Source organism: Coregonus lavaretus (assembly GCF_964263955.1).
Source record: "Coregonus lavaretus genome assembly, chromosome: 22".
Taxonomy (NCBI): domain Eukaryota; kingdom Metazoa; phylum Chordata; class Actinopteri; order Salmoniformes; family Salmonidae; genus Coregonus; species Coregonus lavaretus.
The window spans coordinates 40,948,741-41,020,829 of record NC_140009.1 but is presented as its reverse complement, the minus strand read 5'-3'; the positions used below and the strand labels follow the sequence as shown (position 1 = coordinate 41,020,829).

Sequence of the window (72,089 nt, the reverse complement as noted above, 5' to 3'; positions counted from 1 at the left end):
GTAAACCAAGTCTACCCCAGTACCCAAGCCTGGGATTAACACATTACATGTTGTGTTCATATTTTTGTTCAGTATATAAATATATATATATATATATATATATACACACACACATATACACACACACCTAAACCCAATAACCCACACCCCCCAGCCCTGTTAGCCCCATCACCCACATGCTATTAACCTAATATTGATACAATCAAGTATCCTAGCCCTAAATGCCCTATTTGCTACTCATAGACTGCAGTTCCTTTGCCAATACTCCTCATCCCTGTTACTTGCCTTTCTCAGACCTGTTATCCACTTTGCTTAGGCCTGTATTCCCCAAGTCACCAACAGTAACCTATATCCAGCCATTCGCTGCACATCCCAACCCTGTTATTTGCATATCTTAGTCCTGTGACCTCTAACCTGTATACGCTAGTCATTTCATAGATAGACTCAAAGTACAGTGGTATAACACATGTGCCCCAGCCCCATGCACTTTTTTTCCTACCACAAACTTGCTGCCAGAAAGGATTTGAATGGGCAATAGACCCATTACCTGTATGAGCCTTGTGTATCCCTACACCCCATTACTCATATAAACCAAGTCTACCCCAGTACCCAAGCCTCAACATTCATACAAACCAGGTCTACACTTATACTTCAACCCAAATATTCTTACAGACCAGGTATACACCTGTAATTTACATACCTACAAAGTCTGCACCTGTGCTTGAACCCAATCAACTAAGCCAGGTCTAAATATGTGCCGAAGCCTGAATACTCAAACTGTTAACCCTGCACCTCAGCTCCAGTACTATAAACCAGGTCTACCCTTGTGCAAATCAGTAAACAAACCTACTGACATTAAATATTATTACATACATATTACATACAAAAAGCATATTGTATCACAGCGCCTCTCCTCTTTCTAAAGATCTATGTAGAACCTAAAAGGGTTCTTCCCCATAGGAGAACCCTTTGAAGAACCCTTTTCTGTTCCAGGCAGAGCCCTTTTGGTTCCAATGTAGAACCCTTTCAACTGTTTTTTACCATACAAGACCTAGGGTGACTGTGCCTCAGAGTGGTTGGTTAAGCTCCTTCCTGGTTGTCACAGTCCGCTGAACAGCGCCACAGTGTCTCCAAACCCCGCTGTCTCCGTCCCCAGTAATTATGCTGCAATAGCTTATTTTCCGGGGGCCAGGGTCAGCTTTTCTTATCTGGTGTACTGTGTGTTCTTAGGCATGCTCCCATGAATCCCCCTCTCTCTCTCTCTCTCTGGGTCTTGTTACGTTCCCCAGCAAGAAAACAAATAATGTTGCTCAAACAGAAGGGAACTGACAAAGAGTCACTGACCACAACCAAAACGAAACAGGTGGGGTTTTAGGAGGATTTCTGAAAGACACTCATGGGGGTGTCCACTGAGAGTTGACTAGCAACACCTGGGATGTAAAAGACACCCACCACGAGCGAATGCTAAATTTGACCAAGAACTGGCAAACAAAATTAAAATTCACACCAAACTTAAAGACAGGAAGCATAACAAACAGTGAAGATCAGACAAAGGAATGTGTTGACACTCCACATTGCTCAAGACAACTGGAGCACTGGGCCAGCCCCTCTTAAATATCACCTGGGCCAGCACAGGTGAAATATCTTCCGACTAACGAGAAGGACAAGCCAGCACAGGTTTAACACATACTGACTAACGAGGTGACGCCAATCGGTACGCCCTATGTGCTATACATGCTAAAAGTCCAGACCTCAAAACATTAATGGAAAAACCAAAACATGTAACACCTTCTCCCTCAAGACAACAAATATATCCTATACTTTTATTGAACAAGTTTGCTCACCACCAACAGAAAACAACTTCCATTGCACAACTTAATTACAGTTTTTTCCAACTGCTTACACACGTTTTCAAAACTATGTCTCCTTTTTTCAAAACTCTACACACAATTCCCAAAACTGCACACACAAAATGCAAAATGCCTCATATCTCCTTCAAAATGTAACACTGCATTCAAAATGCCATAAACACATTTCAGAATGAAGCATTTGCATCAAATGGCAAACACATCTTTCATAATAGTACATTTTTGGATATACCATGTAAACACTGTTGTTCTAAATCTAAAGCTCTTTGGTCTTTCATAGGCTTATATCTACATTTCAATACAATGTTCTACAGTGAAAGTAATCTGCTGAGAGGGGTAACAAGTACACTGTAAACACCAATGCAATGTATAAACAGAAAATATTTATTAGGCCAAACATTACTGTTGTATACAGTAGCACACAACAAAACCATAAACATATGTAAACCAAAAGTATATTCTTTAGAATACAGTAAAGAACACAATTGTGTGTGTGGGGTCCCGGGGGGCAGTCCAGGAATTGGTAGGGGGGTGGGCAGTCACCAGTGCTAAGCTACGCTTCATCTCTTCTCCGGGCTGGGTCTGGCCACAATACTTTGTCCACATCACAAGATACGTTTTCTCTTGCCAAACATCGAGGGAAGTATCTCCTAGCATGGCGTATCCAACCTTGGACAGAGGCAACCTCTATGTCCCCACATGCGTCCTCCATTGCCTGGAGAAGCGGCATGCGGGCATAGGGTTGGCAATCATACACTTTCCAGCGCCAGGCTGAGAAGAATTCCTCTATGGGATTTAGAAAAGGTGAATATGAGGGTAGGTACAAAACTACAAATTGTGGATGGGTGGCAAACCAGTTTTGGACCAAAACAGCCCGGTGAAAACTAACATTGTCCCATATAACCACAAATCTAGCAGGCTCCTGATCTGGATCAGGGACAAGCATTGTGTAAATTGCATCCAGAAAAGTGAGCCTATGGCCGGTCTTGTACGGACCCAGTGTGGCATTGGGATGGAGGACCCCTTTTGAGTGATGGCAGCACACATAGTTATATTACCCCCACGCTGTCCAGGGACATTGGTAATTGCCCTCTGTCCTTTTACATTTCTTCCGCGGCGCCTGGTTTTGGTGAGGTTGAAGCCAACCTCATCCACATAAATAAATCTCCTTCCTTCTCTTCTTTGCCCTCGTCCTCTTCTTCCTCTTCCTCTTCCTCTTCATTTTCCTCTTCCTCCTCCTCTTCCAACACTTCGTCTTTGAATTTGTCCTCGTTGTTGTCCCCTGCCTCTCCCTCCTACTCCTCTTGCTCTCTGTCCATTGTTGGCATCCATTGTTCAAAACAGGTAATCTGACCTTTGACCTATTTATAGGCCTATACTACAGTAAAGCAGTGATTGGTTAGTGATCAGTTAAGCAATTAGTGTTTGCAGATGTGAAGAGTGTGTGTGTGACCTGGTGAATAAGTGTAGCATTTTGAATGGTTGTGTTTGGAAAAGGAAAGCAAGTCACTTCCTGTTAGATTTTTGTGTTTTAGGTAGAGAATTGTGTGTAGTGTTTTGAAAAAAGTGTTTCATGCAATTGACAACTGAGTCAAAGGCTGAGAAATAGCTTATGGTTTTGGAGATTTGGTGTGTAGTTTTGCACTTTGAGTGAGAGGTTTCAAAAATCGTGTGACATGAAAAGATTTGTGTGTAAGCAGTCGGAAAAAACTGTAACTTAAATGTGTCAACAAATAAATAAGACAAAACAGCCACCTCTTATTTATTTTTACATGTATATTCTTTATTTTGTGTGTGTCACAATCTTTTCTTATTTACCTTTTAGAAAGGTACATTATTTTACCCCTGATTCTCAAAACTTCTGAGTTTTAGGCAACGATAAAAATAAAACCCTCATCCCCTTGGAACGAGCGCAACCAAAACAATACTCATCTCCAACACGGCAAAACAAATTGTGATCCAGGGCAACAACTGGCTAAACGCAAAACACAAAACGCATTGACTGCCCACCATTGAAAGACAACCAGTAACCAAGTTGTCCTTACCACGGACATGTCTGATTTCAGGGGGAAACTCCTGTAATATCTGTACTAACTTTCCTCTTGTGATTTTCCTCAGTGGAATAGGCTCAGGGGAACGAGTGACAGTGTACATGATGGATAAGAGAAACTGGTTAACACTCTTCTGCTTTGGGCAAAGGACCAACACTATCCACCAGAACACTGCTGAAAGGTTCGTCAAAAGCAGGAATAGGCTGCAAAAGGTGCAACCGGCACGGCTTGGTTCAGTTTACCTGTCTGCTAGCAAACGCAACAGGATTTACAGTAAGCCACAACATCCTGTTTCAGACCAAGACAGAAGAAGTTACGCAAGATACGGTCATACGTCTTGTTGACCACAAGATGGCCTGCCATACTACCATCGTGAGCCAACCTCAGTATCTCTTGTGGAAGTGTAACTGGAACGACAATTTGAGATACACTGGGCCAATCGTCTTGCCCAGAAATGGCACGAGAATGCCATTTCCTCATTAGAACACAATTTCTGTCAAAGTAACCCACACAAACTTTAAACTCCTCCTCTGGACGTATCTCAGCAAAAAGAGGGGCGAGGGAAACATCTTTACTCTGTTCAGCAATCAGCTGCTTCCTAGACATCAAAGTGTCAAGAACAGCGCCGGAGAAGATGGCTGCCGTTTTACAGCCCTCTAACCAATTGTACTATTATGTGTGTTTTTCCGCGTTATTTGTAATTTATTTTGTACATAATGTTTCTGCCATCGTCTCTTATAACCAAAAAGAGCTTCTGGATATCAGGACAGCGATTACTCACCTCGTATTGGACAAATATTTTTTCTTCAACGAGGCGGCCGCGAAGGATATCATACAGACACCTGACAAGGCCCAAATCCCTGTCATTCGCGTGAGGAAGAAACGGAGATATCGTGGACGTAGATCGGGGTGCCTTGTAAGGCGAGCGAGTAAACTGCCTCTTCCATCAATCCTATTAGCCAACGTTCAATCATTTAAAACGACTTAAGATTACGGTTATCCTACCAACGGGACATTAAAAACTGTAATATCTTATGTTTTACCGAGTCGTGGCTGAACGACGACATGGATTTCATACAGCTAGCGGGCTATACGCTACATCGGCAGGATAGAACGGCTGACTCCGGTAAGACAAGGGGTGGCGGTCTGTGTATATTTGTAAACAACAGCTGGTGCACAAAATCAAATACTAAGGAAGTCTCGAGGTTTTGCTCGCCTGAGGTAGAGTATCTTATGATAAGCTGTAGACCACACTATTTACCAAGATAGTTTTCATCTATATTTTTCATAGCTGTCTATTTACCACCACAAACCAATGCTGGCATTAAGATTGCACTGAATGAGTTGTACAAGGCCATAAATCAACAGGAAAACGCTCATCCAGATGCAGCGCTCCTAGTGGTCGGGGACTTTAATGCAGGGAAACTTAAATCCGTTCTACCTAATTTCTACCAGCATGTTAAATGTGCAACCAGAGGAAAAAAAACTCTAGACCACCTTTACTCCACACACAGAGACGCATACAAAGCTCTCCCTCGCCCTCCATTTGGCAAATCTGACCATAACTCTATCCTCCTGATTCCTGCTTATAAGCTAAAACTAAAGCAGGAAGCACCAGTGACTCGGTTAATAAAAAAGTGGTCAGATGACGCAGATGCTAAGCTACAGGACTGTTTTGCTAGCACAGATGGGAACATGTTCCGAGATTCTTCAGACAGCATTGAGGAGTACACCACATCAGTCACTGGCTTCATCAATAAGTGCATCGATGATGTCGTCCCCACAGTGACCGTACGTACATACCACAACCAGAAGCCATGGATTACAGGAAACGTCCGCACTGAGCTAAAGGGTAGAGCTGCCGCTTTCAAGGAACGGGACTCTAACCCGGACGCTTATAAGAAATCCTGCTATGACCTCCGACGAACCATCAAACAGGCAAAGAGTCAATACAGGACTAAGATTGAATCGTACTACACTGGCTCTGACGCTCGTCGGATGTGGCAGGGCTTGAAAACTATTACAGACTACAAAGGGAAGCACAGCCGCGAGCTGCCCAATGACACAAGCCTGCCAGACGAGCTAAACCACTTCTATGCTCGCGTCGAGGCAAGCAACACTGAAGCATGCATGAGAGCACCAGCTGTTCCGGATGACTATGTGATCACGCTCTCCGTAGCCGATGTGAGTAAGACTTTTAAGCAGGTCAACATTCACAAGGCCGCAGGGCCAGACGGATTACCAGGACATGTACTCTGAGCATGTGCTGACCAACTGGCAAGTGTCTTCACTGACATTTTCAACATGTCCCTGACTGAGTCTGTAATACCAACATGTTTCAAGCAGACCACCATAGTCCCCGTGCCCAAGGACTCTAAGATAACCTGCCTAAATGACTACCGACCCATAGCACTGACGTCTGTAGCCATGAAGTGCTTTGAAAGGCTGGTCATGGCTCACATCAACAGCATTATCCCAGAAACCCTAGACCCACTCCAATTTGCATACCGCCCCAACAGATCCACAGATGATGCAATCTCTATTGCACTCCACACTGCCCTTTCCCACCTGGACAAGAGGAACACCTACGTGAGAATGCTATTCATTGACTACAGCTCAGCATTCAACACCATAGTGCCCTCTAAGCTCATCACTAAGCTAAGGATCCTGGGACTAAACACCTCCCTCTGCAACTGGATCCTGGACTTCCTGACTGGCCGCCCCCAGGTGGTAAGGGTAGGTAACAACACATCTGCCACACTGATCCTCAACACGGGGGCCCCTCAGGGGTGCGTGCTCAGTCCCCTCCTGTACTCCCTGTTCACCCATGACTGCATGGCCAGGCACGACTCCAACACCATCATTAAGTTTGCCGACGACACAACAGTGGTAGGCCTGATCACCGACAACGATGAGACAGCCTATAGGGAGGAGGTCAGAGACCTGGCCGTGTGGTGCCAGGACAACAACCTCTCCCTCAACGTGACCAAGACAAAGGAGATGATTGTGGACTACAGGAAAAAAAAAGAGGACTGATCACGCCCCCATTCTCATCGTATGGCTGTTGTGGAACAGGTTGAGAGCTTCAAGTTCCTTGGTGTCCACATCACCAACGAACTATCATGGTCCAAACACACCAAGACAGTCGTGAAGAGGGCACGACAAAGCCTATTCCCCCTCAGGAGACTGAAAAGATTTGGCATGGGTCCTCAGATCCTCAAAAAATTCTACAGCTGCACCATCGAGAGCATCCTGACTGGTTGCATCACCGCCTGGTATGGCAACTGCTTGGCCTCCGACCGCAAGGCACTACAGAGGGTAGTGCGTACGGCCCAGTACATCACTGGGGCCAAGCTTCCTGCCATTCAGGACCTCTATACCAGGCGGTGTCAGAGGAAGGCCCTCAAAATTGTCAAAGACTCCAGCCACCCTAGTCATAGACTGTTCTCTCTTCTACCGTACGGCAAGCGGTACCGGAGTGCCAAGTCTAGGTCCAAAAGACTTCTCAACAGCTTCTACCCCCAAGCCATAAGACTCCTGAACAGCTAATCATGGCTACCCGGACTATTTGCACTGCCCCCCCACCCCATCCTTTTTACGCTGCTGCTACTCTGTTAATTATTCATGCATAGTCACTTTAACTCTACCCACATGTACATATTACCTCAACTACCTCAACTAGCCGGTGCCCCCGCACATTGACTCTGTAACGGTACCCCCCTGTATATATAGCCTCCCTACTGTCACTTTATTTTACTTCTGCTCTTTTTTCTCTCAACACTTTTTTTGTTGTTGTTTTTTTGTAAAAAATAAATGCACTGTTGGTTAAGGGCTGTAAGTAAGCATTTCACTGTAATGTGTGCACCTGTTGTATTCGGCGCATGTGACCAATAAAATTTGATTTGATTTGATCTAGGAACCCTCTCTCCCTTCACCGGTCCAAAAAAGGTAAGGTCAACTCAGGAGGTTTACCGAAATCAGGATCATCCATAAACGTCTCAGACAGTTCGACCATTGTGGGATCGCTGACATCCTCCTCACTGTCACGCTCTGGTTCCGGGACGTTGTTATAGAACCAGGGTGTGTTTGTTTTGTTGGGTGTTGTGTGGGCTAGGTTGGGTATGAGGTGTGTTCGTTTTGTTGTGTGCTGTTTGGTTGGGGTGTCTAGGTGGTTGTCTTCCTTGTTTGTATTCATGTGACTCCCAATCGGAGGTAACGAGTGACAGCTGTCGGCTCGTTATCTCTGATTGGGAGCCATATTTAAACTGTGTGGTTTCACCTTGTGTTTGTGGTTTTTTTTTTCCTTGTGCTATGTTCAGTCGGTGTCATAGAGAACTTCACGTATCGTCTTTTGTTGTTTTTCGTGGTTGCTTTGATAAATAAAGTCATCATGTTCACTCACAACGCTGCGCATTGGTCCGCTCCTTTTGACGATCGTGACAGAAAAACCCACCATAAAAGGACCAAGCAGCGTAACAAGCGGCAACAGGACCTACCTACACAGGAGTTATGGACTCCTCCTAAGGATTCATGGACATGGGAGGAGATTTTGGATGGAAAGGGTCCTTGGGCACAACCGGGAGAATATCGCCGCCCTCGTGAAGAGCTGGAGGCAGCTGCAGCCGAGAGGAGGTGGTACGAGGAGGCAGCGCGGAGTCGAGGCTGGAAGCCCGTGGGTACTACCCAAGAATTTCTTGGGGGGGGGCAAAAAGGGAGTGTGGCGAAGTCAGGTAGGAGACCTGCGCCTACTCCCTGTACTTACCGTGGAGAGCGGGAGTACGGGCAGACACCATGTTACGCAGTAGAGCGCATGGTGTCTCCTGTACGCAGGCATAGCCCGGTGCGGTACATTCCAGCTCCTCGTATTGGCCGGGCTAGATTGAGCGTTGAGCCGGATGTCATGAAGCCGGTCCCACGCAGCAGGCCACCAGTGCGTCTCCTCGGGCCAGCATACATGGCACCAGCCTTACGCATGGTTTCCCCGGTTCGCCTACATAGCCCGGTGCGGGTTATTCCTCCTTCCCGTACTGGTCGGGCGACGGGGAGCATACAACCAGGTAAGGTTGGGCAGGCTCAGTGCTCAAGGGAGCCAGTACGCCTGCACGGTCCGGTATTTCCGGCGCCACCTCCCCGCTCCAGCCCAGTACCACCAGTGCCTCCACCACGCACCAAGCCTCCTGTGTGTCCCCAGAGTCCTGTGCGTCCTGTTGTTGCTCTCCGCACTAGCCCTGAGATGCGTGTCCTCAGCCCGGTACCTCCAGTTCCGGCACCACGCATCAGGCCTACGGTGCGTCCCCAGGGCCAAGCATGCCCTGTTGCTTCTCCCCGCACTAGCCCTGAGATGCGTGTCCTCAGCCCGGTACCTCCTGTTCCGGCACCACGCACCAGGCCTACGATGCGCCTCAGACGGCCAGAGTCTGCCGTCTGCCCAACGGGGCCTGAACTGTCCGTCTGCCCAACGCCGTCTGAACTGTCCGTATGCCAAGCGCTGCATGAACTGCCCGTCTGCCCAACGCCGTCTGAACTGTCCGTTTGCCAAGCACTGCCAGAACTGCCCGTCTGCCCAACGCCGTCTGAACTGTCCGTCTGCCAAGCACTGCATGAACTGCCCGTCTGCCCAACGCCGTCTGAACTGTCCGTCTGCCAAGCACTGCCTGAACTGCCCGTCTGCCCAACGCCGTCTGAACTGTCCGTATGCCAAGCGCTGCATGAACGGCCCGTATGTACTGAGCCTGCTAAGCCGCCCGTCTGCCATGAGCCTTCAGAGCCGTCCGCCAGACCAGAGCCGCTAAAGCCTTCCGCCAGACAGGAGCCGCTAAAGCCTTCCGCCAGACAGGATCAGCTAAAGCCTTCCGCCAGACGGGATCAGCCAGAGCCTTCCGCCAGACAGGATCAGCCAGAGCCTTCCGCCAGACATGATCAGCCAGAGCCTCCCGCCAGACAGGATCAGCCAGAGCCTCCCGCCAGACAGGATCAGCCAGAGCCTTCCGCCAGACGGGATCAGCCAGAGCCTTCCGCCAGACGGGATCAGCCAGAGCCTTCCGCCAGACGGCATCAGCCAGAGCCTTCCGCCAGACAGGATCAGCCAGGGTCTTCCGCCCGACAGGATCAGCCAGAGCCTTCCGCCAGACAGGATCAGCCAGAGCCTTCTGCCAGACAGGATCAGCCAGAGCCTTCTGCCAGACAGGATCAGCCAGAGCCTTCTGCCAGACAGGATCAGCCAGAGCCTTCCGCCAGACAGGATCAGCCAGAGCCTTCTGCCAGACAGGATCAGCCAGAGCCTTCTGCCAGACAGGAGCAGCCAGATCCGTCAGCTAGCCATGAGCAGCCAGATCCGTCAGCTAGCCATGAGCAGCCAGATCCGTCAGCCAGCCATGAGCAGCCAGATCCGTCAGCCAGCCATGAGCAGCCAGATCCGTCAGCCAGCCATGAGCAGCCAGATCCGTCAGCCAGCCATGAGCAGCCAGATCCGTCAGCCAGCCATGAGCAGCCAGATCCGTCAGCTAGCCATGAGCAGCCAGATCCGTCAGCCAGCCATGAGCAGCCAGATCCGTCAGCCAGCCATGAGCAGCCAGATCCGTCAGCTAGCCATGAGCAGCCAGATCCGTCAGCTAGCCATGAGCAGCCAGATCCGTCAGCCAGCCATGAGCAGCCAGATCCGTCAGCCAGCCATAAGCAGCCAGATCCGCCAGCTAGCCATGAGCAGCCAGATCCGTCAGCTAGCCATGAGCAGCCAGATCAGTCAGCCAGCCATGAGCAGCCAGATCCGTCAGCCAGCCATGAGCCGTCCAGCCAGGATCCGCCAGAGCCGTCCAGCCGGGATCCGCCAGAGCCGTCCAGCCGGGATCCGCCAGAGCCGTCCAGCCGGGATCCGCCAGAGCCGTCCAGCCGGGATCCGCCAGAGCCGTCCAGCCGGGATCCGCCAGAGCCGTCCAGCCGGGATCCGCCAGAGCCGTCCAGCCGGGATCCGCCAGAGCCGACCAGCCGGGATCCGCCAGAGCCGTCCAGCCGGGAGCCGCCAAAGCCGTCCAGCCAGTATCCGCCATTCTGTCCGGTACTGCCCTTTAGTCCGGTACTGCCCCTTAGTCCGGTACTGCCCCGTAGTCCGGTGCTGCCCCTTAGTCCGGTGCCGCCCCTTAACCCAGTGGGGTGTAGTTGGGGGGTGGTAATGTGGAGGAGGCTAGGGAAGCGGGTGGTGACTAAGGTGGGATGGGGACCACGACCAGGGGCAGAACCGCCACCGTGGACAGACGCCCACCCAGGCCCTCCCCTAGACTGTATGCTGGTGCGCCCGGGGTTCGCACCTTTAGGGGGGGGTACTGTCACGCTCTGGTTCCGGGACGTTGTTATAGAACCAGGGTGTGTTTGTTTTGTTGGGTGTTGTGTGGGCTAGGTTGGGTATGAGGTGTGTTCGTTTTGTTGTGTGCTGTTTGGTTGGGGTGTCTAGGTGGTTGTCTTCCTTGTTTGTATTCATGTGACTCCCAATCGGAGGTAACGAGTGACAGCTGTCGGCTCGTTATCTCTGATTGGGAGCCATATTTAAACTGTGTGGTTTCACCTTGTGTTTGTGGGTTTTTGTTTCCTTGTGCTATGTTCAGTCGGTGTCATAGAGAACTTCACGTATCGTCTTTTGTTGTTTTTCGTGGTTGCTTTGATAAATAAAGTCATCATGTTCACTCACAACGCTGCGCATTGGTCCGCTCCTTTTGACGATCGTGACACTCACACTAGACTTGCTCACGTCGACTTTCTTAGACATAGCACATGTAACGGCACATGCTGGAAACACTCTAGGGTACTTTTCTGATAACCCATCAGCGTCGCCCGGGTTTGGCCGGGGTAGGCCGTCATTGTAAATAAGAATTTGTTCTGAACTGACTTGCCTAGTTAAATAAAGGTTAAATAAAAATGTAATGTAATGGGCTGGAGTGCTCCCACAAGAAGAAATTGCTTTCTCTCTCTCTCATTTTTCTGTTTCAACTTAGGTCACTGAGAGAAGTAATGACAAACTGGTGGATACGAAAAACCAGTTTTCTGCCGATCTTTATCTTTGGGCACTCTAGAAAAGGACTGAAACCTCGCAGTTGGAGGTGACTTCTCTGAATTGCTTTTTGCGTAGGGATAACTACTGGGTGCTTTGTTTGTGAAGGTAGTTGTATGTGTCAACACAAACTCATCTGCAAGAACTGAAGCTTTCTCAAGAGTGAGATCCTTTTGCACATAAATGTTGGAAGCAACCCTTTCGTGAAGGCAATTCTTGAACTGCTCGAGAAGTATGAGTGTCTATAAATTCTCAAGATCCTTAATTACATCTTGAGAACCACACCACCGATCAAAAATACATGCTTGTTCCCTTGCGAACTCCACATGGCTTTGTGATTCTGTCTTTCGTAATGTACGGAACTGTTGTCTGTATGCCTTTGGGACCAACTAGTAAACCTGAAGGATAGCAGCTTTAACAGTGTCATAATCTGAACTCTGGTCAAGAGATAAAGCAGCGTACACTGTCTGAGCTTTTCCCACCAGAACACTATGGAGGAGCAGTGACCAAATATCCTGTGGCCATTTTAGGGATGTGGCAATCTGCTCAAACAGAGTAAAATATATGTCCATCTCCTTTTCATCGAAAGGCGGTACAAGTCGGCTGTTCCGACCAAGATAAAACTCTGTTGAGGGTGCAGGATCGCCTGACTGAATTCGGAGTGCTTCCAGATCCATCTCCCTTTGTCGTGCTTCCAGCTCCATCTGTTTAAATCGAATGGCATGCTCACGTTCCTGTTCCCTTTCCTTGTGTTCAAGCTCTAATTTCTGCTGCTCCAATCTCTCCTCATGTTCCCTTTCTCTGTCCTTTTGCTCAAGTTCTAAATTCTGTTGTTCACATTGTGCCTTTAGTTCTAGCTCTCACATTTGCATGTCTATTTGGTGTACTCTTCCAACTTTTCCATCATCGTCCCTCTCCGGAAGGATTTCCTCCTCCACAGAAGCAGTATAGACTAACTCTTTGACAACTGCTTTCGAATTGGCATGTGCAACTTTTATGTCACAATGCGTTGCAATGACGAGGAGATTCGCCTTAGTACATTTATCTAGCATCTCCCATGTAGGGTTTTCCACAAATGCTTCCAACTTAAAGTCCATGGCTTTTTTATTTTATAAGCCTGTGTGTTTATGCAACTTTCAAAATGATTCCATGAATCTTATTATTCCTCAGGGTGGATGTTAGTGACAGAAACGCTACCACAGTAGTGTATTTTCAGCACTCAAATACATGACATGACCAAAAGTATGTGGACACCTGCTTGTCGAACATCTCATTCCAAAATCATGGGCATCAATCTGGAGTTGGTCCTCTCTTTGCTGCTATAACAGCCCTCACTTTTCTGGGATGGTTTTCCACTACATGTTGGAACATTGCTGCAGGGACTTGCTTCCATTCAGCTACAAGAGCATTAGTGAGGTCGGAAGCTGATGTTGGGCGATTAGGCCTGGTTCGCAGTCAGCGTTCCAATTCATCCCAGAGGTATTCGATGGGGTTGAGGTCAGGGCTGTGTGCAGGCCAGTCAAGTTCTTCCACACCGATCTCGACAAACCATTTCTGTATGGACCTCGCTTTGTGCACCGGGGCATTGTCATGTTGAAACAGGAAAGGGCCTTCCCCAAACTGTTACCACAAAGCTGGAAAAACAGAATCGTCTATAATGTCAATGTATGCTGTAACGTTAATATTCCCTTCACCTGGAACTAAGAGGCCTAGCCCACACCATAAAAAACTGCCCCAGACCATTATTCCTCCTCCACCAAACTTTACAGTTGGCACTATGCATTCAGGCAGGTAGCATTCTCCTGGCATTCGCCAAACCATGGCTGTCTACTTTGAAGAATCTCAAATATAACATATATTTTGATTTGTTTAACACTTTTTTGGTTACTACATGATTCCATATGTGTTATTTCATAGTTTCGATGTCTTCACTATTATTCTACAATGTAGAAAATAGGAAAAATTAAGAAAAACCCTGGAATGAGTAGGTGTGTCCAAACTTTTGACTGGTACTATACACACACACACACACACACACACACACACACACACACACACACACACACACACACACACACACACACACATATATATATCCGAACTCTGACATTGCTTGTCCTGATATTTCTTAATTTCTTTCTTTTAACTTTTTGTATATATTGTTTTGTATTGCTAGGTATTACTGCAGTTGGAGCTAAAAACACAAGCATTTCGCTGTACCTGCGATAACATCTACAAATCTGTGTACGCTACAATATATTTTTATTTTATTTGAACTAGTGAGTTTCAGTTTCTCAGGTTTTAAGACTTCATCATATCATTGCATAACAATATTGAATGTGATGTTAACAGTTGAATAACCTAGAATAAACCAATCATTACCATACAAGGTTACAATATGAATAAAATCAAAACTTACCAACCTCTGAGTTGAACTAAAGACTCATTCAAGCCTGAATTGCAGTATTGTTGCAGTAGCATACATATTTCTCCCTTGTTGTCAAATATACAATTTGTCAGGGTACATTACGGTAGCACAACAAGCACCACTCTGCACCATTTTGTACCAGGTGGTTACCAATTGTGTAAAGTTCTTTGAAGTTAGTAACAGAAAGTTGATACCTCATAATTTCCTAGTAAATACCATGTTAATACCAGGCAGTTTTACAGTGGGGAAAAAAAGTATTTAGTCAGCCACCAATTGTGCAAGTTCTCCCACTTAAAAAGATGAGAGAGGCCTGTAATTTTCATCATAGGTATACGTCAACTATGACAGACAAAATGAGAAAAAAAATCCAGAAAATTGTAGGATTTTTTATGAATTTATTTGCAAATTATGGTGGAAAATAAGTATTTGGTCAATAACAAAAGTTTCTCAATACTTTGTTATATACCCTTTATTGGCAATGACACAGGTCAAACGTTTTCTGTAAGTCTTCACAAGGTTTTCACACACTGTTGCTGGTATTTTGGCCCATTCCTCCATGCAGATCTCCTCTAGAGCAGTGATGTTTTGGGGCTGTCGCTGGGCAACACAGACTTTCAACTCCCTCCAAAGATTTTCTATGGGGTTGAGATCTGGAGACTGGCTAGGCCACTCCAGGACCTTGAAATGCTTCTTACGAAGCCACTCTTTCGTTGCCCGGACGGTGTGTTTGGGATCATTGTCATGCTGAAAGACCCAGCCACGTTTCATCTTCAATGCCCTTGCTGATGGAAGGAGGTTTTCACTCAAAATCTCACGATACATGGCCCCATTCATTCTTTCCTTTACACGGATCAGTCGTCCTGGTCCCTTTGCAGAAAAACAGCCCCAAAGCATGATGTTTCCACCCCCATGCTTCACAGTAGGTATGGTGTTCTTTGGATGCAACTCAGCATTCTTTGTCCTCCAAACACGACAAGTTGAGTTTTTACCAAAAAGTTATATTTTGGTTTCATCTGACCATATGACATTCTCCCAATCCTCTTCTGGATCATCTAAATGCACTCTAGCAAACTTCAGACGGGCCTGGACATGTACTGGTTTAAGCAGGGGGACACGTCTGGCACTGCAGGATTTGAGTCCCTGGCGGCGTAGTGTGTTACTGATGGTAGGCTTTGTTACTTTGGTCCCAGCTCTCTGCAGGTCATTCACTAGGTCCCCCCGTGTGGTTCTGGGATTTTTGCTCACCGTTCTTGAGATCATTTTGACCCCACGGGGTGAGATCTTGCGTGGAGCCCCAGATCGAGGGAGATTATCAGTGGTCTTGTATGTCTTCCATTTCCTAATAATTGCTCCCACAGTTGATTTCTTCAAACCAAGCTGCTTACCTATTGCGGATTCAGTCTTCCCAGCCTGGTGCAGGTCTACAATTTTGTTTCTGGTGTCCTTTGACAGCTCTTTGGTCTTGGCCATGGTGGAGTTTGGAGTGTGACTGTTTGAGGTTGTGGACAGGAGTCTTTTATACTGATAACGAGTGGAGGACAGAGGAGCCTCTTAAAGAAGAAGTAACAGGTCTGTGAGAGCCAGAAATCTTGCTTGTTTGTAGGTGACCAAATACTTATTTTCCACCATAATTTGCAAATAAATTCATAAAAAATCCTATAATGTGATTTTCTGGAGAAAAAAAATCTCCATTTGTCTGTCATAGTTGACGTGTACCTATGATTAAAAGTACAGGCCTCTCTCATATTTTTAAGTGGGAGAACTTGCACAATTGGTGGCTGACTAAATACTTTTTTCCCCCACTGTATGTCCTCAAATGTTTAAAGGAGCAATCTGGGATTAGAAAAACAACTAAACTGCTACTTGTTTTGGTAAACAGCTGAAGGATGGGGCTGGAGAAATGTAAACACTCTTAAATTCATAGACAGACCTATACATATAAGGTCTGACCATACATGAGAATTAAAATGATAGATTGAACCATGTTTTGAATCTATACACTGTTTGTTTACAAATGCATTGCTTCTTATATTTTGGGTTCTGATAGCAATTGGTCTGAACTAGTGAACAACCTGCTCCCTTAAATAGCTGGAGAATGGTTATAGAAAAACACTTGGGACATGTTGCATAATGACTTGTCTGGAACCAGACAGGATAAACATACCAAAAAACACGTTCTTATCTTCTCAACTGTGTTACCTAGGTTGTGTGAAATTCACAGGTGTTATGGAATAACTCAGGTTGCCTGAGTTGACTCCTGTGGAACACTTTTCACCAATCTGCATAAAGGTGATATTTATGGGGAACAGAACAATGTAAATTTTTGTTCAGAGTTGTCTGTTAAAACAGATTTGGTCAAACAAATATTAACAAACATTATTAATTAGTATAATGAACTGTAGATTTGTGTCTCAACCAACAATAGTGATGACAAATAGGTGAAAAACAAGTCAGGAGCAGTGCTTTGGGATATGCATCTAAAACTACAATTTCAAGTGAAATGTGTATAGAATGCTATTGGTCATTGGTGTCACGCCCTGGCCTTGAGAGGCCGGTTGTCTTTAGTTGGTTTGGTCAGGGTGTGAATTTCTATGGGTTGATCTAGTTTTGTGTTTCTATGTTGGCCGGGTGTGGTTCCCAATCAGAGGCAGCTGTCTATTGTTGTCTCTGATTGGGGACCATACTTAGGCAGCCTGGTTGCCTACCTTAGTTGTGGGATCTTGTGTGTGTTCCTGTTCGGCTTGTTGTGTGTATAGCCCATAGGACTTCACGTTTTCGTTGTTTTGTTATTTTGTCAAGCATTTATTCGTCTTAATAAACATGTACGCATACCACGCTGCACCATGGTCTGACCCGTCTCTCAACAATCGTGACAATTGGAAAGGGTTTTCAGAAGTTTGGGACCATAACATAGCACGTTTCTCAATTTAAGTATCAACTCTTTAAAGTCTGGGGAAAAAATAAACAACACATCCTCAAATTAGCATACAATACAATTCTATGACATATTACAATCACACTAAAATCCTTTATTTTTATTGTGCAGTACCATACTACTTACTTTATTTGATCTAGGTTACCATTCGTTGGTAATTTACAACGCATGAAACATGCTGCTCTGAGAAGCTGTGAGAAAAGCTCATCACTACACATCTGAGTAACCCTAATCTCTTCTTAAGTTAATATTACACTTCAAGGAAAGTGGAAAAAAAGGGTGGTGGGCAGTTTTATCAGTGAGGCTGGGCTGGCTGTCCTTAGTTTCACCCCCAGGTTGGTTCAGACAGGGCTGGCTGACGGATCGTTTCCCAGAACTGTTTAACAAACGTCATATACAGTAGCCTACAGTATAAAGGCATCCCTGGTATGAACACACATTTTGAAGATACAAACATGATGAAGTTTGTGGTCCTCGCTTGTCTGGTTGCTGCTAGTAAGTATCCTACTTATGTGTTTTACTAATATAAACATAACACCATACAGTAGCATACTTTTATTCCATCTTCAGTTGACAGAATGCTACATTGACAGAATGCTACATTGTTAAACCTATAAAGTAGCATTGCCAGTGAAATACATAAATGTGGATATGCATAAACTTCTTGAAGTGCATTCATTTCTAACATAATCAAAATGTTTGTATTTCAAAATATGACTCAACAGCGTATTGATAGTAATGTACACTACCTTACACCAGTAGACTGAGGTTATGTGTGAGAGTTCTGAGGGTGTTGTGTCCCACAGCCTACGGGTGTGGCTTGCCCACCTTCCCTCCTGTGGTGACAAGAGTGGTGGGAGGAGAGGACGTCAGACCCAACAGCTGGCCCTGGCAGGTACCTCACGTTAACTTGATGCATAACATAGTAAGGTTGCATTTACACAGACAGCCCAATTCTGATATTTCTTCATCAGATATTTTTCAGAGCTGATCTGATTGATCAAAATACCAATAAGAGACAAAAAGATCAGAATGGGTCTGCCTGTGTAAACGCAGCAATAGTGACTGTGATAGAGCTATCTTCTCAGATCTGCATAAAATATGTAGGGGGAAGAGGCAGGAGTTGATTTAGAATTGGGTAGATTTAAACAATCATAACAACAATGTAGCAATACTTATCATAACTTGTCAGTCATCAACAGTTGCTTTGTATCACAACCACATATCACAACCATGTTAAAACCGTTAACAGTGGCTCTGGCTGCTTCTGAAATCTCAATTCTCATTATTATATAAATGAGGAGATTTTACCACAATTAAACCTTAAAGTAACTATTCCCTAATTCCTGTGTGTTTCAGGTCTCTCTCCAGTACGACAGGGATGGCGAATGGAGACACACCTGTGGCGGAACTCTGATCTCCAGCGAGTGGGTCCTCACCGCTGCTCACTGCATCAGGTAAGAAGAGAGAGGACAGAAGAATAATACGTTTAAGAGAGGGGACACTTGGAGGCAGTCATGAGCAGGAAATATAATGGGCCACAGTTCTGAAATCCAACCTTCAATAATAGTATAGTTATTCAATTGAATGTACATTTTTAGCCTTTTCAACAGGTATCAAGAGCATGCTAGAGAATCAAACAGATGGTTTGAAGTTTGGTGAATTGGATATCTGGTGTCACTCCCTGTAACGGTGTTCTGTTTTTCTCCTCCTCTGTTATTCTTGAGCAGTAGCAGGACCTACAGAGTGTACCTGGGAAAGCACAACCTGGTTGAGACTGAGGAGGCGTCTCTGGCTGTTGATGTTGCCAAGATTGTTGTCCACGAGAAATGGAGTTCCCTCTTCATCCGGTAGAACCAATGCTACATTTGCTTTACAGTGGTGCAGCTTAAATAGACATATTTGGTGAATAAGACAACACAGCAAAAATTGTAGTCTACAACTGAATAGGTAGTTCATTAAAGATGAACTGAAACACTAAAATCAACATACAACATATTTTTTTTACATGTTGATGTTAGGTTACCTTGTTGAACGTGATGTTATGAAAATGCTTTTAGAACATAATATTATAGGTTTTTCGAGTGCCTTGCACAAGGAGCTTCGAGAGATGTGGCCTCAGCCATATTAAAACAACGTCATGGGAATGGTAGAGCCTCTGAACGCCTACTTTACTGATGGCTTTTCGATCTATGATCAAGAAGTGAATAAACTCAAAGCAAAAACTACCAATTTCAGATTGGGGAAAACAATAAAAATACTAACAATAATGTTAACAAGCCTGTATAGTCCGGTCAAAAATCCACTTGCATACGTTTTCGAGATCATTCAGCTGTAGGTTACATTACGGTGATTTTCACATGGGGTAAGTTAGGGGCATCTACTGTTACCCGACATTAGCAAGCTAGCTAAATGCATGATGTCCACAATAACAAAGCAAGTAGCTAGCACCGAATAAACCTGTATAGTCCAATCAAAAACCCACTTGCACATGTTTTTGAGCTCATTCAGCGAGCAAGGTCTAGCTGTGTTGAACATTACAGTAGTTTTGACATGGACATCAGATCATACTGTCACTGTTAGCCGAAGTTAGCCAGCAGGATAACTGCAAAACAAAGCAGCATGTCTACAAGACAAGTAAGCTAACTGCATAGTAATACCCACAATAATAGTCACTTTTGCAGCCATATTGTGTACACTATGCATAACACGGTATTCAATATGGCTTGCAGTGAGTAATGGGATAGGCAGGAGGATAGGCAGAGATCACTCCTGCCTATAGACGTTACATGTCATCTTTACATTCGTTTTAATGCTAGCTAAAGTAAGCTGATCAGGATGGCTAACATTGCATCTGAAATAGTTTTCAAAGCTGGATTATATAGCGAAAGGGGTGATAAGGAATGGAAGACCAACACCCGAGTTTAGGGCCCTACATCAAAGGAAGGGACCGACAATAAAATTGATCATTTTAATCGTATTGGTATCAACGGAAAGACTGGCTCTGTGTCTGCGCTGCTAGCTACTGCTTCCCCTGCCTGCTGTTCTCCACCAGCAACAGCTTGTGGACAAAAGCTGGTTACTGCGACATGAACAACTTACCTAGAGCACTCAACAAGCATGAGAAATCGGTCTCACATCCAAAGCCAGATAGCTCTTAAGACATTTGGCAGCTCACGGATAGATCTGGCATTGAATGAACAACAGAGGTTGAATATCAGCATGCACAATGCAAAGGTAAAAGAGAACTGTGAGATTTTGAAAGACCTAATTAATGCTACCTATATAGGTAAACAGGAGTTGGCATTTTGTGGCAACGATGAGAGTGCCAGCTCATCAAACAGGCCCAGGGGCAACTATGTGGAACTATTACATGGCTTTGCAAAAAAATTAATAACCGTTAGCAACCCATTTAGAGACCACCACAGTGTTTGCTTTTTGCTCATGGAATTTGATGGAATTTTCAATGAAACTGACGCGCTCTTCTGTGTTCTGCAGAACAAAGTGACGGATATGGGTTTCTGCCATACCCGTATCAGCGACAAGACTTTGAACATTTCTATGAGCAATTCGAGCAGAAATGCAATGAACTGGGCCTGGCAGAAAACAAAACTCACAGTAAACAGACGATCAGGGTAGAGAGGAGGCGAATCTACTACAACATACTGGACAATATCAATGTTCAGATGAGAGCCAGGTTTGACCACTTGGTGACTTAATTTCCTTGCCTTAGTGGACTGCAACATTTTAAAAACAGTGTCACAAATGTTCAACACCAGCAAACGAGAGCCTGTCAAAATATGGCAAGTACTTAGATTTCGTTAGACTTAAGGCTGTTCTTGGTGTCTCAATAGAAAGTGCCTACCTGGCCTCAGACCTCACCGCACGTCACTGTTGATGACATGTCATCAAAATGTTCCTACCCTTAAAACTGCTGAAAAACTAATATTTCTATTAAAACTATTTTTTTAATGGCGGCATGCATCTGATGACTGCATGCCGCCATTTAAAAAAAGGTTTAATAGAAATATTAGTTTTTCAGCAGTTTTAAGGGTAGGAACATGATTCTTTATCATATTTGGTCATCAAAATCACCTTAACTTACTAAAATGTTTCAGTTCTTCTTTAAAAGTATTGGAATATGTTCTCATGTTGGACTGTAGACAGACGAAATCGGTGGTAAGGGATTACAGTCTCCCAAAAAGTAAATTACAACCTAATAACTGATTTAACTTTTTAGTTAGTATCCTTCTGCTAACTTGCTAACTGCTAATTAGAAGTCTATGTACGTGATGTCATGTTGACTGGTGTTTGTGTCTCTTCTGCAGTAACGACATTGCCCTGATCAAGCTGGAGACCCCTGTCACCTTCTCTGACTCCATCATGGCTGCCTGTCTTCCTGAGGCTGGATTCCTCCTGCCTCACAACGAGCCCTGCTACGTCACCGGGTGGGGACGCACTGTCAGTGAGTAACTGCACCTCTTGCACCATCCTCTTCTCATGCTAGTTGAAATGCCAACTTAAAACTAAGTGTTTGATGAAGACATAGACATTGGGTTGTAGGATTGCAGCTAGTCAAAAGTTCAAACACCAGAGGAATGTCCTATGATGCAGGTTTGAGGAGTTAGTGAGGTAACTTTGATCAAGTTTGAGTTAAGCTCGGGATAATCAGTCATACAAAAGTGGCTCACCGTTTAGCCAGGTAAATTTCTATGGCAACAAATCCTTCAGAACTAACCTTCTCCGGGGCAGGCTAACTCATGGCTAACTCCACTTACCCTGAATGAAATGACTGAGCTGCGAGTTGAGGACCAATGAAATCAGATTCCCTCCTTGCAAAGATTGCGTCATCATCCCCTTCATTTGAAGAAGACAACTGATAAAACATTTTATTAAATGTTTTTTTGTTAAATTTTCTTATGTTAAAATATATCACATTACACATTTAGTAATGACAGAATGCATTTTAAATGCGATATAATACTTTTGTATGATTAAATTTTCTTTAAATCATCATACCGGCTGTATTTCTGTATTTTGAAAGTTATGTTTCTTGAAAATTTGATTGCTGACATGCAAAACAAATTGGGACTATATCAACAATCGCCTAATTAAAAAAATACCAAAAGATAGTTTTGGGGTGGAATTCCCACTCTGTATTTCTATAGAATTTTCACAACTACCCGACTAAGTCATTCCCAAACAATCTATGGAAGTACGAAAACGTAAACAATTATCATATATAGCTTTGTGTTTTTAGCTTGTTAAATAAATACAGAACTAGATAAAAAGCTAAAATAGCCTTTTAGCCATGTTATGACTTGTGATCATTGCCCTCACTAGTTTGATTGTATTGAGATTCCCAGCCTTACTTTAGCCGTTTTTTTGTCCAAAATATTGAGTGATTGGAACTGAAACAGTGCATCACCCGAATTGCTGGAGGCAGCAAACAACGTAACAGAGTTATTTACAACCTGATATTGCAGTATTTATTATACTACCAAGTAATGTGTAGATGAATTGTAATTACTCATGCACTGACTGCATTCATCTATTCTGCCCACAATACCTTACTCTTCGTAATGGAATTTTGAGTCAAATAGAACATATATTTTTAAAGCTCTTAAAAAGTTGGTTTTGAAGCATAAACTGTGAATTTGATATTTTGGACTGATATTGTGACTGTTTGTAGTTAAATCAAAGTAGTTAAAGCGATGTCAGTTCCACTTTAAAGAGAAGGATTTTAAAGAGAAGGACCTTACCTGAGGTAACATGTTGTGTGGTGTTTTCCTTTTCGTTAACAGCTGGAGGCGCCCTCCCTGACGTCCTGCAGCAGGCCCTCCTGCCCGTCGCTGACCACGCCACCTGTACCCAGCCTGACTGGTGGGGCTTCATGGTGAGAGACACCATGGTGTGCGCTGGAGGAGATGGCATTGTGTCCGGATGCAACGTGAGTTCCAAAGTGCACCTTTGCAACATTTGTGCAACAAAATGATAACAGTGCCCATAAATATGTAATTATGAACAAATTCAGGCACATTATTGCAGAAAACATATTATGTTCAAAAGTGACCAAAGTGACACTTGGCCATCCAACGTCAAGAGAGGGCCACAAATGGCCCTAGAACCACATATTTCAGACCCCTGGTCTACAGAAAGACAGAGCTGTGCTGTACTTGTTTTGTTTGAATTTCTGGTTTTGTGCTTTGACCCAGGGTGACTCCGGTGGTCCCCTGAACTGCCAGAACGCTGATGGAGCCTGGGAGGTCCACGGTATCGTGAGCTTCGGCCTTGGGCTGAGCTGCAACTTCCCCAAGAAGCCTACTGTCTTCACCCAAGTCAGCTCCTACATGGACTGGATCAACGCTGTAAGTGCATTCAGCTCAGTTCACATTGGAACACTGACTATAATTTTTTTGGTCCACAATGATTTAGATTTAAAGGTTCCCTGGTACGAAAGTGTTATTTGCTGCAAAGTGTTCACAGAAATAAAGAGAATGTCACTTTCGTTGATATTTTGAGTCAAATTGCTTAATGGAACCACCTTGTTTTACAGTATCTACAGTAGAACTAGAGATGTTGTACAGTACACATGATGAAGGCACATCTAATGTTTTTCTTTCTCATATTTTCCATAGACCATGATGAGCAACTGAGGCAACTACTTGTTGGGAATCGACTGTCACCATGTGGAAGTTTTGTTCTAAATAAAACATCTACAATAAGAATTGTGCTGTTGTTTGATGTATTATACAACGCTCAAATGTACATATATTGGGGAGTAATAAAATAATAAATACTACACATGATACTCAGCCACAACTTTTAAAAGGGGGAACCTGAATCACACACTCAAACATGAATCAGGTTTTTGACCAGCTGATGCACATTTTTACCAATGTGTAATAATGGCTAAGAAACATCTTGATATAATATAAAGAAAGCTTTTTTCTCTGAAAAAAATGACGACCTGTAGCCTATTACAAGATTCAATAAGTGGGAGGAAAAATATCTACCTGTATGTAGAATACTATGTGCATTATGCGCTGGGAGTCCGAAACTAGCTCCTGTGTCTTCGGTCAGAAAGACGATGCAATCCGTTGATTCACTGTTAACTCTTTAATCCAATAGCAACCACAAGAATGATGAATATGTAGTTGTAAAGTACGGTTTCTACAAGATAATAAATAATGGTACAATTAGGGATGTAAACAGTCACTAATAACACTGTAATTACATAGTTACAATAGGAAATATGCATATACTAAGCAGAATAGCACAATAATAATATGGAATGTATATACAAACATAATGGCAAACCTTATTTGGATAATATGCATACATAATAATATGGCTGGAATATATACAGTGCTTTCAGAAAGTATTCATACCCCTTGACTTATTCCACATTTTGTTGTTATAGCCTGAATTCAAAATGGATTAATATATTTTTTCTCTCACCCATCTACACACAATACCCCATAATGAAAAAGTGAAACAGGTTTCTAGAAACGTTTGCACATTTATTGAAAATGAAATACAGAAATATCTCATTTACATAAGTATTCACACCCCTTAGTCAATACATGTTAGAATCATATTTGGCAGCGATTACAGCTGTGAGTCTTTCTGGGTAAGTCTCTATGAGCTTTGCACACCTGGATTGTACAATACTTGCCCATTATTCTTTTAAAAATTCTTCTAAATCTGTCAAGTTGGTTGTTGATCATTGCTAGACAGAGATTTTCAAGTCTTGCCATAGATTTTCAACCCAGATTTAAGTCAAAACTGTAACTAGGCCACTGAGGAACATTAAATGTCGTCTTGGTAAGCAACTCCAGTGAATATTTGGCCTTGTGTTTTAGGTTATTGTCCTGCTAAAATGTGAATTTGTCTCCCAATGTCTATTGGAAAGCAGACTAAACAAGGTTTTCCTCTAGGATTTTGCCTGTGATTAGCTCTATTCCGTTTCTTTTTATCCTAAAAAACGTAGTCCTTGCTGATGACAAGCATACCCATAACGTGATGCAGCCACCACCATGCTTGAAAATATAAAGAGTGGTACTCAGTGATGTGTTGTGTTGGATTTGCCCCAAACGTAACGTTTTGTATTCAGGACATAGTTGTTGTTTTTTGCCACATTTGTTGCAGTTTTACTTAACGCAAACAGGATGCATGTTTTGGAATATTTTTATTCTGTACAGGCTTCCTTCTTTTCACTCTTCTATCACAGCCATTAAACTCTAACCGTTTTAAAATCACCGTTGACCTCATGGTGAAATCCCTGAGCGGTTTCTTTCTGCTCTGGCAACTGTATTAGGAAGGATGCCTGTATCTTTGAGGTGACTGGGTATATTGATACACCATCCAAAGTGCAATTAATAACTTGAACATGCTCAAAGGCAGATATATATATTTTTTTACCCATCTACCAATAGGTGCCCTTCTTTGCATTAATATTTGTCCTTGTGTTTTAGGTTATGTTCCTGCTAAAAGCTGAATTTGTCTCCAAGTGTCTGTTGGAAAGCAGACTGAATCAGGTTTTCCTCTAGGATTTTGCCTGTGCTTCGCTGTATTCATTTATTTTATTTTATTTATATATTTTCAGATATGAGAACAGAAACAGTACAACCCCAACCCCTCATTCCCCCATCCCTCCCTCCCTCCCTCCAATCCACCCACCCGCCCACCCACCCACCAAGGCATCATACAAGGATATCATAGGAAAGTAAATTAAATAGGACAGAAACAAACAGTAATAGAAACAAAAACAATAATAACAATAAACATAACATCAGTCTCATAATTATAGTTGAATCTTGTCAGCACAATATATGGCCACTAGAACAGACATGACTGCTTACCAAAGTATGCAAGTTACACTAAGTAAAAGACAGGCTTTCCACGTATTCTATTAATGGGGACCAGGTTAAGTCAAACTTTTGTCGGGATCCATGCACAATGTACCTAACCTTCTCCAGAGGCAGAGATGACATCACCTCCTTAACCCACTGCATAAAGGAGGGCAGCTTTGCAGACTTCCAGTGGAAGAGGACAAGGTGGCGAGCTAGCAGCGAGGCAAATGCTATGGCATTCACCTGATGCATGGTAGCATTCTGGTCTAGGGGAAGTAACCCAAAAATGGCAGTGAACGGGTTGGGGCTAACAGTTGCATTACACATATGTGAGAATGCCTAAAAAAATGGGGTGCCAGAAGACACTCAAAGATTGGCATGACCAAAATATGTGTCCCACAGTCGCTGGACTCTGGTGGCATCTCAAACACTTGGGGTCAACATTTAGATATATGTTTGCCAATCTGTCATTTGAGTAATGGAGACAGTGCAAAACTTTGAACTGAATGAGCCCTATTCAAAATGATGAGGTGTGGATACGCTCAATACTGTGTTGCCATATACCATCGGGTAGCTTGCCACCCATGTCTTGCTCCCATGCAGATTTTGTATTTGCCAAGGAAGGCGGATTAACGTTCGTATAATCTGGAGATTGTGCCCTTCAGATACGGTTTAAGATCTAAGCACCTCTCGACTGGACACAGTGGGCTCGAGTGGAAATGAAGGGAAATGTTTTTTGGCAAAGCTGCGAGTTTGCAGGTATCTAAAAAAGTGGGTATTGGGAATATTATGGTCATCCCTCAGAGTACCGAATGAGATGAATGTGTTCTCAACAAATAGGTCACAAAAAAAACCAGACCATTCCTATGCCAGAACTAGAATGCCGTGTCAATTTGCGATGCTGGGAAGAGATGATTAGATGTTAATGGAGAGAAGCAGCTTGCTTGTTTATGGCTGAAGTGATTTCGGAATTGGGACCAGATTTTAAGGGAGTTCTTGACAATGGGATTCAAAACATGGGTGCCAAGGTTCATGGGCAGTGGGGAGCACAGGAGCGAGACAGGAGAAGTTGGAAGACTTGACTGTAACTCCGTGATGGCCCAAGTTGGACCATCCTTGTTTTCAAACGTAGAAACCCAATAAACACATTTAGATATATTTACTGACCAGTAGTAGTGTAAAACATTGGGAAGCCACAGCCCACCTACGGGCTTAGGTCTCTCTAGATATACCTTTCTCATTAGTGGATTTGACTTATTCCAAATGAAGTTGGAAATGTAGCTGTCCAGTTGTTTGAACATCAACTTTGGCAGAAAAATGGGAATCATTTGGAATAAGTACGAAAACCTAAGTTGTACAGTCATCTTAACAGAATTAATGCGACCTGCTAATGAAATGGGAAGAGATGACCACCTTATGAAATCCTGCTTAGTGCGCTCCAGGAGTGTTTTGAAGTTATGTTTAAACAGAGCCTTAAATGAGCGTGTGACCTTTATCCCCAAATAAGTAAAGACCTGATACTCCACCTTAAATGGGAAATTTAAGGTGGAGCATCGGCAGAGCTTCTGCTAATTGATTAATGGGGAGGAGCACACATTTTGTTAGGTTTAACTTATAACCAGAGAATGTCCCAAAACCTTGTAGCATGTCCAGGAGATAGGGTATAGACTCCACAGGGTTAGAGATGTATAAAAGAAGATTGTCTGCATATAAGGACACCTCGTGAGTTATGTCGGCCCTTAGTACTCCCTTAATCCTCTCCTCTGCCCACAGGGTGATAGCAAGAGGCTCAATAGCCATATCAAATAGGAACGGGGATAAACAGAGACCCTGCCTGGCCCCCCTGTGGAGAGGGAAGTAGCTGGAGGTAACATTGTTGGTGCGAACAGAAGCCACTGGGGACGAGTACAAAATCTTAATCTAGGAAAGGAATGACGGGCCAAACCCAAATCTCTCTCGTACTGTAAATAGATATTCCCCCTCAACCCGGTGGAAAGCCTTCTCAGCATCCAGAGAGATGACGACCTCTGACCTCTGGCTGTGGAGTTGAGTGGGTGGAATAAAGAACATGAAATAGCCGGCGCATATTATGGAAAGTTTGCCTACCTGAGATACATCCGGTTTGGTCAGAGGTAATTATATTAGGCATCACTGTCTCTAAACGGCACAAGAGGACCTTAGTGAGAATTGTATAATCACAGCACAAAAGGCTTATAGAGTGGTATGAGCCACAGTCTAAGGGATTCTTGTCCTTTTTAAGCAAAACCGAAATAGTCGCCTGGGTAAGTATCTGGGGCAGTTTCTGACTAGAAAGGATTTCATTGTACATTGAGCTGAGGATAGGGGATAGTTCAGAGGAGAATGATTTATAAAATAGGGAAGCCATCAGGCCCAGGGGCTTTACCGCTCTGCATGGACTGGATTGCCAGAGTAGCTTCATCATCACTTATTGAGGCATCCATGTTAGTTTGTTCATCTGAATTGAGACAGGGGATGTCCAGATTGTCTAGAAATGCATGCATACGAGATGTGTCAGGAAGAGCCTCTGACGAGTAAAGAGCAGAGTAGAATTGCTTAAATTGATTGTTGATTTCTTTGGGATTGGTAGAAGTTAAATCAGCTGCAACACCGATTTCAGGTATGGTGCTGCTAGCAGCGGACAGTCGGAGCTGGTGAGATAACAACTTGACAGCTTTCTCTCCATGTTCATAAAATGTCTGCCTTGACTTAAACAGAAGCTGCTCCATTTGTTTAGTAGAATATTCCGATTGGTGTAGCAGTCTCTCTTTGTAGAGTTCAGGAGTCGGAGAAGAGGCATATCTGTTGTCCACATCTAGAATAAGTTGAGATAGCTCCGATAAGCATTTAGTGCGCTGTTTGTTGTCATACGCTGTGTATGAAATAATTTGGCCCCTTAGATATGCTTTTAATGACTCCCACACAGTAGAATGAGACACGTCAGAGGTGCAGTTGATCTGTAAAAAGACATCAATGTGAGTTGATATGTATTTTCTAAAGGCACTACAGGATGGTAGTAGTGGGTTGTGTCGCAGTACTTTCTGGAAAGTGGATATCAGCTGGACAGGACTATGGTCTGAGATAACGATGCTGTGATATTGGCTATTAGTTACAAAAGGAAGAATTCTATTGTCCAGCAGGAAAAAGTCAATCCTAGAGTATGAGTGGTGGACTGGAGGAAAAAAGAGGAGTACTGTTTAGCAGTGGGATTGCTCCTCCTCCATGGATCAGATAAATTATAGGATTCTAGAAATGAGTTGATTACTGCGCCTGATTTTGAAATTACATTGTTGGGCTTCGGTCTGGATCTGTCTAGACTTAGATGTAATACACAATTGAAATCTCCGCCCAGTATCTATTGATGAGAGTTAAGGTCGGGAAGTGTTGCAATGAGGTCAGAGAAAAATGTAGCTTCATCCCAATTAGCGCCATAGAGGTTAGCCATAACAACCTGTGTGCTAAACAATTTCCCCATCACTATAATATATCTGTAATAATACAGGTGGTCCTTCGGGAGTACAAACTTATAGGTATTAAACATGCTCACAGTATGTTAGTAGAGTATCCTATTAAGGCATGGAAAGAGAAAGCTCAGTGGCTATCCTTAGGTAGCGACTAGGCTAATTAGTACCGCGCCACCTAGCACAGAGGCTGTCCAGCCACAGCAAGTTGGTAAAAGCTAATTGTGCCATGTACTGTAAATAAAATACTATTCAAACTATATTGTCCTTGTGAGAACATGTCACCATATACATAACATCATTGTTCATAACATTAAGCTATTGGAAGAATAATTGTAATTTTTTGGCAGCAGGGTGGAGGCACGTTTCTAATCAAGAGATGAGTGCACTAGATGGTCCTTAGTCGCGTTAGCGTGGCTAGTGTAGGGTCAGGGGCAGAGTATGGGCCTACAATTGCTAGGTAGTTGTATGTCGCCTGTCCTCCTGTGAATGTAGGTGCGCGACGATGTATTCTTTGGCCCTGGTTGGGTCCACGAATGTCTTCTACTCGCCGGAGGGAGTAGTGATCTTCAGCACAGCTGGGTAGAGAATGCAGAACTTGGTGTCCAGACAGCAATGTAGGAGCCCCCTCACCTCGTTGAAGGCTGACCTCTTCTTCATGACTGCCGCCGTGTAGTCCGGGTAAATGCGTATCTTCTGGCCGTCGTGGGTGATGTGATCCACTGGTGATACCTTATGAAAGACATCCTCCTTCTCCTGAAGGTAATGGAATTTGACTACGATGGGTCTGGGCGGCTCCCCATTCTTCGGTGTGGACTGTAAGCTTCTGTGTGTACGGTCAAGGATGGGGGCATAATCGAGGCCTAGAATTTCCTGTAGCAATTTAGCTATGAACAGGGTAGGCCGCAATCCACCTACGGTCTTGAGTCCCTCTCTCACGTCAAAAATGCGACCGTTCCCCCGGCGCTGTCTGTTCTCGAGGTCCTCGACCTTGGAAGTAAGTTTGACGACATCTGATGATTGCCGGGTGACTAGCTCTTCCAGTGTCAACACTTTGTCGGAGTCAGTTCGTAAATGTTCTGCCCTGCTAGAGCTGCCCCAGTCAACTGTAAGCGCTGTTATTGTGAAGTGTAAACGTCTAGGAGCTCAGCCAGTGAAGGGGTAGACCACACAAGCTCACAGAACGGGACCGCCGAGTGCTGAAGTGTGTTGCTGTTACGAACCCCGTGGCTTTAAAAGTCTAGGGTGGATGGAAAAGAGACCCGTAACATAACTCATGCGAATCAGAATATTGCCAAGGAACAGTTAGAATAAAATACAATGACAACCATAAGCTACCGTCAAACACAAAATGTTTATTATAAAACACACGGTAAAGGTTTGGGGAAAAGGGGCTGAGCTGGAATTAAACAATAATGTCAAAAACCCCTAAACTGATCTTGCCTGCCTCAAGAACCACTAAGCTTACTGCTAACCATACAAAAATACAGTGGGTGGTCCGCTCAGGTCTAACTAGTGTATTTAGACAAGGTTGTCCTATGGGTAGTGTATGCCCAAGGGTGACTTGCTAAATCCCCCTTTTCCCAGACACAAACAAAAATAGGTCCAATATGGTCTAGACATCAAACAAGTGCATACACAAAAACCAAGACACCACAGTATCCATACTCACAAACAAAAGAGTCTCTGTCAGAAAACACAACTGACTAGCTTTTAAAACAAGGGGATGTGTGATATGATTGGGTAAGAAAACAGAAACAGGTGGGGCAATCAGGAGAAATGTCCACTGATTGGTCCACCTCAGCAATCAGCAGATTAACTGATGACTTACAAGTGAGAATCACCAACAACCTCCAATCAGGAACACCTGTGATTAGGGCAGAAGGAGAGGAAAAACACATACAGGATACCTGTATTCGTAACAGTAGCGCGTAAAAATTGTCTATCCTCGGTTGCAACACTCCCTACCGAGTTCCAAACTGCCTTTGGAAGCAACATCAGCACAGGAACTGTTCGTCGGGAGCTTCATGAAATGGTTTAGCAGCTTCACCGTCTGGCAGTCCGACGGACGAATATGGGTTTGGCGGATGCCAGGAGAACACTACCTGACCGAATGCATAGTGCCAACTGTAAAGTTTGGTGGAGGAGGAATAATGGTCTGGGGTTGTTTTTCATGGTTCGGGCTAAGCTCCTTAGTTCCAGTGGAGGGGACTCTTAACGCTATAGCATTTCTTATTTTTTTTTCAGTTTAGCAGACGCTCTTATCCAGTTGCGCAAGGACACATCGAAAGATTTTTCACCTAGTCGGCTCGAGGATTCGAACCAGCAATCTTTCAGTTGCTGGCCCAACTGCTAGGCTACCTGCCGCCCATACATACAGCATACAATGACATTCTAGACGATTCTGTACTTCCAACTTTGTTGCAACAGTTTAGGGACAAAGCGAGGTCGATACAGAAATGGTTTGTCTAGATCGGCGTGGAAGAACTTGACTGGCCTGCACAGAGCCCTGACCTGAACCCCATCAAACAGCTTTGGGATTAATTGGAACGCCCACTGCTAGCCAGGCCTAATCGCCCAACATCAGTGCCCGACCTCACTAATGCTCTTGTGGCTGAATGGAAGCAAGTCCCCGCAGCAATGTTCCAACATCTAGTGGAAAGCCTTCCCAGAAGAATGGAGGCTGTTATAGCAGCAAAGGAGGGACCAACTCCATATTAATGGCCATGATTTTGGAATGAGATGTTCAACGAGCAGGTGTCCATATAGTTTTGCTCATGCAGTGTATTTAGCTTCCCAAATGGGCTGTTTGTGTTTTCCAGAACTGGTTAACTTTGGGTGATCCACCAAACATACAGTACAGTATAAATACAGCCTTTGTGTGAATACCAGGGATGAAGATACGGGCATGATGTAGTTTGTCATTCTTGCGGTCCTAGTTGCTAGTGGTAAGGATTGTTTTACATATCTCTTTTATGTGCAATACATTGCCTTAAAGTAGAATCAGGATCAACAGTTTTCCAATGGAGAAGTAATCATTTAAAAGTTAAATGTTACAATTCCTGCCCTACTATTCAGATCTTGTCATTTTAGTTTAAAGTGAACAGAAATGTCAGAATGCATTTGAAGAGTATTTTCTAACATTGTCTCAATGAGACCAGTTCACAATTTCCTTTTCATATGTGGCATATTTACCAAATAACCAATTTTGGGGTACAGCAAAATTAAGGCAGTTATTTACATTTACATTTTACATTTACGTCATTTAGCAGACGCTCTTATCCAGAGCGACTTACAAATTGGTGCATTCACCTTATAGCCAGTGGGATAACCACTTTACAATGTTTTTTATGTTATTATTATTATTTATTTTTTGGGGGGGGGGGGGTTGGGGTAAGGGGGGGGTAGAAGGATTACTTTATCCTATCCCAGGTATTCCTTAAAGAGGTGGGGTTTCAAATGTCTCCGGAAGGTGGTGAGTGACTCCGCTGTCCTTGCGTCGTGAGGGAGCTTGTTCCACCATTGGGGTGCCAGAGCAGCGAACAGTTTTGACTGGGCTGAGCGGGAGCCAGCAGGCCAGAGGTGGATGAACGCAATGCCCTCGTTTGGGTGTAGGGACTGATCAGAGCCTGAAGGTACGGAGGTGCCGTTCCCCTCACAGCTCCGTAGGCAAGCACCATGGTCTTGTAGCAGATGCGAGCTTCAACTGGAAGCCAGTGGAGTGTGCGGAGGAGCGGGGTGACGTGAGAGAACTTGGGAAGGTTGAACACCAGACGGGCTGCAGCATTCTGGATGAGTTGTAGGGGTTTAATGTTATACATTTTAAAAACCTTACAATGCATTCATAACAGATTTCACAACATATTAAGTGTGTGCCCTCAGGCCTCTGCTCTATTATCATGTCTATAACACAAAATCCATGTGTACATGTGTGTATAGTGCACATGTTATCGTGTGTTTGTATGCATGTGTCTATGTTTGTGTTGCTTCACAGTCCCCGCTGTTCCATTAGGTATATTTGTATCTGTTTTTAAATCAAATTTTTCTGCTATAGCATGAGTTACTTGATGTGGAATAGAGTTCAATGTAGTCATGCCTCTATGTAGTACTGTGCGCCTCCCATAGTCTGTTCTTGACTTGGGGACTGTGAAGAGACCTCTGGTGGCATGTCTTGTGATATAATATATAACTTTATATAATTCTTGAACTACTGCAAATTGTTATGTCCTGTGCTTGAGGAGGACTGAAATGCCACCATGCATCTGTTGCTATATCATAGCCATTGATATAGCTTCTACCCCCAAGCCATAAGACTCCTGAACAGCTAATCATGGCTACCCGGACTATTTGCATTGTCCCCCCACCCCACTCCACCCCCTCTTTTACGCTGCTGCTACTCTCTGTTTATTATCTATGCATGGTCACTTTAATTATACCCACATGTACATATTACCTTAATTACCTCGACCAACCTGTGCCCCCGCACATTGACTCTGCACCGGTACCCCCTATATATAGTCTCCCTACTGTTATTTTAGTTTACTGCTGCTCTTTAATTGTTTTTTATTTCAATTTTTTACTTAAGACTTATTTTTCTTAAAACTGCATTTTTGGTTAAGGGCTTGTAGGTAAGCATTTCACTTCAAGGTCGTATTCGGCGCATGTGGCAAATAAAATTTGATTTGAAGTACATGAACCTTGTAATTAATTAGTGAACTTTGTATTTGGCTGCCTTACTAATTTTTCTATATTAAGAGTCTAGACTACCATCATCTGTTTAAAATAACCTTACCTCCACTGTTTTTGTATTTACTGTTCCACCGCCTACGGGTGTGGCTTGCCCACCTTTCCTCCTGTGGTGACAAAAGTCTTGGCGGGAGAGGACGCCAGACCCAATAGCTGGCCCTGGCAGGTGAGACCAAGGTTGGATTGCATTCAGAACACTGACATTCTTTCCTCGCCCCTTGTAGAACTGAAAAAAAGCTCCACTGATAAGTGAAAGCAATTCAGTTATCACTCTCCCACTTGCTTGGCTAGTGTTCAATCTCTATTGTTATATTATCGTTTTATCAAGTAATTTAACATTCACTAGGGTCAAGGTGGTCCTCTGTAGCTCAGCTGGTAGAGCACGGCGCTTGTAACGCCAAGGTAGTGGGTTCGATCCCCGGGACCACCCATACACACAAAGAAATGTATGCACGCATGACTGTAAGTCGCTTTGGATAAAAGCGTCTGCTAAATGGCATATTATTATTATTATTAAGGTTAGTGGTAAGGGAGCAATTTAGAATGGAATCTAGCCCCTGTACTTTTCACTTCAATTTGACAGCAAAGATGTTAAGTAACTGTCCTGTCCTCTGGATTCCAGATCTCTCTCCAGCACAATGACAATAGTGAGTGGAAACACGTGTGTGGTGGAACTCTGATCACCAGTGACTGGGTCATCACGGCTTCCCACTGCATCAGGTACAACAGTTTGGTGGCCTTACATCGGCATCATGACATAAACATGACATCGTTCCCACCTGTGATAGCCTTCAATTTTATTTGGTGTCAGTAGATGTTTGACCATTCAGTAGCTTAGCTGTGGTTGATTACAACAGCACTGTATTCATCATCACACTGGTAAAGGCTGTAACACGTTAGTCTGTTTTTATTTTTGCTATGCATAAGCCATAAACAACAAAGTCATTTTAATTGTTCCACTACATGAGAGTGCTTTGATTACTTCTGGAAGTTTTTTTGCCCAAAAGCTTTTTCGGCATTGTTTACTATCCAGCATCAACTTATTTTTTGTTCTACAGCATTAGCTCAGTTTAAATGAATGAATAGAATGACCAATAACCTCGTAATGTGTGTTCTACTTTGTCATTCTGCAGCTACTGCAGGACCTACAGAGTGGAGCTGTCAGTAGGTGCTGTGTGTAGATGTGATGCAGGAAATCAAGCGCAGGACGCAGAAGCTCAGTCCAACAGACTTTAGTGAACCAACACTCCAAAAAGATCCAAAAAGAGCCAAGAGGCCAGCGATTACGCACACAGGCGTAAACCACACATGAAAATAATTACGCGCACAACAAGTGCGAAAACTTCTCCAAAACAGAGGAGGAACGAAACACAGTCAAAGAGACAGTAAGCGAAATCACACATGCCACATGACAAACAAAACGAGAACTTATAGGACACACTAATGAACGCTAAACGATAACAGGTGTACAACATAAAGACAAAACCAAACGAACATCGAAACATACAACGGTGGCAGCTAGTACTCCGGGGACGACGACCGCCGAAGCCTGCCCGAGCAAGGAAGAGAGGCAACCTCAGCCGAAACCGTGACAGTACCCCCCCCTTGACGCGCGGCTCCAGCCGTGCGCCGACCCCGGCTTCGGGGACGACCAGGAGGACGCGGAGCAGGGAGCGTCGGGTGACTATGATGAAACTCCGTCAGGAGAGACGGGTCCAAAATGTCCCTCCTCGGCACCCAGCACCGTTCCTCTGGGCCGTACCCCTCCCACTCCACAAGATATTGGAGACCCCCCATCCGACGTCTCGAGTCCAAGATGGACCGAACGGTGTACGCCGGAGCCCCCTCGATGTCCAATGGGGGCGGAGGAGTCTCTCTGATCTCATCTTCCTGGAGTGGACCAGCTACCACCGGCCTGAGAAGAGACACATGGAACGAGGGGTTAATACGATAATCACTAGGCAGTTGTAACCTGTAACACACCTCGTTAAACCTTCTCAGGACTTTAAACGGCCCCACAAACCGCCGACCCAGTTTCCGGCAGGGCAGGCGGAGGGGCAGGTTTCTGGTAGAGAATCAGACTCGATCACCAGGTGCGCACACCGGCCCCTCACTGCGGTGGAGATCGGCGCTCGCTTTCTGACGACGGATGGCCCGCTGCAGGTGGACGTGAGCAGCGTTCCACGTCTCCTCCGAGCGCCGCACCCACTCATCCACCGCAGGAGCCTCGATCTGGCTCTGCTGCCATGGTGCCAGAACCGGCTGGTAACCTAACACACATTGGAAAGGGGTTAGGTTGGTTGAGGAGTGGCGGAGAGAGTTCTGGGCCATTTCTGCCCAGGGCACATACCTCGCCCACTCCTCCGGCCGGCCCTGGCAATAAGATCTAAGAAACCTACCCACATCCTGGTTAACACGTTCCACCTGCCCATTACTCTCCGGATGGTAACCCGAGGTCAGGCTCACCGAGATCCCCAAATGCTCCATAAATGCCCTCCAGACTCTGGAGGTGAATTGGGGACCTCGATCAGACACAATATCCTCGGGTACCCCGTAGTGCCGAAAAACGTGGGTGAATAGAGCTTCGGCGGTCTGTAGGGCAGTGGGAAGACCTGGCATTGGGAGCAGATGACAGGCCTTAGAGAACCGATCCACAACGACCAGTATAGTAGTATTCCCCTGCGAGGGGGGAAGGTCTGTGACAAAGTCCACCGAGAGGTGAGACCATGGTCGTTGTGGAACGGGCAGGGGTTGTAACTTACCCCTAGGCAGATGTCTAGGCGCCTTACACTGGGAGCACACCGAGCAGGAGGAGACATAAACCCTCACATCCCTGGCTAACGTTGGCCACCAGTACTTTGTACTAAGGCAGTGCACTGTCCGGCCAATACCAGGATGTCCAGAGGAGGGTGACGTGTGAGCCCAATAAATTAATCGATCCCGAACCTCGAGCGGAACGTACGTCCGACCCTCCGGGCACTGTGGAGGACTAGGGTCGGTACGCAATGCCCGCTCGATTTCAGCATCGACCTCCCACACTACCGGTGCCACCAGACAAGACTCCGGCAGGATGGGGATGGGCTCAACGGACCTCTCCTCCGTGTCCTACCGCCGAGACAGTGCGTCTGCCTTACCGTTCTGGGACCCAGGGATGTACGTGATCTTAAATACGAACCGGGCTAAAAACATGTTCCACCGCGCCTGGCGAGGGTTCAGTCTCCTAGCCGCCCGGATGTACTCCAGGTTACGGTGGTCAGTCAAAATGAGAAAAGGGTGTTGAGCCCCCTCAAGCCAATGCCTCCACACCTTTAGGGCCTGTACCACGGCTAACAGCTCCCTGTCCCCTACGTCATAATTTCGCTCCGCCGGGCTGAGCTTTTTGGAGTAAAAAGCACAGGGGCGGAGTTTAGGTGGCGTGCCGGACCGTTGCGAAAGTATGGCCCCTATACCGGCCTCGGACGCGTCAACCTCTACCTGAAATGGTAAAGCGGGATCCGGATGCGCCAGCACCGGAGCCGAAGTAAACAGGTCCTTCAGTTTCCCAAAAGCCCTGTCTGCCTCGGCTGACCACTGCAAACGCACCGGACCCCCCTTCAACAGAGACGTTATGGGAGCTGCCACCTGTCCAAAACCCCGGATAAACCTCCGGTAGTAATTAGCAAACCCCAAAAACTGCTGCACCTCTTTTACAGTGGTTGGAGTTTGCCAATTACGCACGGCTGACACCCGGTCAACCTCCATCCTCACCCCTGACGCAGACAACTGATAACCCAAAAAGGAGATCGACTCCTGGAAAAACAGACATTTCTCTGCCTTGACATACAGGTCGTGCTACAGCAGCCTCCTCAACACTCGGTGCACCAGGGCTACATGCTCGGCTCGGGTAGAAGAGTACACAAGAATGTCATCAATGTACACGACCACCCCCTGTCCCTGCATGTCCCTGAGGATCTCATCCACGAAGGATTGGAAGACTGAAGGAGCGTTCATCAACCCGTATGGCATGACGAGATACTCGTAATGACCTGAGGTGGTACTAAACGCTGTCTTCCATTCATCGCCCCCTCTAATGCGCACCAAGTTGTATGCGCTCCTGAGATCTAGTTTTGTGAAGAAATGCGCCCCGTGCAATGATTCCGTCATAGTCGCAATCAGAGGGAGTGGATAATTGTATTTCACCGTGATCTGATTGAGACTACGGTAATCAATGCACGGGCGTAATCCTCCATCCTTTTTCTTCACAAAAAAGAAGCTCGAGGACGCAGGGGAAGTGGATGGCCGTATGTATCCTTGTCTCAGAGATTCGTCTATGTAAGTCTCCATAGCTCTCTTCTCCTCCTGAGACAGAGGATACACATGGCTCCGTGGGAGTGCTGCTCCTGCCTGGAGGTCTATCGCACAATCTCCCTGCCTATGAGGAGGCAACTGCGTCGCCCTCGATTTACTGAACACGATCGCCAAATCCTCATACTCAGGGGGAATGTGCAGTGCGGGCACCTGGTTTGGACTCTCCACCGAGGTCGCCCCCACGGAAACACCTAGACATCGCCCCACACACTGGGCAGACCACTCCATAAGAGCCTTCTCTTGCCACGAAATGGAAGGATTATGGGTACTCAACCAGGGAATTCCCAGCACCACCGGATACGCAGGAGAGTCGATCAGATATAGCTGGATCATCTCCTCATGACCCCCCTGTGTACACATCCTAAGTGGCGCTGTGACCTCCCTGATTAACCCCGATCCCAACGGACGGCTATCTAGGGCATGCACGGGGAATGGGACGTCAACCGGAAGAAGGGGAATCCCTAATTCTACACAAAATTTACGATCAACAAAATTCCCAGCCGCGCCTGAATCTACTAGCGCCTTATGCTGGGAATGAGGTGCAACCTGTGGAAATCACACAGGTATACAGAAGTGTACAACAGAGAGCTCTGGGTAAGTGGGACGCCTACTCACCTGGAAGGACTCCCCAGTGCGGGGCCTGCCGTCTTCTCCCCTAGGAGACCCTCCCCAGCACCTGGCCGCGGTGTGTCCTCCACGACCACAGTTGGTGCAGGGGACGGCCCCCCTCGTGCTCCGACCCCTCCTCTCTCTAGCGTCAGCACCCCCGAGCTCCATCGGGCTCGGCTTGGAGGTGCTGGAGGGTGGAATGGCCGAACCCCATTCGGGACGTCCGCGGGTGGCCAGCAGTGTGTCCAGCCGGATGGACATGTCCACCAACTGGTCGAACGTGAGGCTGGTATCCCTGCAGGCCAGCTCACGATGGACGTCCTCCCGTAGACTACAATGGTAGTGATCTATGAGGGCCCGCTCATTCCACCCTGCATCCGCCGCTAGAGTTCGGAATTCCAACGCGAACTCCTGGGCGCTCCTCTTCCCCTGCCGGAGGTAGAATAGACGGTCCCCCGCCGCTTTCCCCTCAGGTGGATGGTCAAACACGGCCCTGAAGCGGCGGGAGAACTCCGAGTATGTGATCGTGGAGGCGTCTATCCTCCTCCACTCGGCGTTGGCCCATTCCAACGCTTTGCCGGTGAGACAGGAGATGAGGGCGGAGACGCTCTCGTGCTCCGAGGGCGCCGGGTGTACGGTGGCCAGGTATAGTTCCACCTGCAGGAGGAACCCCTGACATCCGGCAGCGTTGCCCTCATACGCCCTCGGGAGCGAGAGCAGAATCCCACCGGGTTCCGGAGCTTGAATGGGCGGACTGGCCGATGGTGAGGGCAAGGTAGGTGGAGCTGCGGGTGCCCCTCTGTTCTCCCATCGTTGCAGGGTGTTTATCACGTCCTGAAAGGCGGTCCCGATCCGAAGGATCTGGTCGTTCTGCTCGCGGACGCGCTCCTCCAGTGACTCAGGTGCGGCTGCGGCTCCTGCTGATTCCATGATGATGTGTGATTCTGTCAGTAGGTGCTGTATGTAGATGTCATGCAGGAAATCAAGCGCAGGACGTAGAAGCTCAGTCCAACAGACTTTAGTGAACCAACACTCCAAAAAGATCCAAAAAGAGCCAAGAGGCCAGCGATTACGCACACAGGCGTAAACCACACATGAAAATAATTACGCGCACAACAAGTGCGAAAACTTCTCCAAAACAGAGGAGGAATGAAACACAGTCAAAGAGACAGTAAGCGAAATCACACATGCCACATGACAAACAAAACGAGAACTTATAGGACACATTAATGAACGCTAAACGATAATAGGTGTACAACATAAAGACAAAACCAAACAAACATCGAAACAAGCAGCTAGTACTCCGGGGACGACGACCGCCGAAGCCTGCCCGAAAAAGGAAGAGAGGCAGCCTCGGCCGAAACCGTGACAGGAGCTGGGCAATCTGAAGGAGACTGGGAGGCTTCTGTGGCTATGGACACCTCCAAGATCATTGTTCATGAGAGCTGGACCGCCATTCTCAGCCGGTAAAGTAAAAGCTCCCTCTGGAGGTTGGGTGAACTCAATGCACACAACCTCCAAACAGTCCTGTATTAGTATTATAGCTACTGACCAGATAGACATACCTATCTATGACCAGGTCTGTGAAGCAGCTAGGTCTCTACAACAGTAAACACTTAGGGGCAGGAAACACGGTTTCATAGATGAAATAATTACTTTAAATCGAGATTCACTATTGAGCCTACTTTTAGTCCAGGAGAAGAATTGATCTGGATCAGGAAAACCATCAGACTATTAAACTGTTTACGTACACATTGTGGGATAAGTATGACATGTACATTTGAAGTCGGAAGTTTACATACACTTTGGTTGGAGTCATTAAAACTCATTTTTCAACCACTCCACAAATTTCTTGTTAACAAACTATATCGTTTTGGCAAGTCAGTTAGGACATCTACTTTGTGCATGACACAAGTAATTTTTCCAACAATTGTTTACAGACAAATTATTTCACTTATAATTAACTGTATCACAATTCCAGTGGGTCAGAAGTTTACATACACTAAGTTGACTGTGCCTTTAAACAGCTTGGAAAATTCCAAAAATGATGTCATGGCTTTAGAAGCTTCTGATAGGCTAATTGACATCATTTGAGTCAATTGGAGGTGTACCTGTGGATGTATTTCAAGGCCTACCTTCAAACTCAGTGCCTCTTTGCTTGACATCATGGGAAAATCAAAAGAAATCAGCCATGACCTCAGAAAAAAAATTGTAGACCTCCACAAGTCTGGTTCATCCTTGGGAGCAATTTCCAAACGCATGAAGGTACCACGTTCATCTGTACAAACAATAGTACGCAAGTATAAACACCATGGGACCACGCAGCCGTCATACCGCTCAGGAAGGAGACGCGTTCTGTCTCTTAGAGATGAACGTACTTTGGTGCGAAAAGTGCAAATAAATCCCAGAACAACAGCAAAGGACCTTGTGAAGATGCTGGAGGAAACTGGTAGAAAAGTATCTATATCCACAGTAAAACAAGTCATATATCGACATAACCTGAAAGGCCGCTCAGCAAGGAAGAAGCCACAGCTCCAAAACCGCCATAAAAAAGGCAGACTACGGTTTGCAACTGCACATGGGGACAAAGATCTTACGTTTTGGAGAAATGTCCTCTTTTATTGATTTATTTTATTTCACCTTTATTTAACCAGGTAAGCCAGTTGAGAACAAGTTCTCATTTACAACTGCGACCTGGCCAAGATAAAGCAAAGTATTGCGATTAAAAACAACACAGAGTTGCATATGGAATGCAATATGGCTGCGTACAGGTACAGTGATCGGTAAGCTGCTCTGACAACTGATGCTTAAAGTTAATGAGGGAGATAAGTGTCTCCAGCTTCAGAGATGTTTGTAGTTCGTTCCAGTCATTTGCAGCAGAGAACTGGAAGGAATGGTGGCCAAAGGAGGTGTTGGCTTTGGGGATGACCAGTGAGATATACCTGCTGGAGCGCATACTACGGGTGGGTGTTGCTATGGTGACCAATGGGCTAAGATAAGGCAGGGATTTGCCTAGAAGTGATATATAGATGACCTGGAGCCAGTGGGTTTGGCGACGAACGTGTAGTGAGGGCCAGCCAACGAGAGCGTACAGGTCACAATGGTGGGTAGTATATGGGGCTTTGGTGACAAAACGGATGGCACTGTGATAGACTATATCCAATTTGCTGAGTAGAGTGTTGGAGGCCATTTTGTAAATGACATTGCCGAAAGTTGCAAGTTGCAGCGGAGGGTGCAGAGCTGGTGGCTGGGGTAGGGGTAGCCGGGTGGAAAGCATGGCCAGCCGTAGCAAAATGCTTAATGAAATTCTCGATTATCGTAGATTTATCGGTGGTGACAGTGTTTCCTAACCTCAGTGCAGTGGGTAGCTGGGAGGAGGTGCTTTTATTCTCCATGGACTTTACAGTGTCTGGTCTGATGAAACAAAAATAGAACTGTTCGGCCATAATGACCATCGTTATGTTTGGAGGAAAAAGGGGGATGCTTGCAAGCCGAAGAACACCATCCCAACCGTGAAGCACAGGGGTGGCAGCATCATGTTGTGGGGGTGCTTTGCTGAAGGAGGGACTGGTGCACTTCACAAAATAGATGGCATCATGAGGAAGGAAAATTATGTGGATATATTGAAGCAACATCTAAAGACATCAGTCAGGAAGTTAAAGCTTGGTCGCAAATGGGTCTTCCAAATGGACAATGACCCCAAGCATACTTCCAAAGTTGTAGCAAAATGGCTTAAGGACAACAAAGTCAAGGTATTGGAGTGGCCATCACAAAGCCCTGACCTCAATCCTATAGAACATTTGTGGCCAGAACTGAAAAAGCGTGTGCGAGCAAGGAGGCCTACAAACCTGACTCAGTTACACCAGCTCTGTCAGGAGGAATGGGCCAAAATTCACCCAACTTATTGTGGGAAGCTTGTGGAAGGCTACCCGACACGTTTGACCCAAGTTAAACAATTTAAAGGCAATGCTACCAAATACTAATTGAGTGTATGTAAACTTCTGACCCACTGGGAATGTGATGAAAGAAATAAAAGCTGAAATAAATCACTCTCTCTACTATTATTCTGACATTTCACATTCTTAAAATAAAGTGGTGATCCTAGCTGACCTAAGACAGGGAATATTTTACTAGGAGTAAATGTCAGGAATTGTGAAAAACGGAGTTTAAATGTATTTGGCTAAGGTGTATTTAAACTTCCGACTTCAACTGTAAATGTCAAGTATTGAATAGCCAGCAAGCAGCAAGTTTACTAGCAAACAGTGAGTAGAAACAATAATACAAAAATGTACTGTTGTAAATCTCTAAAACTGAAGCTGGTTTTACTATAAAAATATTTTCCTAAGCAAGCCTGATAGACATGGCTGTAGGTAGATACTATCTGCCTACCTTCCTAGGCATTTGTACGGTCTGGTCACTGTGCAAAGGCTGAGGGTTGGGCCATATTTATTCCATTTTGGGCTAGACATTTTTGTAAATGTAATCTCTGTTCCTGTGCACATGTATGCATGTTCAACCAGGCTAGCCTAATGTTGATCTTATGCTGGCACGGTTCAACTGCTGTTCAAACTGTACAATAGAGTATTCTAAAAAAAAAATTGTCTTACAGACTATACCGTATGGTGCCTGGGCTTCTTCCTGGAGTGGATTCTAGATACAGAAACATAATTCCTTTGCCCACGTGTGTCATTCAAGCAGATTACTTATGAGGAGCTGAATGGGAGTTTGATCATGACAACACTCCTCCCACAGCTTTACAAGTATTCCCTGAACTTACTGTACGTTTCCTTGGAATGGCAATTTCATCATGACCACCTCTCCCATCATCTGCTGATCACCAGTTTGCTTAGCTACAGATTGTTACACCAGATAATGTGATTTAACCAAATATTTTGGGTATCGATCAGAGCATATGAGCGGAGTGGAGCGGGAGCGAGCGTGGAGCGTGAGCGGACGGATTTTGAACAGAGCGCAGAGCGGCATTTTTAAAAGGACGGAGCGTCGCCCTATGTCCCGCTCCAATTTCGCTCGCTCACACCACGAGTCTGAAGCATGCTCAAGCCTGACCCAGAATCCATCTGTTTAATTTAATTTGTGTCGTCCATGAATTTGTATTTTATAGAGCGAGAGGAGCAGCAGCAGCAACAAGAGAAAAGGGTTGAGGAATTCAAAAGTTTATTCACTGCACGCAAAGGCCCAACCATAACAAGGGAGAGAAAAAGAGAGCTGGATGTAGCATTTAAAAAAATGATTTTCATGGACTATGAACCGCTGAGTAAAGGAGAACGCGAAGGGATGCAACACTTCGCCAGCGCAGCTCAACCGGGCTACACCCCCCCCCCCCAAGAAACTATGATAAATCAGTACTTTACTTTGTCAAATTTACATCTGAGATGCCCCATTCACATGCTTCAGCTGGCGATCAAAAACGCCTTTAACGAGCACGACAACATTAATAGGCTGTTAGTGAAAGTCGGGCACCTGGTGAAAAGTGTACGCAAGAGCACAGAGGAAACCGACCAATTAGGTGTCCGCCCCACAAATGCCTGCGCCATTCGATGGAGCAGCCAGCTGCGGATGATTCAGTCGTTCATCCGGTTGTTCCAAAAAGACCCGTTATGGCAAAACAAACTCAAGTCTAATGTTGCTAACATCACCCTGAATCAAGTACGGCAGCTGACGCACCTTGTCAGTGTGCTGACACCACTAGCAGATCTCACAGACAAAATGCAGAAGGAGCTGGGGAACCTGGGGATGATCCTCCCTGCTGTCACAGAAATCAAATCCCTGCTCACCGATTACACATGGAGATTTTGTTCCTTTTTTGGAGTGAGCGGGGGGCGATTTGAGTGGAGCGCGATGCAAACTGCGTTGAGCGATAATGAGCGGACTGGCCTGATGTGGCTTTGAGCGGGGGGAGCGGAGGGGTGAACAGCTCCGTGAGCGAGGAGCTGAGATTCTCACCGCTCCACTCCGCTCATATGCTCTGGTATCGATTACTGTGAGTAACAGGATAGGTACGGTTTGGTGTAGCACAGAGAATTTTTGACCAACGTTAGCGACGCAGTCTTCGCCCTCGATTTGGGAAAACAGGAGTCTCATAAAATGTCTGTGTCCAGTTCCAGGGAGTCAGTTTGAATTTAGAAAATGCTCCGTTATTAAAATAAATACTTTTTTGCTCCATAAAGTAATCCAACAATATGTGCGCCGCCGTCGTGTCTATTTCAAGTCTTCTCACTCATTGATCGAGACAGGTCTCTGTTATCATGACATGCAGCACTTTGATCGAGAAAGTTGGGTGTTCACCCCAATGAGAGAAGACTTGAAATAGACAAGATGTTGGCAAAAATCTTTGGGTAAATCACATTCTGGTGTAACAATCTGTAGCTACAGTTCTCTGCACTTGTGTGTCTCCACACTTGAGACACACAGAACTGTACTACACTGTTCATGCTTTTTTTTTGTATGTTACTTTTACCATATAACATTCTTGTTGAATACCCAGTTCTCTTGAGTTAGCATGAAATTGTGTCCACTCCCCTGTATTTTAGAATTTGACAAATAAACAAACGTTCTTTGGATATCTGAATGTCTAACATCTGGTTAATGCTACAGAGCCCTGTACAGCTTATAAATATATTCTGTGAATCCATAAGGGCAAACAAATATTTGGGTGTGCGAGACTTGACATCAGAAGAGTTACAGGGTATGTTAAGTGGTGGTGTCCCATCCCTTGAGGTTGTTGGCCTGAGGTAGGACTAAATAGATTTAAATAGTAGAGTAGGGTGGTATTTTATTATTATATATATTTTTTTGTGAGAGTGTAGTGTTAGATGGTAGGGTATTTAATTTATTTTTTTCAAGCAAAGTATAAGGGAGTTGTACTCCAGTCTGTGGCAGTAAGGCAACATTTATTGGATGCCAACAGCCGTTAAACCTCATCGAAGGGAGAAATTAAGTAGGATAGATTTCAGTTTTCCTGCATCACTGGCCAATAGGAGCGCCGCCTCTGGTTGACCATTTTCTTGTTTGCTTATGACCCTATACAGCTCGTTGAGTGCGGTCTTAGTGCTAGCATTGGTGTGTGGTGGTAAATGGACAGCTACGAAAAATATAGATGAAAAAAATACACTGAACAAAAATATAAACCCAACATGTAAAGTGTTGGTCCCATGTTTCATGAGCTGAAATAAAAGATCCCAGAAATGTTTCATACGCACAAAAAGCTTGTGACCAATACAGATGCATACCTGTATTCCCATTCATGTGAAATCCATAGACTAGGGCCTAATTAATGTATTTAAATTGACTGATTTCCTTAAATGAACTATAACTCAGTAAAATCTTTGACATTGTTGCATGTTGCGTTTATATTTTTGTTCAGTGTAGTATAATCTACAGCTACAGACGCCCATCCTCACCAACTAACAAATGTACAACTTGTAGGGTCATTCTTATTGTACAGATGTCTGATCAAGGCTCAAATGCAAAATAACAACAGGAAGCCAAATGAGCAGTGGGTCATTCCAGTGCAAAGGCATTTGACTGTATTGATTACACATTTCAAATGTACACAGTAATGGTTTACATTTCAAAAGCTTTAGGGGAAGTACTCTCTTGTTTTACATTTTCTAAATGAATGTGATGAAATGGTAAAAGGATGGCAATAGGGCCAAGAGGACACTAGCTAATCAGGAAATACTTTGGTCACTTGTTATCAAATGTATTGGAAACGTTACAGTACTCTACCACTAGAGGGAAGCAAGGTCAAAATGTACATGTAAAATCCAAAACAGAAATCCTTATCGGAGTTAAAGCCTTTCAGACACCAAAGTCATTAACATAACAGCATTTAAATACAGTAATGTCTAACAGAGTTTTATGGAACTTTTTAAAAGGCAGTGCATTGAAAGTAGATGTATTTTCTTACAGAAAATACTGAATCCGCTTTACAATACCCAAGGCGAGGTGAATAGTATAGTGGAAAAGTACAGATATCTCCTAGCCTGGTCCCAGATCTGTTTTTCCTGTCTGGCCACCTCCTAACTACCTTAGGAGTTGTCAAGACAGCACAAACAGATCTGGGACCAGGCTAGATATCACCTACATTATCTCAACAATATCAATTACAGGAAGTATGGCATTGGTATGATTAAAGCTTTCCCAGAAACACGTTAGTGTGCTTACTGGAAATGAGTCACAAGACACAGGACCTATTTGCAATACAACTATTTGTGTGGTCAGAATACAAACATTTCCTTTTATTTCTCACAATTTTCAAACTCCATTACTGTCCACAACAAGAATGCATCATTCTGAACTCCTCTTGAAGTCAACAAAAACATTAGACAGAATTAATCTCGTACAAAAACATACTTTCACGATACATACAAAAGGGTATTAGTTATATAAGCCAATCATGTCGTTTCCAGTACAAATAATGTTAAGTATTTGAAATGATCTGAATAAAAGTTATTTATACAGCTGCTTGATAGAAAAGTCCATTGAACTAATGAACAGTCAGACCATGTTTCTGTTCCACATAAGAATATCCTTAAAGGGACATTACACTCCAAATTTAAAGTTGTCAGGTGTTTGTATACCTCAAAAAAAGTCTAACGTGAAGATGGATCCATGTCCAACACCATAGATTGTGTAGATACAGAGATCATCCCCAAATGAATGGAAAAGTCCAGATCACAACCCATAATTGTTCATTCATAAACAGATCAACCCATCACCTGTTTATTCATGGGAAATATGGACACAATGGTGCTTGTCTTGGTGCTGATCCGTTTAGGAATGGAAAAGTTGAGCACCACCGGCACCATTTCCATTCATAAACAGATAAGCATCTCTAGTGCTCATCTTTTCCATTCACTTGAGGTTGTGACATATCGTTGGATCTACAAAACCGATGGTGTGGGACGTAGACTTCTTTCAACATAAGACCACTTGAGGTTTGAAAACATCTGACACTCATTCTAGAGTGTAGTGTCCCTTTAAGTACAGGAAATAGTGGTAATAAGCCATTGATTCCTTACAGTAAAAAATGGTCACACACACACAGAGGTACAGACAGCACTGCATAGGCATGACAACTACAGAGAGTATCAACAGTATTGATACATTGACGGGACCGCAGTGGAGAAGGTGGAAAGCTTCAAGTTCCTTGGCGTTTACATTACCGACAAACTGAAATGGTCCACCCACACAGACAGTGTGGTGAAGAAGGCGCAACAGAGCCTCTTCAACCTCAGGAGGCTGAAGAAATTCGTCTTAGCACCTAAAACCCTCACAAACTTTTACAGATGCACAATTGAGAGCATCCTGTTGGGCTGTATCACCGCCTGGTACGGCAACTGCACCTCCCGCAACTGCAGGGCTCTCCAGAGGGTGGTGCGGTATGCCGAACGCATTACCGGGGGCAAACTACCCGCCCTCCAAGACACATACAGCACCCGATGTCACAGGAAGGCCAAAAAGATCATCAAGGACATCAACCACACAAGCCACTGCCTGTTCACCCCGCTATCATCCAGAAGGCGAGGTCAGTACAGGTGCATCAAAGCTGGGACCGAGAGAATGAAAAACAGCTTCTATCTCAAGTCCATCAGACTGTTAAATAGCCATCACTAGCACATTAGAGGCTGCTGCTGCCTATTGAAATCACTGGCCACTTTAAGAAATGGAACACTAGTCATTTTAATAATGTTTACACATCTTGCACTACTCATCTCATATGTTTATACTGTATTCTATTCTATAATATTATACTGTATCTTAGTCCAGGCCGCTCTGTCATTGCTTGTCCATATATGTATATATTCTTAAATCCCATTCCTCACTAGTTTTGTGTGTATTGGGTATATGTTGTGAAATTGTTAGATATTACTTTTTAGATATTACTGCACTGTCGGAGCTAGAAGCACAAGCATTTCGCTACACCCGCTATAACATCTCCTAAACACGTGTGTGACAAATACAATTTGATTTGATATTGAAAGAACAGACTGCATTCAGAATAAAACTAAATGTACATGAGGTACATGTAGAAACTAGTAATTCAGCATTCAAAGATTCCTCTTCAAAGAAATATTCTTATTCTGTGTGAATAGGTATGTATTCTGTGAGCATATGCTAGTTTAGCAACTGTTTACTTATGTCAAGAAGGCTACTGTTGTGTACTGTTTGAGTTCCCACCTACAGTAAATGTATTGAGTAGTTGCTGAACAGGTTCATCAACATGACATGAAATCAGAAAATAGCATCCATATGATAAGAAAAGAATATTCTGGAATTCCGAATATTGCATGGATTTGCTCATTTCCATTGTCTGATAAGCATGAAACAAATAGACTAGAGAGAAAAGGCACTGACGTCTTCTTACTCGACTAAACAAAATGGGGTCAAACATCGGACACTACAACAACTTAATTCTCGGAATACTCCTAATGAAAACAGTGCTGGCAGTCAAGGAGCTGGTATTGCCGCATAGTTCAAGAGTGATGAGTGAGTGAGCAATGGGTGCCATTATCCCAGCTTCCAGCTGCTCAGAGAAAGAGTCCCTCGTGTCCTCTATTGAGCATAAAACAGCAAATGAAAAGAGCTGGACTACACTACTGCCTTCAGAGCCCAAACCCATTTCACCATGGCTACAGGGCAAAGGCTTCCAACTATCCATGAGCCTCAATTATACTCTATTGACAAGCAACACAGGCAGCAACGCACAAACACTGTCTGTGTAAAGCCATTGATTCAGTCGCCAAATAACACCTCTCTCAAAATGCAAGGAACAGCTGTCTAAGTAGCTGTACAGAATACAAAAACAAACATGAATAATAATACATTTAGCACACCATGGCTGACTTGACTGAGGATGAAGATGGAACTTGAAATTAAATCAGTAGGAGCATAAAAAAATATGGTAAACTGCATACAAATGAGATTTGGAACAGGGCTCATTGTAAAGTAATCGAAAGGCATCTAAGACATTAAGCAAGTATCTTTCCCAATCATATTGATCCTTTGAACCGAGCTTCAACGACCTTGTAAGATTCAATGTCCTTGTAATCCCAGTCTGAAATCGGAAGTGTGCTCTCTATCCAGCAAGTGTTGACCCAAAGTTCCAATCAAATCCCAGTGCCCCACGTTTGGAACTGTGTTCTCTGCTCACTCCCCTTGAGTGGCAGGTCTAAAACAGCCAGGTAAACATGACAAGTGCCATCGAGATGATTTAGCCACAGATGCATGACAAGGGGCCATCTAATTACATCTATTGTAGCACTGCACAACCAGTCCATCCATAGTGGGCCTCAGAGGATGCAGTACCCTGCTTTGATACCAAGTCTCAGAGCTGAGGCACTTTATCCTCATACATTGGTGGTGGAGTGAGCGGCTCAATACTCATCCCTCCCGGCGGCTGAGAGTTATCCGTGTTCTTCGTATGGATCTTCTCTGATTTAATCCTCTGGATTTTAAGGGGAAGGAGATTGAGGCCCGTTCGCCCAGCGCAGTGGTTAGGCGCAGCAACAGAGGCGGCAGGGTTAGTGGAGGTGGGTGTAATCTGGGTGACCTCTGACCCTTCGACCTCTATCTGCACACTGTCCACCAGGTCGTCGTAGGAGGGAAGCTGGGAGGAGCTGTGGCGCAGGTGGCTCTGGCGTAAGGGGTATTGGCTGCTGCCCACTGCCTCCTCGTAGCTGGGCACGGTGTACCTCTGGGCTCGCTCCTCGGCCCTGTTGACATTCATACACAAACATGGACATGAATAACTGCTCTTTCAGAATGGATTCTGTTTGTCTTTTACATTGTTGCTACTGTGTACTGTAGGCTATGCTGTGTGTTTTGCAACAGGTGTCCAAATACATTAGTGTTTTGTGGAGTTTACGTCAGGGGGCTTTAAGTGAAAAGTTACTAAAGAAAACACTGTAGTAAGACTCAAAGCACTTAAACATGGGTAAGCAATCTTTTTAGCAAAGACCCAGTGTTGGTGCAGGCATCCGCTCCAGCCAAAGCAAAGTAATTCACATCGAACAAATCAACTAACTACTTGAATCAGCTGTACATGTGTTAGAGCTTTGGCTGGCGCAAAAGCCTGCACTCACACACCAGCTCTCATAGGTTAAAGGGAAATTTCACCACTTTTCAACCACATATTCATCATCTCCAGCACCACCCCAAAATCAACATATGTGAAACGGTGGGTTTCTATGTTTTGTAATAAACAAATATAGAAGAAGATAAGGGTTTCCGATGACATTATCCGGAAACACTGATGACATCATCTGGTGTACATCATGTGAGGTTAAACATATAGGAGCAGGCAAAGGTTAGTAAAGTAATAATGGTATTGCCCACCCCTGCAATGAACCCTGAGTAAACAAACCTGCTGAGGTCAGTAATTAGCTCAGTTATTATTCAGTAGCTACAGTACTCACGTCTCTCCGTCCTCCTCACCGGCAGCTGCGTTGTCTGCCCCCAGAGTCTGGGCCTCTTGAAGCGCTTGCTGCTCCCGCTGCTTGTTCCTCATGCCCAGGCACAGGGACAGCATGAGCATGGCCACCCCAGCCCCGACCAGCACAAAGGCCACCGATGAAGCCCTGCCCCTGTTGTCCGGTTTGGGGTTCCCTCCTCCGGTGCCACTGCTGTTGTTCACCGTGTCGGAGGGCACCACGCTCCACACAATCATGACGATGCCCAGGGCCACCAGCCCTACCCCAAGCGCACACAAGGCATACTGGGAACCCGAGTTTCCAGGACTGTTGTTGTGGTTTCTGGCTACAGGGGGGTTCGGGGGCTCCCCACTTGCACCTGTACCCCGCATTTTTCCCCAAAACGTAGTTCCTCCTAGTGTTCAGCTAGGACAGCTAGCTGCTTCACACCTGGGGTCAAAGACTGAGGAGAGAGACAGTCAATTAGGGCACAGATATAACACTGATACAGTAAAGAGGTTAATCTGTGGAGTAAACAATAACTTTCCAACACAAACCCCAATTTAACATGTATAATTGGGAAAACTGATTACACTCAAACTGTGGTAGAATTTGGATACATTGTTATTGTTCCAATAACTTCAATATAGGCCAATTAAAAAATGCACACTATCCTACACCTCACAATCACAATGTATTGCACTATTCACTTGCTTCTGAATTGGCTTGAATTTCAAGATATCCTACAACTGGAGTTCACATGCTGGGTTCACATGCTATAGCCTACCACTATATTAAAGGTGCAATCCGGGATTTCAAAAACTACTTAGCGGTCACCCCGCCACTTGTTTTGTTAAACAGCTGAGGGATGGGGCTGGAGAAATATAACCACTGTCAAATCCATAGACACAACTATGGATGCAAGGACTCACCATACGTGAGATAAAAATAATACATTTTAACCATGTTGTTTTCAAGCTATACAGTGTTTGTTTACAATTACATTGTTTAGAAACAATGGAGTAAGACAAGCTTATATTTGGGGTTCTGATGGGGTATGACAGCTGAACTAAGCTCATGAGGTATTTATACATTATATTCTTTGAGCAGGGGCGCAACTTTCACTGGGAACGGGGGTCGTCCCCCCCCCACTTTCTGAAATTGCATTTTTGACCCCCCAAGTTTTATCACTGCAATGGGATACAAAAAGTGGCAATGGTGTGCTTTAGGACTATGCAGAGGCCTTTGTGCGGTCGGGTAGGCTGTTTGGAGTTTTTAGCCGGCTGGATTTAGGACTGCGAGGACACCACAGAACGGACTGACAGGCTGTGTGAAGGTAAAGCTTCTGGAAGGCTGGCTGACCAGCACGGGAGAGTTGAGCATAGTTCAGTGTGTGTTGCGCTCTTTCACCGAGTTGTAAAAGCAAGCAGAGCAGAAACTGGCTACTATTTAGTTGACGGATGTAGCTGGCAAGGTGACTGCTGTTTAACTTAACAGAAAAAAATAGTGTTTATTCACAGTGCTGAGCTAGTATTGTAACTGACATGTAACGTTAGCTAAATGTTTAATCCCCCCTCGACTGAGGTGAATAAATAAGCTACGCTAGCTAGCAGCTACCATAGCCAGGTCAGCTCTAGCCTCTGTCAGATAGTAATAATAGTCATCTCATTTCGCTATATAACAGCTGTTGTTTGTATGGAAATGTTTTGTAGCCTTTGTTTTGTCCCGTTTTAGAAATAAATTAACTTGGCTAGCTTTCGTCAGTTGATGTAACGTTCGAGAGAGAGCTGGCCAAAAGTTGGCTAACGTTAGCTATTCTTTTTGCCTCAATCACACTAGACCGGAGTCAAATGATGAAACCATCGGCCAAATGATTGAAAACTGATATTTTGATGTTTTTTTCAGTGCAATGTGAGTTTTTTTGTCAGTATGGCAATGTAACATTATTGATCTGTCAGTTTCCCTAGCTAATTCCCTACTTTTCACACTGACACAGTAATAAACAGATCTAACGTTACAGACTTCACTGTCATGGTGCACAGCAGATGTCTGTGCGGGATCGATGTCTTGATCTCGCTCCCGCTGGCTTTCTGTCCGACTCCCACCCGCTACCGCAAGAACTGGTCCCAAACCCAACTGCAGTCCTGCTATGTTATTTTAGGCATATGTGACGCAGCTCACTTGCCAGCCATGGTCCCAGACATTGTGTGCCAAATGCGCAAAAATAACTTAAGAAATAGGTTAAATTACCAGAGATTCTCACATGGCCCTTATATTGTAGTAATGGGCTAAATCAGCCAATATGCTAGATGTAGTTTGAAGAGAGCAGAGTTGGAGAGACTTGCACTTTCTCTTGAGCTATTTTTATAGCCTACCTTTTAGGAGTGGGAAGATTTTCAGAAATATGGGTGATCAATATTTAGGCCTATTTCTAGGCAATGTAGTAAACTATAGCCTAATCATAGGACTATTTAGGAGAAACATTTCCTTTGAAAGATAACTTCCCTGTGCTTCTCCGCCCATGCATAGGCTATTGCCTACTCTATTTAATTGAGACCACACGCGCACCTGATCTCACAGGTATGGCTACTGAACGGGAAGCAGCAAGACTGATGACAGTGACACTTGCTATGTTTTGCAACGCCCTATAGGATATAGCCTACCTTTTAGGAGGACGATTTGCAGGTAGAGACAAATAAATGGGTAATTAATACTTAATGAAAATTAAAAGGTGCAACGCTCGTTCAACCTTAGTAGATTAACCTGTGCGCGTTGTGCCTTTCTTTTCAATTATGATTACATTTTTGGATTGTTCGTCGACTCACGTTGGTTGAGTGCCCTCCTTCTTTCCATTATCAATATTTATTTACAGGCACTGTAGTAAACTACAGTCTAATCATATTTAAGTAAATGTCATATTCAAGTTTACTGCCACGTGATTCTCCGCCCATGTAGGCAGCCTACTCTATTTCAAATGAGACCACGCATACTAGGCGCACTTGAACTCTCACGCCCAACTAGGAGAGGTAGGCTACTGAAGTTGATGTAGCGAATTATGAGTGTGTGAATAATGTTTTAAAAAATGTGTGCTTTTAATACAATAGGTAGGCTAATCTGTGGGATAACAAAAATATTTGAATCCTAAAATAGTCTGTCTGACCGCCCGCTCCCGCCCGCAGCATGAAAACTGCCGACGGTGCTGCAATGATCTCTGTTGGGACCCGCAGGTCCCGCAGGCATCCCGTGGGAATGAGCCCTCTAGTTCAGTCAGTACACAACACTATGCTCATCATGTCTTAGCATAATCAGATAGTGACTGGCATCCCAGCAGGTTCAGACAGACAGGGATGACCAGTCTACAGAGCTCAGGTGAATTTTGCAGTAAATTAACAAGATCAGCGAATGATACAAAGTTCCATCTTGAATTGATGGGTAGACCTACAGGACAGCAGCTTAAGCTTAAAGCTACAGTCTGGGATCTGGGAATAATGGTCATTTCAATTATTGAACCATTGATTCTATTCTTGTATAATATAATGTATAAATGTACACCAAGGTAATTCTTTGTCATGCCTCATTTTAGGAGGATCAGATGATGACAGGGGTCTCAGCAGGGTCAGGCAGCCAGGGAAGACCAGTCTGTGACTGAGGTGAATTTTTGCAGATACAACACTCTCTGTGCAGCAAACACTGGACAAGCCAGATGCTATTTTAAGGCAGTCTGACAAACCTTCAAAGTTGATTTCCAAACTGTATCAAGGGTTGATAGAGGCTTTTCCCGATGACACAAAACATGTAAAACAAAAATGTGAGGAAGACCTGATGTTGATGAATGGATACAGATATGTTTGAATGCCCAGTCATGTTCATTTAATCTCAGACATAAATTACTGCAGTTTAAGACCATCCATAGAACGTTAGTCCTATAGCTAACTGAGGAAAGATTGACCTAACACAAGTTATCATATAGCTAACTCTCGGCTGACAGAAACCATAATATGAATTAGCTAATAGTAATTACTATTTACGATTCATCACATCATGGGTGACCTCACCAGTGATCAAAATAATTGAGTAAAACACTTTCTAAAAATGTTAAGTAATCCGACGATGGGTAGTTTGTGTGCGCCACCATATATATATTTTTTTTCATCAACCAAAGATAAGAAGAGGAGACAAGATGAGTTTGGTCTGTTTGAAGTATGCATGTTAAAAGGGGGTGTGTCGTCTACCATCATTCACTTCCCTTCACTCACTTCCGGAAGTTTACTCGAAAGATAAGTGAACCATCCCTTCACCTAATTTTGCTATAACATCTTTGGTCTGACAGACATTTACGTGACACCCAGAATGCATTGTATAATGTCAACAAACACGGTGCCACACATAGCTGACAAATAGCTTAGCATTAGCGCATCATAATCAGTACTGTACAACCTTCAAAAAAGTATTTTACACACGTGTCCATTACAATCTATGCAAAACGTGAATACAATTGTATATACATTATGCTCCATACATACATACGGTATGCTACAGCGATATACAGAAAATAAGGCACTTACTTTGATAGGAACGCACACATGTCCAAAGTTATTATTTGTAAGGAAAACTACAATGAAGGCAATGCGAGCGCCAAACAGAAAATGTGCCATAGGGAAAAGGTTTGTGCAAGACTGCGCAAATGTCTGCATACTTGATCTGCTGAAACACTGGGGAAGTGATTGGGCTCTTTTCGTTGAGAGAAGTTTGTCCGGCTCAGTAAAGCCTCAAACATAAATTGTCTGCAACAGTGAAATGGACTACTTCTATGTGAATTAATGAGGAGGCGGAACACACCTCAATTCAAACTATTGTTAGAAAATAAAACTTGTTAGAAAATAACTTGAAATTGACAAGTTGAAACATAGATAATTAGCAGGCAGCGTGTCTTGGTTAGAGGGCAGCGCAGTCACAATCACAATCACATTTTGGAACAGTGAATGCATTCTAACATCACGTGAATAATAAAACTCACGCTGGGGCGACCGTTAGAGATATTTGGAACTCATAGTGAAAAGGTTAAGGGTATACTGGGCAACTTTCATAAGGTCTGGATGCCTTATATGGAATACTGTACGACAAAAGTAGTCGTTATTGAAAACATGCCCACGTCAGGGGAGATACCTATTTAAGCAATCCCTAGCTGCTGGGCTGCTCATTCCTGGCCCTGGGGGTCTGCCGTCCTGTGGGTTGTCACTCTGGCCTTGGCCTAACACACCTGAAACCAATAATGAATGTTTCACTAAGATTCTAAAGCTGAGTGGGGTGTGTTGGGTTGGGGGCTGTTAGGTGGTGGACCTCTAGGGACAGGACGGGGCGACCCAGCTATATTGTGTGCAAGTAAAAAGAGCTCTACAGTAATATTAGTCGTATGAGATTAATTATATGGAGGATTTGCTGTTTCTGTGTGTTAATGTATATTTGGAGGTGTATGTAGGTTTTTTTGTGGTTTTTTGTTTCCAAACCTTTCCCTTGGGAATATTTTTGTGTGAACTGGGAAGGAAATTGTTTTGGGAGAGAGTTGAGTTATTGACTAGACTGGTGGGGGTCTGGCTGGTCGTCTGGTTGAAATTTGATATTTTTATTTAACTAGGCAAGTCAGTTAAGAACAAATTCTTATTTACAATGACGGCCTACCCTGGCCAAACCCTCCCCTAACCCGGACGATGCTGGGCCAATTGTGTGACACCCTATGGGATTCCCGATCGCAGCCAGTTGTGATACAGCCCGGGATCGAACCCGGGTCTGTAGTAATGCCTCTAGCACTGCGATGCGGTGCCTTAGACCGCTGCTCCACTCGGTCCCCCATATAGAGGATGTCTAAATAAAGACAATCAAAAGTATTTGTATTTTTTCAAGAGTTGTTCATTTGTTAAACTATTGGTTAAAGGTGCTACACAATATTTATTATTGAATTACCTTTGATCTAGTTCAGTCTTATTAAATCACTTAAACATACTTAATAATGATCTCTTACCTAGCTTAATGACTGTGGGCATTGTTGCTTACCTTTTGTTAATAGAGACAGCATATTGGATTGTGTAGAAATGCAGGAAATTAGCTTTAGATGCCCAAAAGTATTCTGGGGGAGGACCTCCAGACCCCCCACCAGGTTATGTCCTCCCAACTTCTAAAACCAAAGTGGAGCCCCTCCCTTCAATAATCAATTAATTGTAATGTCCAAAAATTGACCAATCCCAAATTGCCCGTTTAAGAGGACAATTAAATCTCTTATACAGTAGGCCTACACTAAAAATCTAATCTACACAGGAAATGGAATATGGGTGCTCCTGTGTGTTTATCTTTAAAAGAGTAAAAACTATTGCTCATAATAAAACCAGACCGGCATTTTGTAACACAATGAGTAACTAGTTGCCGTTTACCCTCATGCCAATAATCTGTCTCAGTTAGCAGTTAGTTAACCATACTGTAAGTGCTTAATGGTTATGATAAGCAGTTATTCATTTTACAGGCCTACTGGTAGACACAACAAACTGGACCCAGGGGTAGACGTAACATAGGAAATGTAAATCCGGGCCACTCCAATTAGTATATGTTACATTTGGTATGGTTATGTAAGACGGAAGGTGTCTTAAGGCAAAAAATTAAAGTAGGTGGTTAGTCGGGGTTGCGTGTTCAAATCTCATCACAGAGAACTTTAGCATTTTACGTCATTAGCAACTACTTACTACTTTTTAGCTACTTTGCAACTACTTAGCATGTATGGTATGTATTACAATTCATACAATGTTACGAATTTGCAAAACGTATATGTTACGAATTCCAATTTGTTGTGGCTAACGTTAGCTAGTTGGCTAACGCTAATGTTAACTCGTGGCTAATGTAAGATAAGCTAGGGGTTAGGCTTAGGAGTTAGGTTAAAGGGTTAAGGTTAGCTAACATGCTAAGTAGTTGCAAAGTTGCTAATGACCTAAAATGCTTAAGTTCTCTGTGATGAGATTTGAACACGCAACCTTTGGGTTGCTAGACATTCGAGTTACACGCCTACTCATCCACCCCGACTAACCACCTACTTTCATTTTTTTCATTTCATTTTTTGCCAAACGTAACATATCACACTAATTTGTGTGTCCCGGATGTACATTTACTATGTTACGTCTAGTCTATAAGACCAGGCTGGGCACAAAGGGTAATCTGTAAGGCTGAAGTTACACAAAGCAACATTCAAACAATCTTAGTTGCAGTTGTTTACAAGCATTTCGCTACACCCGCAATAACATCTATTAAATATGTGTCATCTGCTGCATTACATCGGGGTTTCACAAATTACTTCTTTACCCAACCGTTTAGTTATTGTAACAGCATGGATATTTAGTACAATTTAGCTAGCTAGCACAGTTCATGGTGGACAATTTCAGTTGAAACTGGTGAAGGTTCACTTCAAAAATGACATTTACTGACTGCCAAAACATGTACATAAACCATGACTAGCCATGATGTCAATCATTTTTATACATCTCCCGTTGTGCTAATGTCTCTTTGGTCAACCTTAACCTCTTAAGGCCCAAGCTGTTTTTTTACATGCATTTTTTATTTCTCTTTGCTATTTGGGCTTATTGGAACCTAATTAGAATAAAAACTAAGTATCATCTTTTGATATGATGTACTTTTAGAGAAAAATGATGTCCACATATGTGGATTCATGGTCCGAATTGCATTAGGCTAACATTTTCAACACAACTAATTTAAGTATGTATGTATGTATTTAGTGATTTAATTGTTATTTATTTCATTGGGACCATGTACAGCTTTTTAGCTGCATCAGAGCTAGCTTTTTTCCCATTTTACGTGTGTGCATGTTTACAAGCATATTAGCTGTTTCGAGGAGCCTCAGTCCATAAGTACACTTACGTGTACTTCATGTTTAGCGACCTACAAAGTTGCTAGTTTTACACTTTTTTTTTCAAATTTGCATGTCATGACAAATATACAAGGCTTTTATAAATATCTAAATCAGAATAAGCCATGAAATATGACAGAACTTCTACACAATTGTGGACATAAGAGCTAAAAAGTGCTGTCCACGTATGTGACCACTAAGCCCTAGGAGGTTAATTACGGGTAATGGTGGGGAGTCGACTCCAAAATAATCAACGCCTGGTGTCGACTCCCATTTCTGAGTGTCAAGATTTGATTCTGCAAGGAATCGACTCCTCGACTCCTAAGATTCTTAATTTTTGGAACGGTGGAGAGTGTTTAGTTGCCATACTTCCGAGAACACTCGCATATCTTTCATAGCGAGCGAGGGAGAGACAATCAAAAGCTGTATCTCGCAATGCTGTATCTAGCAATTTCTTGGCTTGCAAAGTCTTCAGTAAAGCAGAGGCTATTATCAATGACCTAGGCTATGCTATTCTACACGCAACAGACTGAAGACACACTTGTATCATTAGCAAAGAGAAAGGGCAGGCGAGCCATCGCGAGGGAGAAAGGAGGGGGCAGGCATCAGAACCATTTCACGGAGCAATCAATCAGCAACTCAGTTGCAAGCAACCAAAGTTGCTTGAAGTTAATTTGTGTAACTCCAGCCTAAGAATAAGGCCTTCTTTATAGATATTGAAGGGCATTGCATGCGATTACTGAGCGATTACTAAGCAAGTAGGTATGAATAATCAACTTCATAGAACAACTCCAGAGGCCCGCATCTGACAGATTACAAGTTGCTAAGGCCAGCATGTCAGCAAAATAATAGCAAATCCATACATGCGCACACACCTACTCTCAGCGGCTTAAAATGTTCACAACTCTATTGCCAGCCCATTGGAAACTGTTGAATATAACAGTCCTCACATTTAATAATTGAATACTTACCATTCCATAGTTTGTAGAAATGAAAGTGTGTGTGTGTGTGTGTGTGTGTGTGATAAGATGACCTATGCAATGGCAACAAACTCCTTTGTCACCGAGTTCGATTTGTTCTGCTTTTTACAGGACATTACATTTGGCAGACATTTGAGGAAGCATTCCTATTATTTTAGCTTCTGAAATTCTGTACCCTTGCATCAAGAGAACTGTTGATGTCTTTCTAAAGATGTGATGTTAGTTAGAAGTTAGAACTGGGCATAAAACAGTAGTAGTCTATATAAAAACAAACACTTTTGTTTTTATATAGTTAATTTATTTAATTATGTTTTTACAAAATCAGTTAAAATCGCACTGTTGATGTATTAGACTTCAGAATTGCATTGGGGGCATACGGAAGTGCATTCGGAAAGTATTCAGAACCCTTCACATTTTCCACATTTTGTTATGTTTCAGCCTTATTCTAAAATTGATTTTTTTATTTTTATTATTCCTCAGCAATCTAGACACAATACCCCATAATGAGAAACCGAAAAATAGGTTGTTTGATTTTTTTTTATTACATGTATACAAACCAGAAATACCTTATTTACATAAGTATTCAGACCCTTTGCTATGAGACTCGAAGTTGAGCTTAGGTGCATCCTGTTTCCATCGATCATCCTTGAGATGTTTCTACAACTTGATTGGAGTCCACCTGTGGTAAATTCAATTGATTGGACATGATTTGGAAAGGCACACACCTGTTTTATATAAGGCCCCACAGTTGACAGTGCATGTCAGAGCAAAAACCAAGCCATGAGGTCGAAGGAATTTTCCGTAGAGCTCCGAGACAGGATTGTGTCGAGGCACAGATCTGGGGAAGGGTAAGAAACCATTTCTACAGCATTGAAGGTCCCCAAGAACACAGTGGCCTCCAGCATTCTTAAATGGAAGAAGTTTGGAACCACCAAGACTTCTTAGAGCTGGCCGCCCGGCCAAACTGAGCAATCGGGGGAGAAGGGCCTTGGTCAGGGAGGTGACCAAGAACCCGATGGTCACTCTGACAGAGCTCTAGAGTTCCTCTGTTGAGATGGGAGAACGTTCCAGAAGGACAACCATCTCTGCAGCACTCCACCAATCAGGCCTTTATGGTAGAGTGGCCAGACAGAAGCCACTCTTCAGTAAAGGGCACATGACACCCCGCTTGGAGTTTGCCAAAAGGCACATAAAGACTCTCAGACCATGAGAAACAAGATTCTCTGGTCTGATGAAACCAATATTGAACTCTTTGGCCTGAATGCCAAGCATCACATCTGTAGCAAATCTGGCACCATCCCTACGGTGAAGCATGGTGGTGGCAGCATCATGCTGTGGGGATGTTTTTCAGCGGCAGGGACTGGGAGACTAGTCAGGATCGAGGGAACGATGAACGGAGCAAAGTACAGAGAGATCCTTGATGAAAACCTGCTCCAGAACGCTCAGGACCTCAGACTGGGGGCGAAGGTTCACCTTCCAACAGGACAACGACCCTAAGCACAAAGCCAAGACAATGCAGGAGTGGCTTCGGGACAAGTCTCTGAATGTCCTTGAGTGGCCCAGCCAGAGCCCGGACTTGAACCCGATCTAACATCTCTGGAGAGACCTGAAAATAGCTGTGCAGCGACGCTCCCAATCCAACCTGATAGAGTTTGAGAGGATCTGCAGAGAAGAATGGGAGAAACTCCCAAAATACTGGTGTGCCAAGCTTATAGCATCATACCCAAGAAGAATCAAGGCTGTAATCACTGCCAAAGGTGCTTCAACAAAGTACTGAGTAAAGGGTCTGAATACTTATGTAAATGTTATATTTCCGTTTTTTTATTTTTCATAATTTAGCAAACATTTCTAAAAAAACTTCGTCATTATGGGGTATTGTGTGTAGATTGATGAGGGAAAAAAACAATTTAATCAATTTTAGAATAAGAAAAAGTAAAGGGGGCTGAATACTTTCCGAAGGCACTGTATGCTACTGCTCGACAATTTTTGGTCGACCAACAGCCTATCGACCAAACAATCGACCAGGCAAATAATTGGGTTCAGCTCAAGTTTAAACATCTTCTGTTGTACAGGAAGTGAATAGCTTAATCAATTGATAGTGACAGAATTAGATTTCTTACCAAGCAAAGTCAGCCTTTGAATGTCAAAGAAACGAAACAATGATAGCCCCACATGCATCGGAGTCACGTCTTTCCTGGGTATTTTACAGCTAGTTTCTAACATAAAGTATCGCGGACCAAAGCGCTGTTATAGACCTTTATATAATCTGATTATTTTATTTTCTTCCAAATCTTAAGATAACAAGGGGTAGGCCTGTGCTTTTTGCTATTTTCTTAAAAGGTAGGCATGGTGGGTGGAGAAATTGACCGACATATGGATATAGCAGCCTATAGCCTAATTTCATCTGTCAAACAAGTAGGCGTACCTTTTATTTCTTAAATAGGAAGAAATAGGCTCCAACACAAAGTCCTCGTTGTTAGTCAAATGAAGACTGTTGAAATGAATTATGCCTACTTGAATTTGCCTACTTTCAGCACCATGAGCTGTCTATTTCCGATTGATTGTGCCGCGGCTTCTGCTGCAACTTTCAGCACCACGATGTAAGTTCCTCAAATCTGGCTGTCACGGTTTCGGCCGAGGCTGCTCCTCCTCCTGGTTCGGGCAGGCATCGGCGGTCGTCGTCCCCGGAGTACTAGCTGCCACCGATCTATGTTTCATGTTCGTTTGGTTTGGTCTTGATGTTGTACACCTGTGTCTAGTTAGTCCTCATTAGTGTTCTATTTAAGTCTCGTTGGGTGTGTCTGTGTTTGTGTGTGATTATTTCTGTCGTGTGTTGTGCTTGTTTTGCTTTCGCTCGGTTGAGCTTCACTCCACTGTGTTGGAGCGTTTACGCACATGTTTAGTGCGCCTTTTGTTTGTGCCGCCTTCGTGCGTAGTTTCGCCTTCGGGCAAGTTTTGTTCGTATTTTCCTTGTTGGAATTTGAACTAAAGTCTTTTGGACTATACTTCGGTGTCCTGCGCTTGATTCCACCACTACACCCACCTACAGCATTCTTGACAGAATCACACACCATAAAGAATGGAATCAGCAGGAACCGCAGCAGCCCAGGCGACGCTGGAGGACAAGGTCCGTGAACAAAGTGACCAGATCCTGCAGATGGGGTCCGCACTGCAGGAGGTGATCACCACCATCCGAGGCTGGGGGACTCCTCCACCGCCATCCTCCCTGCCAGCACCATCGGCCAGTCAGCCCATTCCCGGTCCGGAACCCCGAGGAGTTCGACTCTCGCTCCCGAGGGCCTACGATGGGACCGCGGCCGGGTGTCAGGGATTCCTTCTCCAGGTGGAGCTATACCTGGCCACCGTGCACCCGGCGCCCTCGGGACATGAGAGCGTGTCCGCCCTGATCTCCTGCCTTTCCGGGAAGGCGTTGGAATGGGCTAACGCGGAGTGGAGGAGGATCGACGCGGATACCATCACCTACGACGAGTTCTCCCGCCGCTTCAGGGTGGTGTTTGACCATCCCCCGGAGGGGAAAGCGGCGGGGGAGCGTCTGGTCTTCCTCCGGCAGGGGAGGAGGAGTGCCCAGGAGTTCGCCCTAGAATTCCGTACTCTAGCGGCAGATGCAGGGTGGAATGAGCGGGCTCTCGTCGATCACTACAGATGTGGTCTTCGCGAGGACGTCCGTCGGGAGCTGGCCTGTAGGGACACCAGCCTCTTGTTCGACCAGTTGGTCGACATGTCCATCAGGCTGGATAACCTGCTAGCTACCCGCGGACGTTCCGAGGGGGGTCCGTCCATTTCACCCTCCAGCGCCTCCATGGAGCTCGGGGGCGCTGGCGCTAGAGAGCGGAGGAGGAAGAGCCCGAGGGGGACTGTCTCCTGCACCAAGTGCGGTCGTTGAGGGCACACTGCGGCCAGGTGCTGGGGAGGGTTCTCCGAGGGAGAGGACAACAGGCCACGCACTGGGGGGGCCTCCCAGGTGAGTAGACACCCCGCTTACCCAGAGCTTTCTGTTGCGCACTTTTGTATACCTGTTGGTTTTCCACAGGTTGCACCTCATTCCCAGCATAAGGCGCTAGTAGATTCAGGCGCAGCTGGGAATTTTGTTGATCGAAAGTTTTGTTTAGAGTTAGGGATCCCTCTCCTACCTGTTGACAAACGTTTTCCCGTACATGCCTTAGATAGCCGCCCGTTGGGGTCGGGGTTGATCAGGGAGGTCACAGCGCCACTTAGGATGTGTGCGCAGGGGGGTCATGAAGAGACTATACAGCTGTATCTGATCGACTCTCCTGCGTACCCAGTGGTGCTGGGGATTCCCTGGTTAAGCACCCATAACCCTGCTATTTAGTGGCAACAGAGGGCTCTCGATGGGTGGTCTGCTCAGTGTGAGGGGCGATGTCTGGGTGTTTCCGTGGGGGCGACTTCGGTGGAAAGTCCAAACCAAGTGCCCGCACTGCACATTCCGCCTGAATATGGGGATTTAGCTCGTGTTTAGAAAAACTAGGGCGACGCAGTTGCCTCCCCATAGACAGGGGGATTGTGCGATTGATCTCCAGGCAGGAGCAGCGCTCCCACGGAGCCATGTGTATCCTTTGTCTCAAGAGGAGAGGAAAGTTATGGAGATTTACATAGCCGAATCTTTGAGACAGGGATGCATTCGGCCTTCCATTTCCCCCGCCTCTTCGAGTTTCTTTTTTGTGAAAAAGAAAGATGGAGGGTTGCGCCCGTGCATTGATTACCGTGGTCTCAATCAGATTACTGTGAAATACAGTTATCCACTCCCTCTGATTGCGACCATGACGGAGTCATTGCATGGGGCGCGGTTTTTCACAAAATTGGATCTCAGGAGCGCGTATAACTTGGTGCGCATTAGGGAGGGCGATGAATGGAAAACGGTGTTTAGTACCACGTCAGGTCATTTCGAGTATCTTGTCATGCCATATGGGTTGATGAATGCTCCATCAGTCTTCCAATCCTTCGTAGATGACATTTTCCGGGATATGCAGGGACAAGGGGTGGTCGTGTACATTGATGATATTCTGGTGTACTCGTCTACCCGAGCCGAGCATATAACCCTGGTGCGACGTGTATTGAGGAGGCTGTTGGAGCACGATCTGTATGTCAAGGCAGAGAAATGTCTGTTTTTCCAGGAGTCGGTCTCCTTTTTGGGTTATCGGTTGTCCGCGTCAGGGGTGAGAATGGAGGTGGATCGTGTGTCCGCTGTGCGTAATTGGCAAACTCCAACCACTGTAAAAGAGGTGCAGCAGTTCTTGGGCTTTGCGAATTACTACCGGAGGTTTATCCGGGGTTTTGGACAGGTGGCAGCTCCCATCACGTCCCTTCTGAAGGGGGGTCCGGTGCGCCTGCAGTGGTCAGCTGATGCGGACAGGGCCTTTGGGAGACTGAAGGACCTGTTTACGTCGGCTCCGGTGCTGGCGCATCCGGATCCCACAATTCCATTTCAGGTTGAGGTGGACGCGTCTGAGGCTGGTATAGGGGCCGTTCTCTCTCAACGGTCCGGCTCGCCACCTAAACTCCGCCCCTGTGCTTTTTACTCCAAAAAGCTCAGCCCGGCGGAGCGTAACTATGACGTTGGGGACAGGGAGCTGTTAGCTGTAGTTCAAGCCCTTAAGGTGTGGAGGCATTGGCTTGAGGGGGCTCAACACCCTTTCCTCATTTTGACTGACCATCGGAACCTGGAGTACATCCTGGCAGCGAGGAGACTGAACCCTCGCCAGGCTCGACGGAGTATGTTTCTCACCAGGTTCGTATTTAAAATCACGTACATCCCTGGGTCCCAGAATGGTAAGGCAGATGCACTGTCCCGGCGGTATGACACGGAGGAGAGGTCCGTTGAGCCTACTCCCATACTACCGGAGTCTTGCCTTGTGGCACCGGTGGTGTGGGAGGTCGATGCCGAGATCGAGCGAGCGTTGCGTACAGACCCCAGCCCTCCACAATGTCCTGAGGGTCGGAGGTACGTTCCGCTCGAGATTCGGGATCGACTCATCTACTGGGCTCACACGTCACCCTCCTCTGGACATCCGGGTATTGGCCGGACAGTGCATTGCCTTAGCACTAAATACTGGTGGCCTACTTTGGCTAGAGATGTGAGGGTTTACGTCTCCTCCTGCTCGGTGTGCGCCCAGTGTAAGGTGCCCCGACATCTGCCCAGGGGTAAGTTACAGCCCCTACCCGTTCCACAACGACCATGGTCCCACCTCTCGGTGGATTTTGTAACAGACCTTCCCCTCTCTCAGGGGAATACCACCATCCTGGTCGTTGTGGACCGGTTCTCTAAGGCCTGTCGTCTTCTCCCTATGTCGGGTCTTCCTACTGCCCTACAGACTGCTGAGGCCCTATTTACCCACGTCTTCCGGCATTACGGGGTCCCCGAGGATATAGTGTCTGATCGAGGCCCCCAGTTTACCTCCCGGGTGTGGAGAGCGTTTATGGAGCGTTTGGGGGTCTCGGTTAGCCTTACCTCGGGGTACCACCCGGAGAGTAACGGGCAGGTAGAACGTGTTAACCAGGATGTGGGTAGGTTTCTGAGGTCGTATTGCCAGGACCGGCCTGAGGAGTGGGCGTGTTACATTCCCTGGGCCGAGATGGCCCAGAATTCTCTCCGCCACTCCTCTACCAACCTAACCCCTTTCCAATGTGTATTAGGTTACCAGCCGGTTCTGGCACCGTGGCAGCAGAGCCAGATCGAGGCCCCTGCGGTGGATGATTGGATGAGGCGCTCGGAAGAGACGTGGAACGCTGCCCACGTCCACCTGCAGCAGGCCGTCCGTCGTCACAAGGCGAGCGCCGATCTCCACCGCAGTGAGGGGCCGGTGTACGCACCCGGAGATCGAGTCTGGCTCTCTACCAGAAACCTACCCCTCCGCCTGCCCTGCCGGAAGCTGGGTCGGCGGTTTGTGGGGCCCTTTAAAGTCCTGAGAAGATTGAACGAGGTGTGTTATAAGTTACATCTACCTGTTGAATATAAGAATATTAACCCCTCGTTCCATGTGTCTCTTCTCAGGCCGGTGGTAGCTGGTCCACTCCAGGACAATGAGATAGGAGAGACTCCTCCGCCCCCATTGGACATCGAGGGGGCTCCGGCGTACACCGTTCGGTCCATCTTGGACTCCAGACGCCGGATGGGGGGTCTCCAGTATCTCGTGGAGTGGGAGGGGTACGGCCCGGAGGAGCGGTGCTGGGTGCCGCGGAGGGACATCCTAGACCCATCTCTCCTGTCGGAGTTCCACCGGGACCATCCCGCGCGCCCTGCTCCGCGTCCTCCTGGTCGTCCCCGAGGCCGGGGTCTGCGCACGGCTGGAGCCGCGCGTCAAGGGGGGGGTACTGTCACGGTTTCGGCCGAGGCTGCTCCTCCTCCTGCTTCGGGCAGGCATCGGCGGTCGTCATCCCCGGAGTACTAGCTGCCACCGATCTATGTTTCATGTTCGTTTGGTTTGGTCTTGATGTTGTACACCTGTGTCTAGTTAGTCCTCATTAGTGTTCTATTTAAGTCTCGTTGGGTGTGTCTGTGTTTGTGTGTGATTATTTCTGTCGTGTGTTGTGCTTGTTTTGCTTTCGCTCGGTTGAGCTTCACTCCACTGTGTTGGAGCGTTTACGCACATGTTTAGTGCGCCTTTTGTTTGTGTCGCCTTCGTGCGTAGTTTCGCCTTCGGGCAAGTTTTGTTCGTATTTTCCTTGTTGGAATTTGAACTAAAGTCTTTTGGACTATACTTCGGTGTCCTGCGCTTGATTCCACCACTACACCCACCTACAGCATTCTTGACACTGGCTTATTGTAAGGTCAATAACTCTGATAAATACATAATGGGCCAGAAACATATTGTTTTTAATGAAATCAATTATAGTAGTAGCAAGCTATCAAAGTTGTTCCTCCTTCTCATCTTCGCCTTCTCCTTCTCAATCTGTTCAGAACATAGGCTATAGGCTAGTCCGCGTGCGCGATATGATGTATTGTTTGGACTAGGCCAATCCCCCCAAAAATATTGGAAGAAACCTTCGACTCTTCTCCTGACCTGCCATCCTAGACCTACACAGCACAGCATTGGTTAAGCAGCACACAAAAACGTTTTTGATCAGCAAGAGCAGAGCAGGCCGGGGCTCAGGGTTGAAATAGCCATTGCAGTGGCTATCTTAAAAATATACCGTTACTCTGTGCTTCTCCGAGCATACACTTCGTAGCCTATAGGCTATGGATCATTTGATTGAGACCACAGTGAACAGCCTATAGGCGCAATTGATATTGCGTGCCCAGTGGAGAATCAGAGATGAGGGGTGGCATCGGGCACACAGCGATATATATAGCCTAATAAGTAACTAATTCTAAAACACTGAGAAATATTTACATTTCATCAATTACATGACCCTCCCCTGGACTAGATTTTTTTTTTTTTTATACTAAACCCTCCCCTTGATTGAAATTGAAAAAGCATGACCCTCACCCATTTTTCTTCAGGTAACCATTCTGTAAATGTATATCTGTCCCTAAGGTCCTTGGACCTTAAGGAGTAATGGTAGGCTCATTTCCATATTTATTAAGAGTACATCTTGGGCTAGGTAAGGCTATATATTGCAATACAAGTATGCCCCCAATGCAATTCTGAAGTCTAATACATCCACAGTGCGATTTCAACAGATGTTTTACTTTGTGTCAAATATTTTGTTGAATTTATACACCATTCCAACATTGTTTAGCATTATCTAGTCCAATTGTGGCATCCACTATTTGTATCAGTTTACGCAGTTTCAATGGGGGACTTTTATTTTGAAAGCAAACCGCTGAGTCCACTATTGTTTCTCACGCTAATATTGTTCACAACATACAAGTCTTTGTCCCAGTAGCCCAGTATAAAATCTTACCCGCTAGCTACACAGTGGTGTGTTCGGAAAACAAATAAATTATCCCATACTATTCTCGTTATAATAGCATATCAGTAGGCTATAGTCTAAGTATGAATGTCAAAGTTACTAAACTGATAAAAACCAAGGAGGTTTGTAATAATCAAGAAATGGGGTGGTAGCCTTCACGGCCTTACCTTTGCATTGCTGACTGACAAAGTTCCGCGCGGTGTGATGTTTTCATTTGTAATCATCCATTCCAAATAGTGTTTTCTGTTTTCGAAGTTGATCACCCCCGATCAAATTAATTATGAATGTAAACTATGTCTTGGAAATTCACTATTCTCGCCTATTTTCAAACCAGGAACTTTCGCCGACGGAAGGGCTAAAGAAAAAGTAACAACGTATAAGCAACTTTATGCTTGATCCGAAATGTATGCTTGATCCGTATAACGTAGCCAGCGGCTTCTATGGAGGACGTAACGCAATTGTGGAGGCATGCAGAGGCCAAATCAAGCGCTGTAGGGCATGGCCATGTGCCTCTCAAATGTTGTAACAATGCCGCCAGCTCTGTATAGCTCCGCATTGACATGATTGGTTGACTGTAGGTGAGGGCGGGAGGTCCTGTATAAACATGTCAACTTCCTTCACAACAGCTCTGCCCTGTTCTGTGAAGTACAAGTATGAATGCTTTGACCAGAGGCCATATCACTTTAAAGTGCTGCATGGTCAATCTGATGTCTGCATTGGCCATACAGCATTTCCGGTGATGTGGCCTCTGCAGAAGTCATGGCATTTATAGTTCTTGCACTTTGCCAAGTAGTGCAGAGCTGTTGTCAAGGAAGTGAGTTTGTGTTTATACAGGACCTCCTGCCCTCACCTACCGTCAACCAATCATGTCAATGCAGAGCTTTACCAAGCCCTTCACATTGTTACACAATTTTAAAGGCACACGGTGATGCAGTATGGAGCTCAGTTTGGCCTCTGTGTGCCTCCGGAGGCTTCGAAGTTGCCCATACCATCCATATGGCGCCTCCGACCACATTTTCAGATCAAGCATACATTGGCTCTTAATGCTGCATGGCCAATGCAGATGCCAGATTGACCATGCAGCGCCTTTTACACGCCCAGTCCAGTATTAACACCTTCACTCTCGGTTTTGCTTGCTGAATCTTGCGAGATGGCCGCGCACATCTGGGGTGTATTCATTACGCCGATTCTGATGCAAAACGTTTCGCAAAAGAAACCGCTCTTCAACGTGAAGTAAAAGCTGTTGGGTTCTTAAACGGAAGTTGTAGTTCATTTTAATTTGATCGTTTCTAAGCATTGCCATTCCAATCCGAAAAGTCTGCGAAGTGTTTGGCACAAGCTGCACATCTATACAATTATAAATTATTCCATTCTCTAAAGTGGAGTGAAGTCCACGGTGTTCCTTCTAACTTCTTCCAACCGCTTGTTAAGAGAGACATAGCTGAACTCCAACTTCCATTTAAGGCAAAACGGAACTCACCAGCGTTTGGAGTAAGCGGTTTCTGTTTTGCAACATAATCGGTGTAATGAATTCACCTCTGTCAAGCATGGGAAGTGTTGGGTTTAATAACATATATTCAACACTGCCTGTACACTATTGTGACTAAAACACACATCAGAACTGCCAACTCTCACGCATTGGCCGGAGACACTCATTTTACCCTAATATCATGCTCTCATGGAACACCTCTTATACTGTATCTCACGCATTGAAAAATACTGCTTTTATTTTTCTAATTAGTCCATTAGTCAAATGTGTTTCAAATTGTTTCGAAATCGGAAAATCTGCGCCTGCAATGTAACATCACGAGCGGAACCTCTATCATTGTCCTGTCTTGCCACAGCACTGTGAACCGCAGCACGTTGAAGCATGTGATTGGTCTAGTTGTGTAAGGGATCAAGGGGATTGGATGCATGTCTTAAAGAAACGCCCCTCAAGATTAGAGTGGGGTGAATGGAGAGAGAGAGAACGTTCTCTGCTGAGTTTATAAAACTGTAAAAAGAGCAGCACGGTAACACTGTTTTGCTTACAATGTTGTCAACAGTATTAGGTTGCTGTTACTCCCGGCCCAGTTTCAGAATGCAGCCTTTTGACAGCATGTACTAGTCGATTTAATCCACACTTGCATTAGTCCCCTCGTTTGGTTATTGGCATTTAGGCTGTGACAACAAAAAGGGCAGCAGACAGACCAACAGTATGTTTTAGCAGGGAAGTTTGGTAGAGAGACCTGATTTATAACTATGAAAATCATTTTGTCAGATTGTGAACCCAAAAATGTAAGTTTGATTCTAGAAGAGGGACAATAAATAGAAAAATAATTTGTTTAGGGTGTAGGGGCAGATTTATGTAATCTTGTCTTCAGGATAATGTATTATCTATTTACTTTATTTATTCTAATCAGTGGAACAATTCTCATTCTTAACAATAGGGTCATTACTGTGCTTGTTGTTGCCACCTGGTCTCAGGGCATTTCGTATTATTCTGTACGTAAAACTGAGACTCTCCATTTGTATATGTTAC

At 44.9% G+C, this 72,089-nt stretch overlaps 2 protein-coding genes across 2 annotated transcripts; one reads left to right on the top strand and one right to left on the bottom strand.

Annotated features, from left to right (window-relative positions):
• The first annotated feature begins 17,716 nt into the window (after nt 1-17,716).
• LOC311149649 (chymotrypsin-like elastase family member 2A) lies at nt 17,717-24,054 on the top strand. Its single transcript, XM_084186846.1, has 8 exons — nt 17,717-17,818; nt 18,130-18,218; nt 18,683-18,780; nt 19,054-19,173; nt 21,652-21,788; nt 23,128-23,273; nt 23,539-23,691; nt 23,962-24,054. Exons 1-8 carry the CDS (start codon nt 17,752-17,754, stop codon nt 23,977-23,979), a joined length of 828 nt encoding a protein of 275 aa, XP_084042972.1. The 5' UTR covers nt 17,717-17,751; the 3' UTR covers nt 23,980-24,054.
• A 25,219-nt stretch (nt 24,055-49,273) lies between these two features.
• Nucleotides 49,274-70,028, bottom strand: LOC311149717 (transmembrane protein 51-like). Its single transcript, XM_084186925.1, has 3 exons — nt 69,736-70,028; nt 51,800-52,256; nt 49,274-51,097 (listed from the first exon to the last, which is right to left on the bottom strand). The coding sequence occupies exons 2-3, from the start codon at nt 52,183-52,185 to the stop codon at nt 50,710-50,712; spliced, it is 774 nt and encodes a 257-aa protein (XP_084043051.1). The 5' UTR covers nt 52,186-52,256; nt 69,736-70,028; the 3' UTR covers nt 49,274-50,709.
• Nucleotides 70,029-72,089: the final 2,061 nt, after the last annotated feature.

Bases quoted from the DNA above. Each gene is read 5' to 3' on its own strand.
- LOC311149649 (XM_084186846.1), top strand. From the start codon at position 17,752: ATGAACACACATTTTGAAGATACAAACATGATGAAGTTTGTGGTCCTC. The intron at 19,174-21,651 runs GTAGAACCAATG...TCTCTTCTGCAG, and splicing joins TGGAGTTCCCTCTTCATCCG to TAACGACATTGCCCTGATCA. The intron at 23,274-23,538 runs GTGAGTTCCAAA...GCTTTGACCCAG, and splicing joins GCATTGTGTCCGGATGCAAC to GGTGACTCCGGTGGTCCCCT.
- LOC311149717 (XM_084186925.1), bottom strand. From the start codon at position 52,185: ATGCGGGGTACAGGTGCAAGTGGGGAGCCCCCGAACCCCCCTGTAGCC. The intron at 51,098-51,799 runs GTGAGTACTGTA...GAATGTCAACAG, and splicing joins GGTGAGGAGGACGGAGAGAC to GGCCGAGGAGCGAGCCCAGA.